This window comes from Patagioenas fasciata, chromosome 1, assembly GCF_037038585.1.
Source record: "Patagioenas fasciata isolate bPatFas1 chromosome 1, bPatFas1.hap1, whole genome shotgun sequence".
Classification (NCBI taxonomy): Eukaryota; Metazoa; Chordata; class Aves; order Columbiformes; family Columbidae; genus Patagioenas; species Patagioenas fasciata.
Genome location: NC_092520.1, coordinates 127,630,533 through 127,702,621, shown reverse-complemented (window position 1 = coordinate 127,702,621; position 72,089 = coordinate 127,630,533). Strand labels below are relative to the sequence as shown.

The 72,089-nt window shown below is 39.8% G+C and overlaps 1 protein-coding gene across 2 annotated transcripts; it reads left to right on the top strand.

Annotated features, from left to right (window-relative positions):
• Positions 1 to 24,235: 24,235 nt before the first annotated feature.
• On the top strand, positions 24,236 to 68,506 carry WARS2 (tryptophanyl tRNA synthetase 2, mitochondrial). 2 transcript variants are annotated; one of them, XM_065846466.2, is made up of 6 exons: positions 24,236 to 24,360; positions 46,514 to 46,771; positions 58,871 to 58,951; positions 60,659 to 60,744; positions 63,388 to 63,506; positions 65,541 to 68,506. In XM_065846466.2, exons 1-6 carry the CDS (start codon positions 24,307 to 24,309, stop codon positions 65,987 to 65,989), a joined length of 1,047 nt encoding a protein of 348 aa, XP_065702538.1. In that variant the 5' UTR covers positions 24,236 to 24,306; the 3' UTR covers positions 65,990 to 68,506. The 2 variants fall into 2 exon arrangements, with proteins under 2 accessions (XP_065702538.1, XP_065702548.1); XM_065846476.2 differs by lacking the exon at positions 24,236 to 24,360 and adding an exon at positions 24,540 to 25,150.
• Positions 68,507 to 72,089: the final 3,583 nt, after the last annotated feature.

Below are 72,089 nucleotides of genomic sequence, written 5' to 3'. Positions count from 1 at the left end.
TTTAAAAAGGAGAGGAAAAAAAGAGAGAGGAAAAAAAAGAAAAAACCCACAAAACAAAACAACACCACTTTTTTATTTTCAAAATAATGTTTTTATAAAAGGGAGGTCTTTGTTTGAAAATGCACTTAATTCAGCAAGCGGGTCGTGCTACCAGAGCTGATTAAGTATGTGACTTGAGGAACATTGTATTCTGATTGCCATTTTGTTCCAAATCCACACCTTAGTCGAAATGCACCCCTTGAAAATAAAGATCTGTCCTCAGACTACCTTTTCTCCCAAGTTCCTAGCAGACACTCCCTGCTATGGATGAAGATAAAGACAAGTAAGAGAGATGGCAACAACTAGTGTGGACAGGGAGCTATGACCTAATCTGTGCTGCCAGGTGGGGGTCGCCAACAGAGCAGACGATGGGATGAGCATACACATCACCTGCCTGGATCCTGGGCATGGATTTCTGTTGCATCACAGGAACCTGAGGGGTGCGCAGCAGTATCCTACTCACACCACACTGCTTTTCTTCTCCAGATCTTGCAGTTTACATGCTGTGATACCTAATGCAGTCAAGATTTAACTGCTCAGCGGCAGACCTTCAAGATCACAAGGAGCTTTGCTGGCAAAGGTATAGCTCTGCAAGGAATTTAGACATCTTCAGGTTTGGCAGCAGCTTTGCTGATATTTTGGCATATCTTTCAGTGATCTAGATGTTGGTTCTTGGTGGTGTTTTTTCCTTTTTGATGAGGCCTTTGGACTTCATTTCTGAATGGTTCACAGGAATATTCACACAGGAGTGTTACACAGGTATAGCTTGAAGCTGTTATTTCAGTGATGACATCACGCATGCCCACATTAAACAAGAAGAACACTGTGACACCAAATGTCAGCATATTTTTCACCATTTTGTCCTAATATGCTACTTGTTGCATGGAACTTGTCAACAGTTCTTTTAATGATTTTGAATCAATTGTGGTGGGGGGAGATGCCATATCCAGCATAGTATGCAAATTGTTCCCTATCAATATATTCGTGTTTAATATAGAAATGAAAGGCCCAGTTTAGTGAATACCACCAATAGGCGGTTGTTCGGTGAGCACCATGTTTAGTGGGCTCCTACATTTTCACATTTGACTCTTCAAGGCAGGCTGTGCTTTTTCTAGCTTCTGAGTCATCAGCAAGAAGGGCCGAGTGACCAGCTCACAACAAAAATCATCCGAGGCATCTCCCCTCTTCTGCTGGCATGGAAATAGCAGCCAGCAGGAGAGCCTGCACTGCAGCTGTTTGGGTTAGGTTTGATTGGTCAGATAAATCACATTGTATTGTTTCCATTCCTTTGGCTGGGGAAATGTGTAAGCACTTCAAAACTGAATGCTTATGCATGAGAACTTAAAACTAGTTTGCTTAAATGCACACATATGTATCTTTGACATTGACTTTTTACAGATTTTCTTGTCAATAAAAGTAAATTGCTTGACTGTTCACAGAAAGTTAACATAAATATAGCCAAAGTGAATTCATATTTTAAAATTGTATTTTAGCATGTGACTGCATTCAGTGACAACTTTGTCAAAAGAAATGATAAAGTCTTTACTGCTGTGACTCCATGCCAACCACTGCACTGAAGTCACTTCTCTGACCAAGAGCCCTGAACTTTAAGGAACAGCAGAGCAAACACCAAATGCCCATTTCAGAGAGGACTTGCTGATTTATGGCACGTTGTGGGTGATAGAATAGTCTCAGCTCATCAGTGGATGCAGACATTGCCCAGTTACTTCCCAACTGTGGAAATACTTTTGTTTCAGGGCTGACAACTCTATACCTTTTCACCACTTTCCAGGTCCTTCTTCAGGTTGACAGAGAAAGCCTTTCAGCATACAGCAAAAAATCATGCCTGGCTATCTTTCCCAACTCTCACACATCTTGGGGAAGCAATCACAGCTGCTCCACAGAAGGGGTCCCAGAACCTCCTGCCTACCCACCCCCTCAGCACCATGAAGACATTAAAGGAACAGAAAAAGAGAATCAGAAAACCTGAATGTTTAGGAGAGTGGCTGGAACAAAAGGAGTGAGAGATAGGGGAGCATAAGTGGTGTCAGAGCTTCTGGGACAATTATTGATAAAGCAGGTATGGGAGTACTGATGAATTAACTCGGTTTCTAGTTTCTCTGTCTTTGCTGTAAGTCCCAGCTGCATGAAGTCCACATGGCAACTCCTCCTCTAGTAGACTGAGCCCAAGGGCACCATCAGTTCCCCATCTGCCCAGTCTTCCCGTACAGCCACTACTGAGTGAGCAGCTCCACTGCAGTGTCATTTTTGCATCAAACACTGCTTGATCCCCTATGGGTTAACTCTGACAGGCAATTTTTCTGGATGCATCAGTATTGCTGTGACAGTGGCTGCTAAAGGGACAGAGGTAGGCAGGGACTAATTCAGTTTGCAACATTTAAGATCAACTGGTTTTCTCTTGGAGACCCGCACAGACCTGACTGATGGATGGGGCTCTAATTCATGTAGCTATTGTAAGGTTACCTCAGTCATGATCTACGTTTGATCAACATGGCTGCTTCAGCGTCTGCTTACCCTCATGTGTGAAGCAGCTGCCCCTGTTTTCTGAGGATGTGGGGTGGAACTGACACAATTAAAGGTCATCCTCCATCTGGGAAGAGAAAGTTCTGGTCTACAGTGAAGCATGGGGGCTAGTTCCCATTTTGTCGGAGTTATGTAATCTCTAAATAAAAAATAATTATTCTGTTCACTACAAGATCTTGTTGCTTAATGCTCTCTAGAAATGGCTGCCAGATTCCTGTGCAAACATAGTGTGTACACAGCATTTTAAAACCTACATAGATTGGAAGTTATTTAACTTGTAAATGCAAAGCATTATTTTAAACAAGGGAATTTGGTTGTCCAACTGAAAAAAAATTAGTGCTTGATTTTCAGAGATGCTTTTGTCAAAGACAAAAGGAGCTGCTTTTGGTTTTGTATAGACCCTCTAAAAATTAAGTCTACAGTATTAACAGTACATGCTAATAACAGGCATGTTAGATGCAGGTGAGAGACACAGAAACAAAGTAAGGACACACAGGATACAAACAGAAGCAAAACTAGACAAAAGGGGAAGCAGTCAAGCCTTTAAAAAAACACATCAACAACAACAACCATTTGCCACTTCGGATTTCATAATTCCAGATTCATAATTATGAATTATGTTGCAAAACCTGAACCCAAAAGCTTTGGGGTTTCCAATTTAAATACGTATTCTCAAGAGCTAGTGACAAAAAATGTGTTTCTGCCCAGGATTAGCTGAGTGCACCCTTGCTTATTTTAGACAACACAATTTAATTAACTATTTTCTTCTCTTATCCTCACATTTGCCAAAATACACTAATGTTCAATAAAGTGAAAAGTTGCAATGTTACATCTTCATTATTCGTGTTCCAATCATCAACTCAAATTCATCTCTTGAGGATTGATTTTTTTCCTTTACTCAGAAAAATATCTTTTAACTTCTACTGATTTTTTATTCTGCTGAACCAGCACACTTTGAAGTGCGGGGATTAATGTACAAAAACAAGGGCTGTGTTTCACTGTGGCCTCTGCATCCAAAGAGTGACAGAACTAACGAGTTGGAAATCCCCGGGACACAAAGGAGTTTCCATAGCACTGCTCACCTGGGCCATCTTGCTTGCTTGAAGAATCTGGCACAAAGGCGTGGACAATGTGCTGGAGAGGGCACAAGGTACGGCTGGAGTGCATTACGCCCTGGGAAACCACTGGCTTTCCACCTTTCTGCTGAGGCAGGCCCTACAGCTTCCTATGGGGACTTTTTTGGGATTTCTGTTAAGTTCCCAGATATGTACCTGTTATTTGACCAATAGCTGGATTTCTATCACCTGGCATCATGTCAGTTACATGTATCTTTGGAAATGAGGACTACAGGAACGACCTGGTGGCACTAACCACAGGAACAATTCACAAAGCGTATAACCTGCTCTCCGTACACATGCCTTGAGAGCCTTCAGAAGAGGACAAGAAATGGGCTGCATGCTGCACTAACCATATGTCAGGAAACATTTATCTTGCAAGCCACAGTTTGGCCTTTCTTGAAATGAGAATCTTTGCAGTGTTAAACATGGGAAACTAATGGTTCTCCAGAATCTGTCAGGTGAAGTGCAAAGCTAGCAAAAAAGAAATGTATTACTGCACTGAGCTCTGCTTGTCCAGAGTAGGACCTGAATGTGCAAGTATGTGCAAGCCAGAGAGAAAACAGCTATTGTCTGGTTCCATTTCAATTTGTTGACCTAAATTCAAATAATCTGCTTAACTAATGTGTTAATATAAGCTAGTGTGCTCTGATATCACTGAAAGACAAACTTGATCTCATCAGGGCTATTTTAAATTAGCTTCCTCTGTATAACTGTACCTTACTTTCATTCTGTACAAACATAATATCCAGTATCTACAGATATCCAGCACCCATTAAGGTATCTAATCTTATAAGCCTACAAAATTGTGATATTATCCTGTTTGCAGGAAATCACTAGATGTTTTGGGAAGGAAACATAAATAAAAGGAGATCTGTCAAAGGTCTGTCAAAAACACTTCAATCTGGCTGTGTGATCTCATTACCAAAATTAATTTTTCCTAGGCTTAAGCCACAGATCCACAATAGTAAGACCATAAACCTATATGGGTCAGCATCCTTCATTGGTGAGGATTCACTGGTAGAAGACAAAATAGCAAAGTCTGTTTCTCCTTCTGCAGCAATGGAAGTAACTAAAGTAGATTTTACTGGTGTTTGCAAGGAAAAGTTAAGGTAAAGATGCGCGAAAGCTTTTGTTACATCCGTTGTGCCTGGAGTCACTTATTTTGGAGGGAATGCATGAACAGCAAAAGAAGTTGTTTCTACAATACAGCTGCCACAAATAGATGCAATCACAGGCTCTGAATAAAAGGGGCTTAAAGGTGCTGAGCAAAACTAGGATCAAAGGCTAACATGGTGGCTGAACAGGCTATAGTAGCACTTTGACCAAGAGATAGCATAGAAGAAAGAAAACACAATAGAGTGTCTTTCAAAGGGATTAGATAGGCTCTGGATTAGAGATCAAACATAACTGATTTGCAGTAATTTGCACAAGATCAAAAAATTTTCACTTCCAAATACAGGACATGTTTGCACCTGTGCCTGGTCTTGTTAAGGATATAACTTTCACTCTTTCATGTCACCATCTTCCCTGTGCATGGATGTAATGTCCAAAATGTCCTCACACAGGAAACTGGGCCAGGTACAGTATACTTCAGTAGTGAGGAACCTATTTCAGTGTAATGCAAGCACCCCTTATACTGTGCATCCCCTCTTTCTGCACATACAGGACACTCCTGAGAGGTTAGTCAGTCCATGAAGTACCAGCCAGCGTGCCTCTCAAAACAGAGAACAACTAAAGGAACCTAAATATTACAAAACTGCCACAAACTTAGGATTTAAATTCCCTGTTTCTTTCCATGAGAAACATGTTCTCTTTCCTGCCTACCCCAGTGGGCACACAGATGTGGTATCATCTTTAGAAATCTCACATATGTAGATTACAGAACTGCATGTATAAATTGCTTTTCTTTCCTAGACCCTCCAGAAGCAGTCCCCCAATTTTTAGAAATCCGTGGATCACAAGTTGAAAGCCACTGATATAAGAGCACTGCACTTTGTGGGAAAAGATGAGAAAAACAGTGAATTAAACATAAGAAAAAGAAAGTTACAGTGGGCCAGTCTCGTAACAGAGTGGTAATCATCAGGTTTGCTTTTAAATTAAGATTTGCTTTGTTTCTACATATGTGCTCTTGTTCAAACAGGAATTAGCTTCAGGCATGCCAGTTGTGTAAGTCAGCCCACAGGTAAGATTGGGTGGTCCAGGTACTCCCTCTTCAGGCACGGAAGCCCATCAGAGTGATGTTAACTGTCCCCAATATCTTCATGCTTGTAACATACTTTGTCCCATTACACCTAAAGCTTAGCAAGGCTAGATGATAAAATGCTTAGAGGCTGGTTTGGCCTTCTTATACTTAGAACTATAAGTTGATGTGCACTTATAAGCACCCTGAAGGTGCTCTTTGTGTACCTTCCTGAAGAGAGCTTCACTCTTGCAGCCCTTTTACACGAGACATCCTCAGCAGCTAACAGACATAGCCAGGAAAGCATTTCCCTTGCAGTACCATCCCATCATTGGCATCCACCATATACAGATTGAACCCCCCACCCTCTTTACTCCTATTTACTGGGAAGGCCACATTAGGGAAAATAGGTTACACTTAAAGGAGCTTTACTGGGGAAACAAAAGCATGTGGCACTGCACAAATAGATTACCAAGACAGTAAACATCCAGCAATGCAGAGTGAAATCTCCACAGTCCTTAGACAGCTGTACAGCTGTCACTAATGAAAAGGAGAGGAAATATTTTCAAAGTGAAAATATGCCTAGATCTGCCCCTGTACATTAGATCTAAGCATCGGGTTTTAATGAAGTAGAGCCTGAAAAGAATTCCATATATGTTAGGTGATGTAAGAAGCATTCTGTCACAGAACAGAAAGTGTTGCAACCATGCTTCACTGCATGAATCGAATTACTAGAAAAACAGACAGAATCCAAATGTGGAAGATACCTCATCATTTAAGGCTGTTAAAACAAAACATGCACTGTTGCACATAATCTTGCACTGGCAGTCAAGAACTAGACTAAATTATCTGATGCTTGGGTTCTCATTCATATACATTGTATTCGCAGAGACGGCATATTCATGAAGACTGAATCTGAAAGGGCACCCTCATCTGGCAACTTCTTAGCACCCCTAATGTAAATTTCACTAAGCAAGAGATCAGTATGATCCGCTTATCCATGCTGCAAGTATGTTTTCAAAGTGAGTAAAGAAGGTACTGGACTCAAAGTGAGAGAATTAACCTTAAAAAAACAATGGAGACTGTGGGGACGAGATAAACAATTCATGGTATTTAAACATGGACATTTTGCTTCTTCATTCTGACAAAGGATGAGGGATCCAGTATCTTGCATTGCCAGTGAGGGCTCATTAAAAAAGGCTGCCCTGTGTGGCTAAAAGCATAGGGACTGTACTGCTTGCAATGGATAGAAGTCTCCAGTATTGTCTTAAATCCAAAGAGACCTCTGGAGGAACCATACTAGGAATCAAATGTATTGAAGCCATGACCCCTGGCTCAAACAGAGGCTGCTTAGAAAATGGTGGCATCCCTGTGAACAGCTGACAGTAGATCTGCCTCACCATCACTTACAGAAAGGACTCAAATCTCTCCTAAAGCACAATATTAGAGTAGGGCAATCAAAGACCTTATTAGTAGTGACTGCATCAGGGAATAGAAAGTGGAAATGTGGCTGAGCACAGCACAGGGATATATTTCTCTTTCACCTAGACCCTGTATGCTGACCCCCAGTAGCCACCCAGAGTTCACCTTCAGCATCTGACCCAGACCTCCAGGCTTAACCCAGGTCTCAAGGGGAAGGCTGAACATGAAGCTCTGTGTTGTTGCTACACCTCTGATAGATGTGCAGCAGTATGTCACTGATAGCCTGACAGTTGTGTTCCCTGGGGGCACCCAGGCTTTCAGCGTCAGCAAGGTGAAAGGCAGCTGCCATTCACCCCAGCACCAGCTGGAGAAGCCACAGCTATGTGTAAAGAGTGTCAGCAGTGAAAACCTCAGGAGTGAAGAGGGAAAGAAAAGACGTCACTGTAATGGAACCCTTCCCTGCCTGTCTTTCTGTCTGTCAGCAAGGACTTCTGAGTCAATAAATACCAGTCAGAATGCACAATTCCTGCTGACCTGCAGTCTCCCCTTCATCTCTGGAGAAAATAAACACGGGCTGTGGGTGCTGAGCTGCTCTGCCTTCTTCAGAGCCTCCATTGTATTTGTGTTTGCAGCGTTTCAGCCAGCAACACTGGGCAACGTTCACTTGGTACTCCCAGGAACTTGAAGGAACTCTCTGGTTATTATGAGATTACCCCTTCACTGCAAAATAAACGGTTCTTTACAGTTACCTTCTCAGGGGTGTTCCCTCACAGATGTCTAGGAGTCGGGAAGGGTCAGGGCAGGAGGGATTTGACATTGTGTATAAATTCACTCTGTGCAAGCTGCAGCTCCCAGAACAATGCCACTCACTGTCCAAAGCATCCACAGGAACAGGAGCTGTCTCTGAAAAGCCTAAAGGAGGCTTTCTGTTTCACACCTCAGCCCCTAGCACCACCTTGCATGTCTGCAGGCAGCTCAATATCAGATGAGGAAGGGAGTTCCTGATCACTTCTGTCTAAACAGAAACACCAGTTGCCATATTCCAGTTTTCTTTTTTCTTAGGAAAAAGTGTTTTTTTGTTTGGGAGTCTCTTGATCCACATCTTAACAGAGCCATTTTTCCTTGCTATCAGTCAATGTTCACAGTATAGTTGTTGAACTACTGATTTAATAACAAAAGGCCCAGGATCCCTCTTGCTTGTTTGCTTGCTTGCTATTTGCTCAGGGGAGAATGAAGGCACAGAGATGTCTTTGTTTCTCAATTTGCTCGCAGCAGTAGCAGACTGCCATTTCAGATTTGGTCTGGCTATTAAAGGGGGTGAGGTATATTCTGTCTGTGGGCTTCACAGGTACTTGATGACAGTGGAGGGACTCAAATGCTTTCTGGATTGTGTTCCACTTTCTCTAAATTGGCCCCTGGTGATGATAGATATCCTCCAATTCTGTTTTCCAGGACCATAATGGTGCTTGCTTCTAGCCTCATTCCATGCCCAGTCTCCACTTACCGATTTTCTGGACCCTGTTCTTTGAGACCTTATGCACACTAAGGCGAGGACTGTTTTACACAATGCCTGGAAAACACCTGATACACTGAGGCACTCCATTGCCAACTTATTCAAGCCACTCTTTCTGCTTTCCCCCACATCCTTCAAACACGTGGTTAAAAGAGAAAAAAAAAGGTATTTCAATCTAGCAGGAAAAGTGCAGGAGTATTTATTTGCTTCTTTGAAATTAAAAACAAAACAAAACTATTATTACTGCCAACATTTTAGAACAGAGAACAGAGAGGATTTTCTTCAGGAAAAAACAGAATACAAATACTCTAGCATGCTTCCAGTCGCTTGTCTCTTGAGCTACTTGGGGTCATTCTGAAAGTCAAGGCTGTTTCACAGTTATCCAGAATTTGCTTTTTGCTTTTTGTGTTTTCACCTAGCGCGCTGTTGTTTGCAAGGCAGTCCTGCAAACCTGAGAAACCATTTGAACATCACACCACAGTCCTGAGGCTGAGCTAGTGTGAAGGCGGGATACACTCCACCAGAAGAGTGGCCCAACAGAATCTAAGGGTGGAGTATTGATCTCACAGGGGATGTGCACAAGAGAGTGTGGCATAAGGAGGGAAGAGCAGAACAGCAATTGCAAGTGGAGTGAGCTGGCTTGGTGGGGAACAGTCTGTTCGGCTGCACAGTCAGAGCCCCTGCTGCCCACAGCTCTGCAGCCTACGCAGAACTCACCATAAACCACATCCCAGAAATTGCAATTTATATTTTAAAAAGCTCCTGGCAATTGCAGTTATGGAAATAACCATGAGAGCCTGGAGCAGGGGTAAACCATTGCAACAACATAAAGCTGCCTCGGTGCTAGAAACAAGAGTTCTCACGTCACCTTTTTGAAGCATTTCAGTCACAGTTTCATGAACTCATGTATTCTGCAGCAATGGAACTTTGTGCTTTCCCATGATGCATGAACTCACTATTTTACCAATATCTGTGGCCAGGTACCTGACATCAGTTTCTGGCCAGCTTGCAAGGTAAATGTGTGCAAAGCCAGGGAATAAGTTCTTTGTGACAAGGGAGTCAGTCCCAGCACATGGCAGCAGCAAGGCTGAGGACTGTGATCTGATAAGCTGCTGAAGCCATCTACAAGTTAACTCCTTCCCAGGCACATAACAGAAAAAAGTTCTGGACTATGCTTCTCGAAACAATATTTCACTAAATAAGGCCCTGACAATGGAGATAGATTGCCGGGAGACATGGTGAGGCCAAGAAAAGATAAAAGCTTTCTTAAAAGAATGGTTGAAAATATTCATTGCCATATTGTGGTGATGACTATTTTCAGCAGCTATGGGGCACAGCTGCACATCTTTGTGTGAAGAAATGAAGACAAGAATGAAAGGATTTTTTTATATCATTACCGTTTGGTCCCATCTCATTACAGCATACACAGATGCTGGCTTAGCAAAGGATGTGTTCTTTTGAATCCTTGTGGCTTAGAGCCAGAGCTAAGGTAAATAGTTGCTAATTTATCTAAGTCATTAATAAGATACGGAATCTAACTCACAGCAGTGTAGGTCCTGGCCTATATGCTATGCTATGCTATACTATACTATACTATACTATACTATACTATACTATACTATACTATACTATACTATACTATACTATACTATGTCTATGTACTATATAAATAATATGTCAAGAAACTATTAATGTTGCAAAGCCAAAAACATCCAGATCTTAAAGGTCATCAGCAGCAAGCCTGACCTTATTTCAGCCCTATCTATGAACTAACTTACCGTCTTTAATTACATAACCACATAAAAATTTTCCACTGGATCTCTGTTAAATAACCTGTATATTTGAGGTCTTCTTTTATACTTATTGTTCAATAGGTAGTTCATGTCTTATTTACTGCAAATAATCTATTCTGAAGCCTGAATCATTAATTTCCTAGGGTTTTTTTCTGTTACACTTAATTTTTGTTTTTCCAACATGTGCAAATTCCTGTTCTGTTTCCAGAGACTAGCATCTGAGGTCCATGCCTTTCCCCTGTCATTTCCAGTCCCACCTGTAAGTCCCCCACCCTTCCCCACAACACCAGGATATTGAGCCCAGCAGCTCTTTGTCCCGATGTCTTCTTCATTCCCAATACATTGGTCCCAGCTCCCTACCTTCTGCAGTCTTGTCAGAAAGGTTCCTTCTTCTCTCCCATGCTGACAGAGAAACTCCAAAACCACAGCAGAAGCAGCAACATTGTTCATCTCCTGTGCCCTTAGACAGAGCAGCCACACCATGCATCCCACTGCTCTAGTGGGAGAGAAGGTTGTTATCCTCCCCCGAGTTTGAAAACAGGCAGAAATCCTTCAGAGAACATGCATTTCCAATGTCTTTGTGTGAAGCTGGACTTTCTGAGGCTCATAACTTGAGTAAATGTGGGAAAATTTTCATGGAAATAGCCAAGTGTACATTCCTGACATCAGAGGAAGCCCCCGCCCCAAATGCTGATCAAAAGAGAAGTCTTTCATCCAAATTAGGTAGGGATTATGAATTCTTACTGGTATCCCTTTCGAGATTTTTTTTTTTTTAGCATATCCATGAGAATAAAGTCTCCCTAATTTTTTTTTTCTGAAAACTCAATAATTTTTCCTCCCCTTTTCAAAGAAAGCGAAAAAGAAGGATGCAAGGCAGAAACACTAATCCCTGACAAGGGAAATTTCAGGCTAGTTATTTCAAATGTAGCAAAGTTGATACACAACTGAAAACAAGGCATCATAATGATGAGGCATAAATTGCCAACATACATTAACATTTCACTGTATGTTGGTTGTAACAATCAGGATATTGGACTATTTCTGTCAAATGGGAAACAAAACTCTGTTTTGTCCTCATATTGATGAGAAGGTGTGCTAAGATGTTGCAAATATTTAGCAAAAAACTTATTAATATGTTGCATTGAAGATGTTTGGCTCAGTCTGAGCAACCTTTTCAACTGAATTCCTGCAGCCAAGCCACAGCCATCGTAGTGAAGTTTTACCTTCCTGTCCCACCATACGTGACATACATAAAAGCAGAGCAGTTCAGCAGGGTGCCCAATACAAATTAGCCAGGGCATCATTAAAGACTTCAGGCTGTCAGCCTGTAGACTCACTTTCCTCTCCTTCTGCCAGCAGCACATCCACCCTCCCAGGCCCCATGGCTACTCTCCTTCAACACCTTGCCCCCACCACCATTGCACACCTTGGTTTCTACCTAGGATGGACAGCTGGCCGGAGCCAATGCTATGCAGGTCACGTGGAAAATAGCCTGGAGAACAGCAGGAAATCATCATTTCTCATGCTGCAGACTAGAAGTGACCAGAAGTGAACGAGCAAAATACTTATATCCCTGACTTCTGTGACAGAATGGTCAGGGTGAGCTCTGGCTCAGTTTTTTATCAGTCTCAGCATCAGGGTTGAGGCCTGATTAGAAAATTGAATTGCCTTCTCCCCAGAAACGCCAGAGAAGGTAATTGTTCTGGCCTGTGTGAGATGCTTTGAAAGGAGATCCCAAGGTACATTGATGGGGGAGCTGGCAGTTCTGCTGCTTTGGTGGTACCTGTTTTGTGGACAAACAAATGACTTCAGTTTCCAGGCTGTCAATCTGGAACCCCTCATCACCACCAAATTAATAAAAACATCTTTAAAAAGTGAGTAAAAAACACATTAAGCATGTTAAATAGCCAGCAGTCTGGAGTTTGAAGCCCAAGATACGGTGGTAGAGAGGGAGCAGGGGGTCTCTTTCTCACCTAGGTAATGATTATACGACCCCCATAAGGACATAGTTAAATCAAGTATTAAGAAGACTGCACTTAAGAGGGGGAAAATATGTCAATCACACTTTGCCTTTGACAAAAGGAAATTCCTTGAAACTGAGAATGGGGAGAGAGCGGGAGGGAGAGTGTCTCGTCATGTGGGTGGCCAGGAAACTGGAGGCCAGAAAAGTACGAGAGAGAGAAAGAGACGGGGAGGAAAAAAAAACCCACCAGACTGAATTCTAATCCAAATGCTGTGAGGCGTTCACACCAGGCCTTGTGAGAATATTAACAAGGTTACAGGAGAGGGGCCTTTAGCCTCGGGAATTATTAGTGAATATGGAATTATATTTGCGCAAACACAACCAGATGCAAGCAGCTAAATGCTCTGCAGATGTGAAAGGAGACAGAGTGTGTTCCAAATGGGCAGCAGCTTCATGTGTTTTAAACCTCCTTCATGGTGCCTGGTTGTCTGTCTGAGAGGGTTGCTTTTCTGAAATTGCAATGGGACAGGAGGAACAGGGTCTTCTTTTTTATCAGAAATTCAGACCTGGGTACACTTTAGGGATTATGTTTCCCCAGAGGCACTAACATCTCCCAAATGACTGACCACCATGCTGAAGAATACATCCTGACTACATTCTTTTATCTCTCTGTGCCTCAGATTAATTTCCTGCAAGTTTTCATTTTTCTTCCATTTTGCCGTGTCTTTTTCTAAAATCTCCCTCTGTCCCCCCTCCCTGTTTTTCCTCATTGTTTTCCTTGCATTGTCTAACTCCATCATGGCCTGAGCAGTAAGCCTGTATACACGGCATTGCATGCTGTTTCCATTAGGATGAGAAATTGATTACAAAAGCCAGGTATTTCTTTGAAGTAATCCTGTTTTACTACAAACAAAGTCCCACTTCTTGAAATACAGCAAGATTGAACAAGAATCCGTTGCTTTGCTCATGATCCCAGATCTGCTTGCAGTCAGAGCTCTGCTCAAAAAGCTCCTTCCCTTGGCTTTCTTTCAAGGCCATTGTGTATTCACTCCATTTCTTGTACCGTGGTTTCTGGGTTTGCTCCCTGCCTGCTTCCTCCTCCTTTCCCCTGTTTCATTCACTCTAATCGATTCTCTGACCCTGCATTCAATGTTTACTTCAGGCGGTACCCTCCATTGTTTAAGTTATTACTAAACACAGGGTGTTCCCTCATTTAGCCGGTGTGGAAGGCAACAAGCATGCCTAGCACCCTGAGTGGTATTTATGGACTATTCAAAACCAAAAATCTGCCTCTCAGCTCCCAAACTCACATAATTAGGTGTGTAATACCAGTAGCTCAGTGTCTCAACTGAGAATGCCATTTCATTGTTATAGTTGAATCGTTACTTCCAGAGTAATTATGGTCCCTGCTCTGAAGAGAAGAGAGAATATATTGACTCTTTAATGATCAACCTTATCAATCCAAGTTCAAAGCCACTGAAATGGCTGTAGGCATAATTATAAACTTTTTAGTGTCACCCTGTGGCAGGGTTTAGACTTCTGCTCAAGAGGAAGTTTTCTGCTATGAAGAATAATGGCAGCAGATGACTGTTACAATAATAAATGTAAAAGTATGGAGATCTGGAGGCTTATTTATGTGGGATTTTAACAGATTACAGTTTGATATGGTTAAGTATGCTAGTTATTATTTCATTTACCTGAATGGTTTTAATTCCTATTAAGTAAGATCCTGCCCATTTATTTCATTGAATCACAATGCTTGTTTCCAAAAATAATCACAACATTCCAACAGTATGGTTTCTGCAAAATTATTGATGATGGATGGCCTTGAATTTCATAATCTTTTACAATATTTTTTATCATTTAATGTGTGTTTTAGAGGTAATTAAAGACTCTAGAGTCAAGGGTGAATTTTCAAACTCAAGCATGCTTTATTGATTATTCTTTACTCTCTAGGAAAAATACAGTGTAGTCTCCCATATAGTACAATATGTATGGTTTGATTACAAAACAAGTTTTCCGGTTATTTCGAAGATGCATTTGAATATCTTAATTTGCTTAGACATTAAAAATCAGACATTTAAAAAAACGGACCACCCATTATTAGACCTCTCTTTGTCTCTTATCTTGGTAAAAAGAAGACTAACTCTGGTGACCCAAGAGTACATGAGGCAGGAGGCTGCACAGTGAAAAGGAAGGGTGGAAAAATATCACATCCTCACAGATGAAATGCTTATTATTCTCTGTCAAAAATTGTTTCTTATTAAAACTGTCAAATAATAATTTTATTCTCTTATTATTTAAGGGCGAATCGAGGCATCAGTGGGAGGGAGCAGCAAAAAGGACTTTAACCTCCTCTACAAAACAGCCTAAAACCTTTGCTAGCTCCCACATAAGTGGAACTTGTTGCAACTTCACATGAAGACTTTATTTCACTTGCTTCTTGTAATTAAGCTTGTTTCCTTTGGGTATTTCTCCTGTTACATGTAATCTTGTTTCCCCCCAGGCAGGGCCCAGAGGCTGCTTGGTGGACCACTGCCTCCCCTCAACATGGCTGGTGCTCCCCAGTGCTCTGGATGGGCCAAGAGCAGGGGCAGGCCTCAGCTGGTGGCCATGTTGAGGAGGTTTGTCCCTATTGTTCCCAACGGGGTCTGTGTTTTATGATGCCTTACAGTATAGGCAGCCACCATCTCCCTCGAGGGCAATGGCAGTTTCATGGAGAACAATGGATGATGGTGGCCAGTCCAAAAGGGAAGAATTCTGCATGGGGGCGAAAACAACAACAACAACAAAACAACTTTTAGTTAAAAAAAATAACAGCAAGTATGGCCATTCATACGAAGCATCTGGGAGGAAAGCACCTATTGTGCCACACCATCTTTACAGATAAGCTGAGAGGGAGGTGGAAGGCAGCATGTTCATTTTCTTTGCTGAAGGGGAAGCCAAGAGCACCCTTCCCGGAGCAGTGGTGGAGAGGGAAGTGGACATGTGCAGAGGGCTGGCTCCAGGCTTGCATGCAATGTGGGCAACATCATATCTTGCTACGCAAAGGAGAAGGCACAGGGACACTTCTGCCACGAGATGGAGCAAAGGTGAAGAGTGGAGGCAGAGGGGTCAAGGAAAAGCTGTGGAGAGCTCATCAGTCACTGCCGCCATCACCAAGAGGCCAGAAGAACTGAGACATGGACCGATGCTGCTTGGTGGTGCCACCCAGGCAGAGCTTGTGCCCATGCAATTCCCTCACTCCCTCTGCACCGATGGCTGGCCTGGCTCTCCAAGTCTGTGGCGTAAGAAAAGCAGGTGGCAGAACAGGAAGGTGTTGCTGTCACCCCCAACCAACCTGGTGCTTGAGGTAGCTGGTCACTCTGCCTGAATTAAGTGCCAGCTTGGCATACAAGGGGAGCATGATTGTGTGAGCCTGGGGAATTTCATACATTCACAGGATAATGCCGGACTAAAGCAATGCAAACAAAGGGGTTGTGTATGAACAATTAATGGTGTGATGTGAGAAATCAGCAGGAATTTTGAGTGCACAAAGTGAAAGGTGCTTGAGTCTATTTCAGCAAATTTCATTGCTCTGGTGAAACAAAGCAGCTTCAAATCCAGTCAACATATCCATAAACCATAGGTGTTTTGCATTCCCTGGATGGGAACACAATAGTCAGAGAATAGCCATGAATGTGCATATAAATAGTAAACAAACAAACAAACAAAAACCAAATGAAAACAGAACATTATTCAGGAGTGTTGTTTAATATTATATTAACACATGTGAGTGATTTTTTTAGAGATACTTATAACAACTCTGCATTTTATGTAATTCAATCTCTCTAGTATCTAGAAATACACTTGGGTGTGCCATATCTACATTTTGCTAAAGTGTTTATTTTGGTACTTTGTGACAGTCTTATTTTTTAAATTAACATGAAAAGATCTGTGAAGCGTATATTGAAGTGTACATTAAATGGATGTTAAATCATTACCGGTTCAACAGGCATTAAGCCTCTGATCTCAACTTAGCAATTAGTATTTTTATTAGCCACATAGAAGAAAATATGAAAGAAGTGCTAGTAAAGTTTGCAGATGATACACAGCTTGGTGGAATTATGAACAGTACTGAGAAACAGCCAGTTATACACAGCTGGGTTGTTTGGTAGGAAGGGGAAATCATTCAAGCAATGTGTCTGAACACACATAAATGTAAGGTCACACACCTGGAAACAAAAGAAAACTAAGTCACTCGTACAAGTTGGGGACTGTGGAAACCACTGACACTGAAAATGGTAGGCAGAGATCACATAGAAAGAATGTGAGCTCTCAGTGCAGTGCAGCAGCTAACACTGTTCTCAGATATATAAATGTTATTTATTGTTCAATCAATCTGTGAATCATCAGTGAACTTTCTTAGCTACATTTCTTTTTTTTTTTTTTTTTAGCAGGTGGTTGAGTAGAAGCAAATAAATGATACCAAGTATTGCAGTAGTATTGTGGCACATTTTGGTTCCTACCCTGAACAGAAAAGCTTCAAAAACTGAAAAGATTAAGAAGCTACAATTGCAATTTAAAATGTGTAAAGCCTATTTTATGATGACAGTTTTGAAAAAAATCAGTCTGTGCCATTTCTTAAACAGAAAAAAACAAACAGACAAAAAAAAAACCCAACTCTGATTATAAGGGAGGATTGCTGAAAGTAAAACATAGCTTAAAAGGCAATAAGGCTATACAATCTAAAACTGGAAAGTGAAATTAGACAAATGCAAATAGGAAATAGAACATATTTTTTAGGAACTGGAACAATTTCTAAAAATATATGATAGGTATTACATCAATGCCTTTTCAAAAGTGTCTGGTGCCTAATGACCCCCAATTTAAACGCAAATTAAATGTAAATTAAGCAAGCAGATCTTTCTGTACCCTACTCTCACATCTTGAAGTTCCTTATTCCAAGAAGCAGGTCCAGGATTCACTTCATTATTCTTTGTAGTGTCTCTTCTGAGAACCTTAGCCAGACATGTAAGTCACAGGAAAATGTTCACACTGCAATATATCCTCTAGAGAAAGCAAGAGATATGTCATGCTAATTGCTATTGAAAAAAAAAAAAAAAGGCAGCTGTGAGGTTCTCTTGCTAATTTGAACAACTGATATTACTGGTATTACAAAGCAGGGGTTCAGACTCTGAATTTCTATCCATTTCAAAATTTTGCAGATCTGTTTGCTTATGAGATTTTTCCTACTTAACTTTGTTGTGCTTGTTTAAAACTTTTAATTTTTCTTCATTTTTCCGTGAATTCTAGTTATGATATTTGCAGTCTTAAGAGTCTTTATGTTCACAGGTATCACCATCAGTTATCCCCACAGATATCACCACAGGTATCACCATGCCTGAAGGAGGTTTGGCAGATGAGAGAAATTATTAGGAGAGAGAACACTATCCTCACTGATAATGTTGCCTAAAGTAAAATTCTAGCCCATGGACTGTTACTTGAAGACATGTTTCTGCTTCAGAAAAGGAGAATCACTGTTGCATATCAGCAAAACAGCAAAAGCCTCCTTGGTGCCCAAGAAAATTATGACTGAAGAACCAGTCCAGATGATTATTTTATCAAACTGTTTCCCAGATTTGTTCCTGTTTTGCATACAACAACAGATCTTCATGTACAATGGGGTGAGACAGTACATTAATCTAGTGAAATACATTTTGGGTGGTATTTGCACTGATGCATATTAGTATATTGAAGTTTTAGGAGGAGGACATTTGTGTAGGAGATAGGAAAGTCTCAAGGCGGCATCTAAATGAACAAATTCCTTCTTTCCAGGGCTAAATTCCTGTAAGAATACCAGAAAGTATGAGAAAGTACTGTATATCTGCCCCCCAGTGCTTCTTGCATCTTTTCTCTCCTTTTCTAGTCTTGTATTCTTTAAAAGCAGACAGATATGGATGATACTTCAGCACTAATTTTTTTCTTTGTGAAGTCCATTGACATAACAATTTTTTTCTGTCTGTGGATTTCATGTAACTCAGAGAGGCTAAGTATGTCCATTCTCCATTTCTACTTATAGTCCTTAAGAACACTTATCTGGACAGCAATATTTGCAATATAAAACAATTTCATATACAAAAGACAGGATTTCTTAAAAGCATTGCTTATGTTACACTCCAAAATATGTTAACCATTTTAGAGATATAGAATAAGATAGCTCTCTTCTGGGAACAACGATTGAAGGTCTCCTCAGACACTCAGACTGGCTTAACTACTGGAAATAACAGCAGAATTGGGTTTTCTATTTACTGTAGTAAAGCAACCTCGTCTATAAACTACTTATTGCTGCAAACCAAAGGTGTGTGTCTGGGGAGGGCAAGCGTTTCCCCTTGATGTTCCAGGACATGGAAATACAATCCTTTTTCAGACACAGATGTTTGCAATAGAAAACTTTCACTCCACTCTCTTCTGTTTTTAATCTGCTCATGACAGGAAACGCAGATTCAAAATGAATGTAAAGAACACAGTCACCATAACTGATGATAATACAAAAGAACATGTAGGAAAGATTTCTTTTTTCTCAACATATTATGGGGAGAAAAGGTTTACAGATTTCAGAAGATTCTAGGTGTTTTTATTTCTGAGTGGCTACCAGTACAGTGTTTTTCCATGAACTTCACAGGATATAGCTCTCCGCAATGCTATGATACTATCAACAGTTTCAGTGTACAAAAGATAATACAACACTGCTTTATACTCTCTGCCAGATCTTCAGAGCTTTCAAATGACTGTTCTGCCAAAGCTGCACTGAACAGATGTATAAAAATGGCCAAAGATTCTTCCATAGCATGTGTAAAATGTAAAATGAAACAGGTAAGAGTAATTGATTCACCCTCCTCAGTCAGTCTTGCTGCTAACCTCTAGGCTCCCAAGAATTTCAAAGATGTGCTTTTAAACTACGCCAACCTACACGTCTCAAGTGAAGTTCTTTCTGCATGACAACGTGAAGGGATCGGCTGGACTCTTTCCTGTGCTTTTTGGTTGCTTGTTGCAACTTCTCCTCCTACTGCGTATTCTTCAGATCCCACCCTACCTGGTCTCTCTCTCTGACTTCTCTAGACTTTGCCTAAATCTCCTTTTCCTGCTCTTTCATTCAGGTAGTACCTTGCTGATGACAGCAGTAACATGGGAGTCACAATATTTACATGGCAATTTCTACAAATTAATTTATCATGCCATGTGTCATAGACTCTTTGATCCGTGTCCATTTTGTGTGCTTAGACTATGAGCTGTTTGGAACAGTGACAGTCACCTGGTGTGTGCTTGAGCAAAGCATGGCACAGAGGGATCCTGGTTTAGACAGTTTTAGACAGTACCCGAGCAATATCGTAGCAAATAACAAAATCAATTTTAATTGCAATTACCCCTCCTCCAAGCTCCATTAAAAAGGCATGATCTCAGAAATTGAGAAATGACAGCATCAACTCTGTGATTTGATTTCCATTTGATTCCCTCCCTTTTTCGGTATAAATATTATGATAGGTCTATAGCTATATGATAGCTATATGATTGCACACTATTTTTCTGCCAGGGTCTTGCTTCATTGATTATCGTTCATTTTAAAAAAATATTTTTTATTCAAAATAGTATCCTAAAACTTTCTTACCATAAGGTTTTTCTGTCAGAAACTGTCCAGTAAACAGAAAATCACTGATTTCCTTCTGCGTCATTATTTGTCACTTTTAGCAGAGAATGTGAATTATTCTAGAGTATTAGTGAAATTATTTTGACAATGCTGACTTGAATACCTCTTACTCTGTTTTAAAGATGGGAGCTATAGCATACATACATTAAGCATAAAAGACAAATTTTATGTGTTAAATTAATAGACATAGGTCCTAATATTTTAGGCTGTTTCATGTTTTTAGCATATAGTACATTAGAAGCATAGTAGAAAAAAATAACCGTTAGCTAGGAGTGCACAGAATTTCTGCAAATCTGTCCTACATTTTCAGGTGAGCAACACAAAATGTTTTAGTACCTATGATTTTTGACAGCAGTAAGGAATAAAGCTGGGTTTTCAAAATTTATTCCACTCCTTTACCCATTCTTCCTTTTTACAATCTGTTGCCACACCCACCAAACAATTTCTAATTTCTATATTGAATAAGACAAAGAGGCTGTGCATAAAATCTCTCTACACAACCCTAATTAATTAATTCCCTGGACCCCATTTACACTGTAGACCAGCCAAGAATGGGTCCTGTGTAAAGCATTGACTCTTAAAAGCTTTGTGAAAACAGAAGTTTTGTGGGCTGTAGCCCAGCTAGAGAGGTCTTTCTACCTTGAAAAAAAGAACCACACACTTTCCATTCTGGTCCTAGCATTATCCTGCATTTTCATTAATCACTTATTTGAGCATATGCCTAAGTCTTCTCTTAAATAATTTTATAGCTATTATATGTAGTTATTTTCCTTGATTTTTCAATACGTCTTTTTAAGCACAGAAACCCAAAGTGGACTTCGTATTTACTGACTGGTACCTTAGTACTAAAGATCACTTAGTTGACCATTTCAGCAACACATCTGCACTATCAAAGAGAGCTGATTTTCCGACATAAAACTCTAGGTCTTTTGCAGAATCACTGTGTCCCGGGAGACACACACTCATCTGAAAGATATGGTCTAGAACTCTTGTTTCTAAGTCAACAGTCAGTTTGGCAGTATTAAAAATGGAGAATTGCACTAGTGATATTTTGACTGAGTTCTGGTTCATCTTAACCTCTTGGTGGTATTTTCGTAATTTGGGCTCAGTAACAAATTCTGCACATCTCAACAGCCTTGAATGGATTCACAATGCGTGTAGGGGCAATATGGGTAGGGGAAAAGTGTCCAGGAATCACACATGTGAAAGGTCAAAAGAGTTTTGGCAGCACTGTGAGATTTCAGAGGACAATAAATATGAGCAGCGAATCCTTCTCCTCCCCTAACTGGGCCATCTCTCAGGATGCAAGCTGTCTTGTTTTCTCTGAGATTCTCAAAGCCAACCTCTTCCCTTCTCACCCTCCTCACACATTCGCACCAGTCTCCCTCACTGCCTGCACCATTAATACCTTGTGCTTATTCTTCCACTCCTGCTAGATTTCTGTCATATTACTGGGCTCCTCTTGTGTTGAAGAGCTATTGTAAGTATTGTGTTGATTTTTTTCTTTTTGTTCAGCTTGAGTTTGGGTTCAACAAAGACTACAAAGTAATAATTCAGGCCCAGTTCTGGTTAACTAAAAAGAAACAAAAAACCAAAACCAAACACAAATTTAATTCAAGTTTTTACTTTGGTTCCAACTTGATTTTAAAACATACTTTGTTTTATTACACTCCTATTATCAGAGTGGTATGAGTGATTCACCCTATTTTTAGTATTATTTACATGTCTGTCAATATTTGTGTCAGGGGCACATTCCAACACAAATTAGTCAGTAACTATTTCCAAATTACTGGTAACAGTATTCCATTTATTAACTCAAACTCTAATAACCTTGAAAATGAACACTAAGACTTTTTAAGTAGCATTAACTATACCTTCATTCTTCAGTCTTTTAACACTGAATGCCACATAGATTTTTCTTCGTCATTTTGCCTGAAACCAATGTCTGACTTATCTATTTATAATAACATCATAATATTTATATTTAGTAGATGTTGAAAGCTTTCTCCTTGATAATTACATACTGGAAAAGCATTTGGTTTTAAATTCTTTACGACTGAAAATTGTCTTAACATTTCCTTATCGCATTATCTCAATTTTCTTTACAACTTTTTGAAGATAAGCTTATACCCCATTTGCTGCTTCAGCATCCCCCTCTTTATCAAGTTAGTTTATGACAGCTCTACTTGCTCCCATTAGTCTCCAACAAAGAACAGTTCTAGTTGTGAGACAGAGGCCAAGGCATCTGTGCATCCCTCCCACTATCAGGCTTGTTGACTAACACTCCACTCAAAGCACGTCTTCAGCCTCACGTTATGGGAGCAGCCACAGGCTCTTGTCTAATATTTTTTGGGCTTAGGACCGGAAAATCAAAAAAAATATCACCTGGATTTTCCATTTTTCAGCTTCTTCTCTGATGTCTCCTATAATTCAAGCAGCTCCATGCGATTTTTCCTAGTTATGTTCTCAAGAATGAGTGACATATTTTTGCTGAAACATAACACTGAACAAAAATGTCAGACAAAGGTGACTATTACACATAGAAGATTTCAGCTCAAACTATAAGCAGTATCAACAGTGATGATGCAAAGGACTGAATAAAAGTACGCACAATTTCTGGGTTCAATTTAAAGTTTTTATTGACTGTGCAAAGTAGATTTTTTACAGTTTGTATTATAGTAGAGTCTGGGGAACTAAATGAAGATTAGGCTCCAATGTAGTAAGCACTGTAGAGGCATAATTTTAAAATGTAAGAATTGTTATTAACCAATGCAAAGTGCAAATAAATAAACAATTATGTAAACTTAAGAGTGTTTTTAGCCATGAAAATTACTTCATGATTTCACAGTTAGGAACATTCTACGGTAATATCCTCAGTGATGGGGTTTGGACTAATCTTGCTTGGTACTGAGTTTGCAACTGGAAATAATCACCCTTACGCTACATAGTGCCACTGATAACAGAACTACAACTGCACCACCTTTCCTGATAGCTGGTTTGTTTTCCCAAATCCTGCAGAAGCAGATTCCCCCAGTCTCTGCCCCAGATGTTTCCAGCCCGGCAGATGAGACACAGTTCATATATTCTGAACGTTGGTAACAAACATCCTGTGCCTTCCCAGCCTAGAAATTGAACTTGGTAAAAGTTAACTGGGGAGAAACCCAGCACCCTTCCCAAAAGAGACATCATGAAGGGTTGGGGTAGAACAGGAGTGTCAAACTCATTTTCACCAGGGGCCACATCAGCCTCAAGATTGCCTTCAAAGGGCCAAATGTAATTTTAGGACTATATAAATGTAACTACTCCCACCCCTGAGGTAGAACATCTGCAAGAGCATGTTAAGTCTCATTTATAATTTCAGTGTCACTTATTTTTCTGACTGTTATCTAGCAAACCAGGAGCAACACAGGCACAATGACTGAATTTGAGGTTGCACAGTGCCAGGAGTAAAAGAGTATGAGAGCTGCTTTGGCTGTGTCATTCAGGACAAAGCAGGGCAGATTTGGCGGAGAGAGAGGTTTTCAGGGTTTTCTGTAGGGATTTACTTTAGTTTGACAGGAGACCTGACACATGCAGAGGCAAGTGTATTCGAGCAGGGGCCCAGTCTGTGGACCTCTTGGCAGAAAAGGTGTCACGGCCATGGTGAGCCAGCCTCAGGTGAGCAGGGGTCAGGGAGCCCTCAAAGGTTGTCGGGGGCAGGGGGAACACACCGCTGAGAAGGGCACTTTCAAGGGCAACCTGCAGATGAGGCAGGACACATTAAAGAGAGGACAGGACGCACCGGCGTTCGCAGCGCGTGCAAAACAGCACTGGCCCGGCCCCAGCAACGGCCGAGCCGCAACCGCCCTCCCCAGTGCGCGGCTGTCACGCGATGTCTCCCCCCACTTCCCCCCCCCCGCTCCGGCAGGCCGCGCCCTCAAGCTGCCACCCCGGGGCTGCGCGTGCGCATTCTGGGCTCCGACGACTGCGCTGCTGGGCGCATGCGCTGACCCTTCCGGGTTTCCACCCTGTTTCCCTTCCCCCCCCAACCACCCTTCCCGCCTTTGCCATGGCGACACCGAGTGGCCTGATCCGGGCCCTGCACCGCGGGACCCTCGGCCAGGTAACCGGCCTGGAACACCTCCTCCGTCCCGGGGGGACGCGGGATCGCCTCACGATGTGCTCCGGCTTGGCTGAGGCCCGCGCTGCAATCAAGGCCTGCCCGAGCGTTAGCCCGCCCCGAGTGCAGCGAGCCGGCTCCGCGCATGCGCATTGGGGAGACCAGGGCGGTCGCGGAGGGCGGGGCCGTGTCGGGCGCTGTGACCCGCTGACGGTTGTCGCCTGTCGGGCAGTCCCTGCTGTTTCACAGGCGGTTGTCTCTGGCGCCTCTTAGCTGTGGGGCTGTTGCGCTGCGGGGCAGGCGGGGTGTAGAGTCAGGGCAGAGAGGGAGGCCTGAGCCGGCAGGTGAGGTGTGAGCGCGCAGCGGCTGCCTTCGCCGGCCTGGTCGGTGTCCTGGTGGTCGTTTGAGCGCTGAGGTACCACTGGGTATTATTCAGATTTTCGTTATTAGCCTTAAGTTTTCCCCAGATCATTATGTTCCCACATTAAATGTACCTACAGGCTTCAAGCTCCTGGTTTCTCCAACAGGAAGAAATTAAAAATAATAATAAATATATATATATAGGTATGTGAACATTAGTTAAAGGCTCTGTGTCAACCCTTGGCACTTAAGTTCAGTGAGATGTAGTGGTTTAATTGGCTTAATGCATTGTAGATTTTCATTGTAACCGTAAGGAACCACAGCTTGCCTTTCCTGCTCCTCTTCCCCCATTCTATTACAAAATTGAAATAAAGGAGCAGTTGATTGCATTCATCATGTTTGGGAACGTACCCTCAGCAATCAGCCAAGTCAGGTAGGAATATATGTGTTTGTAGGCAACCTGCTTCATAAAATTTTCTGTCTATAAATTATTTACCTTACCAATTTATGTAGCTTGTCATCTTGTTTTAAAATGAGTGGAAGAATTATTTACTAAAAAAACCTGACAATAATACTAATGTTGCATCAATTTAGTGAATATTTGTTTCCGTTAGCTAAACAATTGGCTTTTTAATGAAAATCATGCTCACCTTCATATATGATCCAAATCCTGAATGGTTTGCTGTTTCTATACTTCATCCAGAATGGGTATCAGGGTAGATGTCTCATGTTGCTTGTGAGAAGAAACAGGATAATTAGAAGACCAAAGGTGACTTTCAGTTTCTTGGTGTTATCCATGCTATGTGTGACCTTGCAGCAACTGTATTCTACCAGTTGCCCTCAACCACAGAGTTGCCATTCTGAGAATTTCAAGCTAAACCATACATGAATACACTAAAAGCAGGTGTGTTAAGGTTAAATTAATGCATATTTCAGTTACTTATGAAGATAGCTAATATCATACAAATGACTTGGATTCTGCCCTTCCTATTGAGGAGGTAGAATGGGAGGGAAAAAAGGAGGACTTGTTATCCCCTATGATACTTTCATAATTGATATTTTATTTAGTAACTGTGTGCTTCCTACTATGTGTTACTGTGAGGCAGAGGTAAGGTTTCTGTGCTTACTTTTTGTTTCATAATTCATTTGTGTACAATACTACTCTGAATTTTAATCATACAGAAGACCTAAAGGGGCTTGATATGGCATACTCAGTAAGCTTGTTGAGTGCTTCCATTCCTTTAGGTGCTTTGATTTCATTGCACTTATATGTACCTAAATCTTCCTAGGTTTTTGACACTTAAAGTTCGAACAGTTACACTGTTCCTGTAATACATTTGCCAAAGCAAATGCATGCAGATCTTGCAAAGATGTTTCAAACCACTCTATTTTTAGAAAAAAAGAACTGCAAAGTTCCTTGAAAAATATTGAAAAGGTTTATATATGCTTATCTTTCATGGTGGCTCTTGGGGATCCATTCAGTATCCTAGCGGATACATTCCCCTGCCCTCATTCCTCTAGCAAAGGATTCTGGTTTATCCCACATCACAGAGAAATCTGCCCTAAGTAGACTTGGCTTTGTTAAATATATATTCGCTCTGACATGAACTTCGTTGCCAGCTCTGAGTTGCCTGTCAGATCGAGATTACTCATTGGGTACTTTGTCACTTGGTTATTGTTACCTGATGTTCTTTAGATGTGATAGATCTAAGAATGTACATCCTCACTGTTATTCTTCAAATGTTTGAATTTGAAAAACAAGAAACCCAAAGTTGGTTATGTAAATTCATACTGCCTGCCCCCAAATAACAGTAGTAATTTAAGTTGTTTCTCTAGTTTTAAATTTGCAAGTCCAATATGCTGTGGGCTTTTGTCGCTTTCCTTTCTCACTTTAAGTGCCCTCTTATGTCTGACTGGAAAGAATTGCACTGGAATTGAAGTGGTATTTCAGTGCTTCTCTAAAAGAATTGAAGAAAAACTGGTTTCCTAATTTATGCTGTTCCTGTTGCCAGACTCGACTTCAGAGTATTTCAACTGTTATGGCAGACAGCTTGGAAGAGGTTGTGTATTTACTATGTGCTAATGAGGAATATTCAGATTTCAAGCTAGAAATGTGTTTATCTTAAAGCTTGAGCAGTGTATGTCTACTGGCACCCTAACATTTTTGATGTTTAAGCATTTCATAATGCAGCCACAGTTATTAGGAGATATAATTTCTGTGGTTTCAGCTTTGTTTCACTGTAGTGCAAAGTTCATCGTTATGCTGGATTTATCATGCTGTGGAAAAGTTCCTCTATACTTTTTGTTTTACTTAGTTCTAAGATGCAACTAGAATATGTAGGCATAATATATGTGGTTAAGAAGAAAGTAATACTTTGTTAGAGAGATTAATTGTATTTTGGCTATCTTGGCTTTTAAGAGCTTATTTTCAAATTCCTTGATTTATTATTCAGTGGTCTCTAAGACAGGGTTATAGAAAGCCATTTCATCAAATCTGTTTCTTTGATAAGACACTCTTAAAAATGGCAGCTACCAGGTACTCCAGGGAATTACAGATAAAATTCTGAGAAATCCAGCTATGGCACAACCTGTCAGTAGGGAAATTTAATCTAAGGTGAGTCAGTCAGCTGTTGGTATATGACCTGATAAAATATGAATTGGGCTTAGTCCTGTCAGCAAAGCTCTAGATGTTCTTGCTACTAATGTAAGCATTCAGTCAAATCTTACTAAATCAGGCCTCACATTGGGTCTGTCAGTCAGTGAATTTCATGGGTTAGCTGTTACATCAGTTATCTTCAACTGATAATCTCTCTGTAGTCTCACTGTTGCAAAGCCAAATAATTTAAGATCAGAAGTGGTCAGTGGTCGAGTCCCAGCCTGTGCGAGCTTTCTTTTCTCTAGTTCAGACCTTCATTTTTAACCATAGCAGCTGCTGCTGCAAAAAGTCCAGGGAAGTGAATAACGACAGGGACTGTTTGTGCTGTGGGTGAAAAAAAATCTTATCTATCAGCACTACTAGCAATGCCAGTGACTAACTGCAGAGCATTTCTGTACTGGTGTGAACTCAAGCTTTTGGACAGAGTATCTCCTTTTCTCCTCTGTACTCCATAATGGCCCTCTAATTTGTTCAGAGAGGAGCCTAGTCAGCATTGCACATCCCCCCTTCAGACTCTGACCTGCATAGCTCCTTCTACATAGTATGTTTGAGATATACCAGAAGATATTTTACTACCTTCGATGTTACCCAAGTGGCAAAAATTTTTTCTCTTCTAGTAGGAAAGTAGTTCTCACTGTTACAGTTATTGTAGCAATACTGTAATACCTGTATTGCTTTTCTTTCTGAGAACATCTTTTAAAGAAAACATGAACCTCTCATTTTGTTGCCTTTTCTCTTTTTCCCTTTTTGGTAGGTAAGCCTTCCCTGGCCTTCACACATGATGTATTGTGATGACTGTGCTGTTGTTGCACACTGTACATTTTGACATCCTACAACTTTCATCTCTTGTCAATTTTCACAAGGGTCTGATGGATTCTCTTTCAGTTTTATGTGATGCAGAACTCAATCTTCTAGCCACAAGGGTTGGTATTTTTAAACACGAAATACTTTCCTTTTTGTACTAGAATTTGGTAATTTTTTTTCTAGCACTGAAAGTTAGATTTGCTGTAATGAAACTCAGGACAGTGACTCTAGCAGGCACTGTTTGGGTCATAAAAAGCGAAGACTGGTTTGAGTTCCAAAGTCACAAGGATGATGCTTCTACCTCTATGTGAGTGGTGCACAGAATTAGTCATCTCTGGTGGACATTTAGTCAGGACCATTGCAAGTACGAGACCTTCAAATCCAAGGAATCTTAGCCAGTGTGTTGGTAATCTCAGCAGCTCATTTAGGAATGTTCCGGTTTCTTTACCTTAGTTAATATCTGAAAAATACCACAGGGTAGATCCCTGTAGGTGTTGTTACTCTAGCTTGCTTTACAGGTTGTGACCAAAGATTGTGCTAAAATCAAGACATATTTACTGTGTCTTCCTCTACTGTGACAGCCTGCTGGGTCTTGAGGCCAAAGTTAGACTAGTCTGGTATGTTTTGCTCTTAACAAACCCATGCTTGCTGTTGTTTTCCTCTAGTTATCTTCTAGGGAATTGCAAAAGATGTTTATTGTTCACTGAGAATTGATGCTAAGCAGACTACCTCCCAGACTGCTCCTCTTTTTGGAGACAGGAATGACATTTGTCCTTTTTTGGTCTTCTGATACTTTGCTAGGCCTCTGTGAACCTCAATTATTCTGGCCACTATTCTCCGTATTTTAAGAAGATATCTTCAGACTGGTTGGCTCTGATTAAATTGGATTCATTTTTTTGATGAAGTATTGTTCTTTCTGTATTCAGGCCACCTGATCACTCCATTGTTACTGTGCTTGTCATGTTAGTGACTGGTCATGTTTCATATTTTTTAATGAAGATAGCTGTGAAAAAGGCAGTTAGATAAAAATTGAAGGGTTGTTGTGGAGGAGACCATTAAAATGCTTTTTCCCAGATTGCAAATTTAATCTCAGAAATTTTTAGCTATAGTTACCATATGGGTTCCAGAGAAAGGAAGTAACTGAAATTAACAGGCCCTAATCCTTAAAGATTTCAGATGGTAGTTAAAACTAGAGTGGGAGAGAGAGCTCAAATTTTAATATCATTCAGATATGTTATGAATGAAATGCAAACAATTAAAAGCATCCGTGTTCCCATCTTGAATTTGTTGCTGTCACATAGGGGTCAGTTTGTTAACCATCAATTCAATTAGTCCCCAGCTGCATGTAACAAGCTACACATACATAGAGGGTACTGCAGCAGATCGACTTCAGGACAGACTTCAAGGCAGTCCTGTGCTGAGATTGATAGATAAGCGGGCAGTTTAAGTGCCTGCCTTGGATTTATGATTGTGGCCATCCTCAATGTAGCATCCCTTTCTTCTAAAGAGCATGAAGGTTGAAGGTGGTAAAGTGCTTTTGACTGAGAAAAAGGCTGGAAATACGAATACCGGTTTGACAGCAAAGACCTGTCCTATTTCCTGGTATCCAGTATGGGGTCGTTCAGTATGTTGTAATCTACAGGACCCTTAGGAAAGATCTAAGTGACTTGAGAAATGCTTTCCAAGTATGCGCAGCATCTATGTGAATTCAAGTGTAGAAACTGGTACGTTTTTTAAAATTTCATGTTTTCCTATTTTCCTGAATTTTAATGTTTTTGACTCTTGCTGGGCACAGATACTAACAGTTATTTGGTTACCCAATTCTTCCTGAAATCAAATGGATTATGTTCCAGCTATTTGGATTAAACTTCTAGTGTCTCCTATCCACACTGGAATGGAAGTAATTTGATTTTGTTTTAATCACTAAATAATTTATGTTTAGTCTTCTAGGGAAACTGGCTTATCTTTTAGATGAACCATTGGAGGTGTTCTTTAAGTCAGAGTGAAATCATTGACTTGTGTATCATTTTCAGAGCTGAAGGGAAGTTAGTCTGCAGTGAGAATATGCATTTCTCGGGTCTTCACTGGATTTGGGAGAACTAAGATTGCCACACAGAAATTAGATCTTCCAGTCGTAGAGACACTTCTCCTACTCTGCCTTACTTAATGCCTTGTCTCTAGTGGATTTTGGCCACTGTTGTAGCTGCACAGGAGAGAGCCCCCATTGAAGACAGAAATGAAGGATCTTTGAGGCGTGAACGGGTCCTATTCATTTCCATAATGGAGTTCTAACAATAAAGTCTGGCAAACGTAGATTGTTTTAGCAGGAAACAGCCCTTTATTCCAGCGTCTTGGCAGGGCTTGGGTAGAGTCCCACCATTCTTTCTCCTGCTGGCCCTTGCTTGGAGTTTCTTGGCTGATCCTGTTTTTTCTCTGAAGGGACTTCTGGTTTTATTAACTTGTTTTTGTACAGTGAACGTAATGAAAGATGCTACTCTGGCAGCCCTGGATGTTAAAGTTTTGTGTAAATTTCTCTGGTGCATATGTTGGACAAACATATTGTGGATTGTACGGTCTGTAGTGGATCACCTTTGCCTCTAGACCGTAGACTGGGGGTCTTGTTTTAGTGCTGTTTCATTTTCAGATAGAATTTTCATTTACTAATACAGCAAGTACTATTCTAGACATTCAACAATTACTTTTTCCATGACACAACTTGTGGTTTATGCTAGGACTCCAGGGTTAGAAGAACAAACATTTTGTGGAGTTGACTCAAATTACAATAGGATCAGAAGTTGAAGTGAAGAAAACCCTTAAACATTAAGTCAGTTAAGTCAGTGTAGATCACATATGTTTTGAGCTCTGTTCAGTTCATAAGTAGTGAATTGAAATTGTTTTCCTTTTGGCCATTTGATCCCTTGACTTTTGGTAACTGTAACAATATCATTCTTGGAGTTCCAAACGCAAACAAATCACATAGCAGATTTTATCATTTTCTGTTGTATCAGGCAAATCTATACATCCACTGGACACGATTAAATACATTTTTGTGGCCAGAGATGTCCACTTTGAGACTGTACTGAAGTTCTTCCTGCAAGGGAAAGGAAATAAATATATATTTGAATATATGTATACACACAGGCAAAAATATGCAATGAATTCTTATTCATTCTTATGCTGAAATGTGATGATTGCTACCAGAAATGAAATGTCTGCTTCTATTTTTTACTTCAAGTTGTTTGAATTGCGCTAGGGCTTGCTTCCACTTCTTGGAGGTGGCAGAAGTAATGGAAAGGTGAAGTTTACCTCATTGCTTCAGTGATGTCTGTACAATATCTAAATGAAGAATTAGTGTTGTGTGGAGGGAGCACTAACAGGGATTTCCTCAATTTTCATGGTATAGCACATAGGTCATGTTATGAACTACTACCACAATGCTGATCGTCTCTACATAACCAGGCAGATAAAACTCTGCTATGCTTCCTTAGCTTAGATGGCACTTTCATAACTGTATAGACTAGGAAATGTTTTTGCTCCGGTTACTTTGTTTATAGATAAGGGGTTTGGAGCTTTAGAGTACACATTAGAAAGTGAATTAAGTGCTTCTCATTGATTTTTCAAAGTGGGGTAAGCCCATCTAGTTCACCCACATCAGTGGATGTCAATATTTAAGTTCCTGTACAGAAAGATCCCAGGCTTAGGTAGTGATAAGTTTCATTTTGAGGCTCAGAGCTCCTGTATAACTATTGTAATTCCCAGAAGTATTCAGAAGCTAAAGTGAGATGAAATTCCTCCCACTCTGACAGATGGAATATTTGTGGTTTTGAATACCATCAGTGCAATCATCTCATTGTCGCTTCTGGTCACATACATCAGTGACAGTCGAATAGTATACCTTGGTCTTCATAGCCTGCTCCTCACAATCTGGATGCTGAATTATTAATCTCATCTGAAAGGTTGTTGGCCAGCATTCAAAAAAAAAAAAACCAACACAACCCAAACAAACAAACCAAAACAAAACCACAAACAAAAAACCCACAAACACCAAACCTGATTGGTAGCATCTTCACAACGTCCCCAGGCTCATCTTTTTTTTTATTTTGCCCAGGTGCACAGTTCCGACTTTGGAATCTGCCACCGTAGCTGCGTCTTGGAAATGGTATAGCAACATTTCCATGTTAATAAAAAACTCCAGGCTTCCTGATGATCTCACCGAAGATTCACATAGTAACTGTTTCTGTCACTTGCTTTCACACTTGTGGATACTCTAATATCCCTGTCCTTTGGCACGGAGATTGCTAAATGACCTGTTTTGAGCTTACCCAACAGGAGGAACAGTTCCTTTCAGGGATTCTGCCTTAATCCTAGGTCTCATGGGCTTTCACTTTTCTGCTTACCAGCATTGCTTTTTACATTAACAGCAGCAAAGAAATAGGGGAAGTACAAACTTTTGATGACAGAAGCACATTATGCTATCTTTCCTAAATATAATCCTTTTATAGCCACATCAAAGTTTCTTTCATAGGTGGTCTTTGACTTCTACTTGAATTGGGTTATCCATTTGCAAATATTTTTCTTGAAATCACATACTTGCCAAGATGTGGAAAGACTTTACTTGATAGGCATCCATGGGGTGCTTCCCTTTTGTGTGGAAGAACAAAACAATTTCAAACATTTCAAAGCTTCTTTGTTGCTTATGTAAAGTGAACAAGGGGTCCAGCCCTCTGAATTCCTGACTGAATCTCATTTTGCATCTCTGCTGGCAACAAATTAGCCCACATAATTGCTGCCACCAAGAATGAGTACGCATCCTGCTCTTCATACACTTCCACTGTTTTGGTTTGATTTGTTTCTGGAAGACATCCGCATTTGATATCTTTGCAGAATTAAAGTGATGTCAGTACTTTGCATGTTCATCAAGGATTAAGCCAGGTCAGAACAGCCAAAGCTGCTGTCACTCCCTTCAGTGGGACATTTTTACAGTTGGCCATACAACACTGATTGTAAATCTCTAGGAGAATACTAACCAATCCTCAAAGACACACGAAGTATTACACATCTCTGGGATACCTGCACTACAGGCAGTCAGCTTCTTTTACACTGATGTGCTCCAATGTGTACATCCAAATTCAGAGTTGGTAATTTGCCTGGTTTCCTGTGGACCAGTTTGAATAATACAGGTAAGTTAAGTAAGCAAGAGAGATCTCATTTTTATAACAAAGCAGTGAGTGTCACACATGAACTAGAAAACTTTTCATTTGATGTTTTTTGGCTTAAGGTGTGTAATAAGCAGGACTGTGACTTGGGTGGCTTGTGCTGTGGCCATTCTAGTTTCACAGGTAATGTTCTATAAACTTCTACATGCTCTAGATCTCAAATATGATAACCCTTAATTGTACTGCTACGAATACTTGCCTGTATTGCTTTTGTTTTACATTCCTTAGATGCTAGTAACCAAGCGGCATACTTTTTTAAGCAGCGTTTTATTGTGCTAGTGACTGAAAATGGTGGTGCACATTTTATATCAGTACTACAAGAACTTCCTCTCATGTAAGCCAAAAATTTGCTCTGTATACAGAAGGTTTCATCAGTTGTCAATCCAGTCTGCTTGTTCAGTGGACATACAGACACTACACTCATCCTATTTTCAACCCAACCTTGGATGAAATTGCTTAGGAAGAGAATATAGCTTTTGTTGACCATTTACTTTTTGTGGTCAGTGCTTATATCTAAACTAGGGCATCCAGATGAGCTTCTGTGCCCGTGGACACAGGAATGTGCCTTAGCTACATCCTCTTGGAGGGCAAGACCTGGCCACAAATGAACACCTCTGTGTTTGTCCTCCTTATCCACTCCTCATCTTTTGTTTGTCCTTTCTGTGGAAACAGCCCAGTCTTGTGATTTCAGGACCAACTTGCTCTGATAAATACAATTTAAAGGTAGTCTATGAGTATTGTCTGTCTTCAGAAAATGTTTTTAAAATTCTTTAGAAGTCCCCAATACAACTATGATTATGATATCTGAAATATTTAAATTGATAGAATTCTCTCTTCAGCATAGACAAGAAGGATCAGCTGTAACAGGTTTTTTGTGTATGTGTGCACCATTAGGGAATTTACTGAGACTTACAAGTCGTAAGGCCTCTCAATAGCCATCAGGTGATTTTAAAAGTTTCCTTTTCACCTGAGATGAATTTCAGGCAGTGACCACAAGGTGAAAGTTTTTGAACAGCTGTGTTAATTTTGGCCCCACGTGAAATGAAGCCAGCTTTTCCTTGTTACAGGAAATTGCCAAATAAAATAACAGAGAGGAAGTGAACTACTCTTTGAGTTTCTAGGACAATATTCTGAAGAAATGTAGTCATTCCAAACAAAAAAAAATTTTTTAAAAAACTTCCCTCTAGATATAAGTTGATAGTCTTTGTTTATATCCCATAGGGCAATCTTGGTAGCAAGCAGACTCCTCACTTGAAGAAAATATATTAAAAAAAAAATAATAACTCTCTTTCAGCTAGAGATCAGAGAAGGAGCAAGAGCGATCAGATGTTATTCAGAGATTTGGATACTACTGTGATCAAAACCATAAAACTACCTAATTTCTCTGGAAGGGAAGTATTTAGTTGTAAGAGCATTCTTCAGCTTTTGTTTTGCTTTAAGATTGTGACGTTTTGGGTCCTTAAAATGGTTTCACCTATTAACTTAAAATCACATCAGCATTTCATGTATAAAACAACCTATATTTATAATGAAGAAATACAGGATGTTTTGAAAAGCTGGATGCAATTTTGAAGTAATTTCAATTTGAAACTGGGTCCATCTTTTTGAAATACCCTGTACAATACACTTCTCTTTACATTTTGACAGTAGCACCTGTAGCTTGCAGCAAAGTGAGTGCTAATTCTTCACTTATTGCTATCAATTTTATTCTATTGAAGCAGTATACATGTCTGAATGTGAGTATATACCAGTTTACAAGTGATAAATGTTAACCTATATTTCACATCTTTTGACAACATGGCATGTTTTTTCAAAGCATGTCAGTGTTCAGCTGCTACCCATGTAAAGGCCTCAATTAATAAATTTTGTTAAATGCAGGTAGAAATACTTGAATCTTGAAATGCCACAAGATCTAGCCCATCTGAATAGAATTCTAATTTCTCTTCCATCCTCTTTGTTCATCGCACTTTAACCTTAAGCATGCCTCTGTAGGATCAGAGGCTCAGACAACTAGAAGAGACCCAACTAGAGATGACCTAGGGCTTCCTCTGGCCCAAAATAAAAATTAACTGCCCCTACATCTTTATCAACACATCTCTTACATATCTATATATATATATATATATATATACACACATATATATATATACACATACAGAGAGAGAGAGAAAGAACCTCTCTAAGCACTCTTCTGATAAGTGCTGCTTTATTTTCTTTTCTGTCCAGTTCTACCCTCCCAGTCTATAATACTGTGTTCTACATGCTGTTTCTCTAGCTTGTGGGAAACTGAGGTAATAGCAGAACTTAATGAAAATCAGGATATAACCTTCAGTACTTCTCCATTCTCTTAATAGTATCTCTTCTGCTATAGAAGGCTATTAGAGTGGTCTGACATTACTAGTCCTTGAGAAATACCGCTGTCTGCTGTTTATAGCTGTAATTTCTTCTTAGTTCTTTTTTTATTCCTGCATTTTTCCAATAATTGAAGTTAAGCTGACTCATACAGAGTAACTCCGCTTAGGTGAGGTCCCAGAGTGGAGCATGAGGTTCCCTGCTTTCCCTTGCCCACTGCTGCACTGTGTGCTTTCTGTCAGCCCACAGGGCTGCATCTGGATCAGGAGGAAGGCAGACCTGGTGGAGTGCTTTGGGGAGCTGTTTGCGGAAGGCATCTGTGCTCTCAAATTTTAATTGTTTGGTTGCTGCTGGTTCAGCCACATTGTTCAATGAATGATAACAAGTTCTTCTATGGATTTGAGTCTTAGGGGTGTTTTCCACAGTGTAATAAGCCTGTGTCTCCACTCTCTATTTCCCTTGTGCCACCTTCTCAAGCAACACCTACAGTACTGTAACTGTTACATTTTCAGCTTCCAACATTGTGTGCATCTTTTAATGGATTTGGAAGCAGCATGTACTGAACAGGCCTGACCTTCATGCCTTGCCCGGCTGACCAGAATGTTCCTGCTGATGGTTCAGCACACTCAGCTCTTGCTGAAGCCTCCTGTCAGTGAGGCACTAATTTGGCTTACCTCTTAGCACCTTACTTGTGTGGTCATTGTAAGAACATAGTGTTACTGAGTCCTTTACCCTTTCACTGAGTCTGGGTTAAAAGGGTTGATAAGACCTGCAGTTAATGCCTGTGGTTAGGTAGTTTGCTTGAAGAAGCTTTATGCCTTGGCTTAAAAAAAAAAAGTAAATGGTTCGAGAATAGTTAATGCAGAGTTAAGGCTGATATAGGCTGCTGCTTGTCTTGGACCATTTGAAACCATTAACTGCAGTTCTGTGTATGTCTTTAAAAACCAGGAGGTTCAGAAGTACTGTGTGTGTCAGTGTGCATTGGGCTTGCTCTGTAACTGCACCTTTTTGGGGTGTGCCTCAGCTTTGAACAGATGCCATAGCATGCTGTCCTTGCAGCTGATGTGGGGAACCGTAGGGAACACAGCCTAAAAAGGCTGCCAGGTTGTGTCCTTGCTACGGAAGACATCGTGATTTAGAATAAGATTGCTCACTGCTGTTGGCTGCATGCACACCCACTGGTTTTTTCCTTCACTGACTGCACAAACCCTTTCCGCTCTGTGAAGTGTTATCTCCTCTTCATGTCCTAGGAGCTCTGCAGAATATTTGAGCCAGCTCTTCAGTTTTGTAGACTGCTGAGTGCTTCAAAGTCCATTAGCCAGATTTTGTACAAACTGTTTCACTGAGTGCAGGAGGGAAGGGTCTGTGGCTGCCTTGGGTCCAGAGGTACCTTCTGTTGTGTGGCGGTGTGAACTGTGGCAACCTGCTGTAGATAAGCCATGTGTCTGTCAGTACAGCTGTCACTAGCGCATTGAGTGGCACGTGGAGCTCATAAAGGCAAATGAGAGAATACATTTGTGGGATGCAGCATACCACATGAAAGGATCCATTTGCTTAGTCATCTTTAACAAGGCAGCATGAGAGGGCAGCCTAACCCAGACACAGTTGTACTGTGTTCTTTTGCTAGCCCCGGAGGGCAGAGTTAAATTTATAGGGTGGGGTTGGTATGTGCTGTAAATGTTTCTCCTTTAAATGTGTTTCTCATTTTAAATATAAATATTAAAATCTTACTTAAGTTTAAATATAAATGCATTTGACATTCAAGAAAGGGGTACCAGGCAGTGCTGTTTAAATCTTAATTTAGTTCCGTTTCTGAGCAACGAGTTAATCCTTTTTCAGAAACTATCTGAAAATTTGCTCTGGTCTAAATATCTTTCTTTCTAATTTAATGTTAGCTCTTTAATGCCTAATTTTAAGAATTAAGCATGCTGAAATTTCATTTGTACTTGATGAATTGGATGTATTGAATTACCAGATCAAGATAAACATGTTTTAAAGGTTTCTACTGCAGAGAAGTAATTGCTTAAAAAGCAGTAATGAAGCAACTGTAGTACATAGACTGCTCCTGTGTTTCCCTTTTCCTTCATATTTTTTTCTCTCGCTAATAATATTAGCACTTAAATTATCCCAGTTACGCTTTAAAATTTATGCTTTAGCTGGTAAAATCAGACTCGTCTGGTTTCACTTCATTTTGCTGCTGAATAGCTGTCTAAAGACAGGTTTTGCTAAACCAAGATTAACAGACGAGCATATCATTTTAGCAATGAGAGCTTTGAAGTTGCACAGCATTAATGAGGGAAATAAAAAAATGTCATAGATGCAGAAGATGCAGGAGTTGGGGACTTTTGTCAGCCAAAGAATTTCTTTGTCTCTGAGGTTGAGGCAAGTTTTTGGGTTTAGTGGGTTTTTTCCTTCCCTTTTGGATCCCTGTTGGGAGGATCTTCATGTTTGAAATTTCAAGTATTCCATTTTGTATTTTACTTGTGTCTGTGTTTGCTTAATGCTGCTTTTTCTTCGCTTTGACTTTTACATTTTCTTTTCCTCTGGTAAATTTGAACTTGCTTCAGTTTAGGACAACTAGGGCTAAGTGAACCGCCACGGATAAAATTATAGCAAGAAGAGCAAAGTCTGTGAATGATCCTTTGCTGTTTCCTGAGTTGTTCCAGTCTCATTAATCAGCACTGGTGCTGTGGAAGCTGCGTGGTGTGTTATGTCGCCAGCACAGCAGCTTCTCCGTCCCTTTCCCCCACCCCCTGCGTGCCTACACAGTGGGGAAAACTAGAGAGGGAAGCCATCAATCTTTTCTGTCATAGATGTCAGCAGTGATTCTCCTGTCGGCTTCCTGCTCTCTCTGTCGTGCCCACCACCTGTGTTTAGAATTAGCTCTGATGCTGCAGATCTCACTCAGCTCTTCACCTGTTCTGCCCTGAATAAATAGCTGTTAAAATAAAGCAGAGCAGCTAAATGCTATAACATGTGAATAGTAACCACCACTGTGGGTTGTGGACTGATTTCTGTTGCAGCTGCTTTTGTACTGATGCTATTGTAATACTATAATGATTTTCTGTAATGATGGGGTTTTAAGGTCTAGAATCTCTTGCTTGTGTTTTTGCCCAAGGGTTAGTTTGCAAGCAAGTCTTTATTTAATGTAAAGATGAAAATATTTATTAGATACGTTATAGATAGAGGCATAAACCTATCTCCCATTGGTTAGCTTGCTTTGGATAGCTTTATGAACAAAGCCTAAAGAAATTAATTAGTCTGAAGCCTTGCCCCTAGTTGCAGTTACTCAAAGAATACAATTAGCAAAAGACTCTTTGGGAGTCTTATACCTCTGTGTCTGGTTAGTGGGGGTCTTGAAAATGTAAGCATCTGTCTTCCCCATCACTGGGTAGATTGAGAAGCTGAGATGTACTGCTTCTGTACTCCTGGAGCAGAATTAATGTCATAATCTTGTTGTCTGTTGTGTGAAATAATGGATCTAACCAGCCCAACTTTTATGTATACTTTTATATAATTGTATAAATGTTTTCCTGTGCAGTGCTGAGAATTGTCTGTCAGCTTTCTCCTGCCTCCTTGACTGGATGCTAGCTTTTTCTATTTTCAAAACCCACTAAGAGATGAAAGTGTTTATGAGGCATAAGGGTTCCTTATAATTGTAGCTTGTCTGCTGTCATTTCAAGTGTATGATGGCAATCTTTATGTAGAGTTATAAAGAAGAGAGGCTCTGAAAACTTAAGTCCTGTGAATGCTTTCACTTGATTTTATTTGTGTAACACCTTTGTGAATTGGAGAACCTGTATCATAACTGATTATACTACATATTTGAGAAGCAGTTTTCCGTTGGCCATGTGAGGAAAATACATGTATTCAACAGGTAAATAGTTGTATTAAATCCTCATAGAGTTCATAAAGCTAAATATGAAAGGTACTAAGAATTGGCTAGTGACATGGGATGTTTTTATCTGCATGGATCTTTTCAGTGTGAATTCTCCGCACTTTCAGAGGCTTGAATTGGTTTCTTCTTTTGAATTAGTACAATTGGAGGCTTCCCAAATCACTAGTTACCTCTCCAAATAGCTCTATTTTGTAGCCATGGTTTGTGTTTCAATATGATGAGCGTGTCATGCGTGAGTTTGCTTGTTGCTTATCTGGGTCAATTTAAAAACAACAACAAATCTTCTGGTGAAGTCTTAAAAATCCTTTAAAAAATAAAATTTAAATGAAAAAAGGTAACTGCGTGTAGGTTTAAAGGAGGCAGAGGTGTCGTCTTATACTAATAAACAAAGGAGACTTACCATTTTAAATGTTGCAGATGTGGTGCTGAGCTAATGGAAGGAGCCCTGTAACTTTATGGTCAGTGCTACAATTAAATGCTTTCAGCAATTGGGTCATCTTCTGCTTTGCACTTGATTTTTAGTTTGGAAAAACAATTCTAGATTATGGTTAGCTGTACGCTTCCATGCCTTGAGCTCAAGGAGCCTTGAACTCTTATTTTCCAGACTCACTAATCTTTAATTTTTAAGACTTTTTGTCACAGATTTTTCTAAAGTAACTACTAATATTTTAATTTCCATTTTTAAGCTTGTAAGTGTTTTTCCTGAGTAGATTCTTAACTTTTTAAAAGATGTTTTGTAGCTGTTGTGTTGTTTATTATATATAAATATATACATATACATATATATATGTATATAGATATGTAAGAGTAATATGGAGTCAAATTGTATGGATATCTAAATTAGAGGGTGTTAACAACGTAAATTTGAGTCATCTGAAAGTCATGGAATGAAATAGAGTAACTTTATTGTGAAACTTTTTCGTGAAACTTTTTCTACAGCTGCAGATGGTTTAAGGAGCATATGGCATCCTGCTCTGGAGGTTGCAAAAGGCTTTTAAACACAATTGGAAATGCAATATGTACAGCTACCAGCATCCAAAGAACTGCATAGCTGCTTTTAGGATTTAGTGCTGCTGGACTGTGGAACAGCTTGGAAGCTTCTCTGTGTGCTTTTTAACAGACAAAAGAATACTGTGTCTGCTTTCTGAGGTGAACATTTTAACCCCTAAAATTGACTGTCCTCCTTCTCCAGGTTTCCTATAAATAGTGAAAGGTCTTGTTTCCTGATACAAAATGGCTGATCATGCCTAGTATGTGAAAAGTTTGGCCCACTAAGGGTAAAACAACAACAACCAAAAAACACACACACAAAAAAGAAACAAAACTGAATCTCAGTTTAAGATAGCTCTATTTTTTTGTCCTCCCTTTGAAGATTTTTTTTTGCTTTGGTAGATTGTTGTGCGTATAAGTTTAAGGCAGTTTGCATGTTTCTTTTAAAGATTCATTGGTCTTCAAGTCAGTCTGCCCGTTTCATTAATAACATGAGAAAGCTGTGTATTTTCTGTACATTTCCCTATATGACTGAACAGCATCAGGTTGACTTCACTAATATTCTTTCACAAAATTCTTTCGGTTAGATGAGCATGCTGCTAACACCTTCTTTCCTTTAAAAATAAAGCTGTTTGCGATAGTCTTTAGGAGGCATGCAGATAGGATTTCCTTAATTCTAGCAACTTTGGTGTGTTCTCCAGTTCTGGCACGTTTGTCTCATGAGCAGGGAATGAATGTGGTTTTGACTTCCAAGTTGAGGCCTTGACAATTGTAGCTTCCCTTACTGCAGGTGTGGCATATGAGAAAAGCTCTGCTTGGGTCCAGGAGAGCAGCATTGAATTTTGGAAGCTATCATCTTTTCCAGTATATTCTTTCGTATTGAAAATTGATGTGGTCATACTGTAGGTTGTTGGAGACAGAGTCTAGCCATCCTGCTCTGGGACAAGAATGTAATACTTAGTACTCATTATTTGAAAGCATTTTCAGTAGAAGGACCAGCAGTTGTTCATCTCATCCTGAAAAAGCAGATTAGGTAAGGGAACACTTAAATCTTAACGATTTTGAGCCAAGCTTCATTTGGAAATGCTGCTGAGAAATATACCGTGGTGTTTGGAATAGCCATGCAGAAGTCTTGTTGAGAGAAAACAAATAATGGATGTTAAAACATCTGTCAGATTTCACTCCTGTTAAGAGCATGGTGATTAACATGCAGCAGTACTAGTGTAGGTGCACACACCACACAGAGTTAAACATACGAACAGCAGGCTCACACTGTGCTTACTACAGATGTCTGAATGAGTGAGTGCCTGTGGGCTGGAGCTGCATGTCTTGTGGCTTTCACTCTGCTCCATTGGGAAGTCTTCACTCCTTTTGTTTTTATCCCTTTCCAACTCCAGTACTTTTGAGCACACACATCCCATCCCCTGACCTAAGAGGTCCATTGAAGTGCATTCCAGCCCTATGATTTCATGGTACCAGGCAGAACTCCCCTGCCACGCTGCTATGCTGCCCGCTGCTTCTCATGGAGTGAACAAACAGGGAACATAAACTGTCTCCAAAGGAGCAATGTTCTCTGTGTATTTTTAGTGCTAGAAATCCAAAATTAATTTAAGGGTGTTTTGTGGGGGCTTTTTTTAATACAGACTTCCGCTAACACAATGGAATATTTCATACAACCCTATTTGCTGTAACATCTCATGCTTCATGTTGTTAAATGGCATCAAAGGAGTTAAAGATGAAAGACTCCTAGTCAACTGGTCCCTCAGCTGGGAGTCTGTGTGGTTTGTTCTTTGTAATGTATTTGCTAGTGCTTTAGTCAGGTCCAGCCTAGCTCAGTTTTCATTATTGGATTTTTTCATTTCTGCAAATTCCATGCTTAGGTTAAGTAATCACTGAGCTTAGACTCAGTATAATACTGCTACTGTTTGTTTCTCATGTTTAACGTGGTATTTATTGCCCATATACTGAACAAACCTTTCATAAGTAGTTGTTTACCATTTGAATCTACAAACACCATTAAAGATGCCACACTTGCTTTCACAGGTACACTCTTTACTGGATAGACAGAGATCTTTGTTATCTCTTTATATGAAACTGTGTCCATTTTACATTGTACTTGCGTGTTTTGTTTCCAACATATAGTGTGTCACCAGTTGCTAACTAATACAGTGTTACAATAAACCTATTTTTAATTAGCTTCATTGATACCCGTAAACATTTGGAGTTAGTACAGAATTTGTATCTGTAGTGTGTGTTGAAACACTGATACTTTGCATTTTCTTGGTGAAAAATGTCCCCAAACTACCTACTTAAATATCTCTGTTGCATTTGTACCATCTGAGTGCATGATTCTCAAATTAGGGGGCATAATTTTGCCAGTACATCAGATATGTTCGTAGTGACTTAATCTACAGTGATCTGAGAAGGGAAAAAGGCAGCTAATGAACATGTTGTGGGACGCATATGAAGCAGAGGCTTCAGCTGCAAGGGAATGGAGTCTGCATGACTTGGGGATCCACAAGGTTTGTAGGCAGAACCGTTCTCCACAGGCTCAGGGTGCCAGCTCTTTTCAGGTCAAGGTATTGGCACGTGGGCTGATCTATGCTGACTGCACAGAGATTCCTGCTTTCTGGTATAACAGGCAGTTATCCCAGGGGGTAGAGTTCTTTCTATACTGAAGTAGCACTAACTCAGGGTCCCAGGGATGAGAACTAATAACATCAGGGGACATTTCAGGTAGTGCTGTCTTTGTCTAGACTGCAGCTGAAAGATGTGCAAGTTTCTGCATCATGCTTTAACACTGTTGTCGTGGTTGAGATGGACAAACGACATAGACCAAGTTCTTCCAGGATGAAAGTAGTAGATGCCATTTATTGCCACAAGTGCATTTTTATACAGTTTTACCAATTCATGTGTCTCTTCACTATTGGTTACAAGTTACAGCAGTAACATCTCATTGGCTAATTTTGCTATCATCAATGTTACTCTTCTACTCCCTTCTCTCTCACGGGTACATCCTTAACGTCTCCAGATACTCCTTTACTCCCATCTTTCTCATGGGTAGGCCTTCATATCTTCAAGGCTAATTTCTGTTCCCATGCCCTCCGTCAGGGAATCCACGGACCCCCCGTAGTCCCCCACACACTGTCATCCTAACATTCTTTATTTGATGCACATCCATAGCGGATTTCTAGAACACCATAAAATTCCTTAGCTATTCTAACAGTGCAGGTAGGAAACATATTTAATATGAAGTTGCTGCAGTAAGGCAGTAATAGCTTCATTACTATATGGCATTCTCTGTGCCTCCTTACTGTCTTGATATACCTTTCAGAAGCTCTTCTGGGAACCACAAGTGGAGGAAGAAGAGAATACAGTAACATGAGAGGAATTAAACTATCTAATAAGAAAATGGAGAGTAGGGCTGTAAGAAGCTATAGCCTGTATAGAAAAGAGCAATTAAACAGGCATATAGATGGGCAATGGAAAGCAGGAAGCACTGGGAGGAGAAGTAATTGTGGGAAGGAGCATCAGGATTTGGATTGAGTGAGGGGAGGCTGGGGGAAGAGGAAATGTGCTCTGAAAAACAACCAGCTGTTCTGGGATCCCCGTAGGGCCAGAACATCATCTTAGTGATCACATATTTATTTATAGCCTGTTTTCTTCTTGAGCTCTTATTCTCTTGGTGAAGAGCAGGTACATGGAAAGCAGAAGACAAATATTATGCCTGTGAAGTACCTGTTGCATTGGCTAGCAACAGCTCTACACCATTAATAATAGAGGGACAGCTTTGAAGCCTAGTGGACCTCAAGTTTCTACAAGGCTTAATTTAATTTATGTATGTTGGGATTCTGTATGCCTTCTTTTCTAGGTGGGCACCTGGCCCTTCTTAGTGTTAACAAAAACACTGGCTGCCGTCCTTGGGCCATGTAGTAGCCTAATGGGACGTGAGGGGCTTCTGCAAGTGGTGATGAGTGCTCTAATGCAGGTTCCTAGAAAAATAAGGGATCAAATGGCAAACAAGGAACTGAGTAGCACAATTCCATTTTTATGTAATGGAGAAAAAGGTCATGTTTGGTCAAGAACATGTAGCACAAGAACTGGAAGTTAGAATTGCTGTTGGAGGAAATTGTGTGCTTTTCATTGTAGAGACTACCTTGGAGCTCCTGTGCTGGAGGTTCTCCAAGGGCACTTAGAAACTGACTCAAGAATATGCCTTAAAGTCAAGCAGATATTTGGGATGGGGTGAGAGGGTTACCACCTGGACTTAAATGCGTAGGCATTTATGTGAGCAATAAAAATTAGCATGCTACTGGCCCAAACCTGCTCTTGTCACTGCAAACACTTAAACATTAGATAAGAAAACTGTCTTGATCTGAAAAAGAGGCTTACTTTGAAAGCAAAGAGAATTTTTCAGCAAGTTGTGAAGGAAATGGACTAGGCTTTTCTGAGCTATAGATCATGTAAAAAAGACAAGAAAAAAAAATCAGTCCTACTCTGCTTGGAAACACTTTCTCATTGATTTTTCTTGAGTCCGAGTGAAAATTAATTAAGTCAATTTGAAGTCCTTTTTCTTTTTAATAGTTAAAAATAATGGTTCTTGGCCTAGACTTTTGGTACAATTTTCTGTGGTTTCATGATTGTATGGCTTTGTTTTTTTTCTCCCCCATACATTTTTAAGAGATTCGCAGAACTGGAGACGAACTATGTCAGTAAATAAATTCTCTCTACTTTGTTATAGATGTTGCTTATAAAATTTAGCAGGAAAAAAAATGTCATGCAGGCAGAGGCATAATGAAGTTGATGTTCCTGCTGCACAACAGAGTCTGAAGGTTTGTATTGTGCAGCTTTGTGACTGGGACTCCCTGCTGATGTTGGTGGGACCGTCATTTATAAGTTGAACAGTCTTGCATGCTATTACAACTTGGCACATAACAAACGTTTTCACATAAAACATTGCTGAGTTACTTTCTGAATATGGTGGAATTCTTTGGAAAGGTCGGGGAGGTAATTGATCATATGCTGACAGCTTGGGGCAGTGAGAAAATGGTCAGATGGAGGGCTGGGATGCAAGAAAACAAACTTTCCAAGATGGTAACTGTCACTTAGCCAAGCTATACACACTTTAAGCGTTTTAATCTTTGCTCAAAACCTCAGCTTCTTACTCATTTTTTGCTGGTTCTCTGTGAACTCTGTTAAGATTTTGACATTTTACTGGTACTGATGCATCCACAGTATTCCAGGTGTGATCTTGAACTATAACAGGACTTCTTTGTAGAGCCCTTTCAGAAACTCTGCTGCTACCAAGATGGGTACTTTCAGAACTTCGATAATCTCTTTCATAATTCTTTGACCTTCGGGTCAAGGACTAGGTTTCTTTCAAGAACAGCTCAAAATGTTCTTTCCAGCTAGAAAAATAAGACTTCAATGTTCATGGGAGTTAAGATGGCAATCTACTGGGACATTGCGTATGTTTACAACAAAAATGTTTTAATTTCTCTGTGCTGTGATTCTAAGTTTCTGTATCAGAGTGGATAATACGCTAAAGAGAAACATACAGCTTCAGCACAAAAAGGATGAAAGAATCTATCAATTGGTTTCTAAGATCTAGTTTTCACTGTTCTTGTTTACAGCTATGTTTGTTTGCATATGCAGTCTGACAGCTTAGAATTATGGTAGTTGTCAGTCTCTCTGCAGGAAGATTGAGTATTTTGACTAGTCTGTAGTTATTTTTAGTCAATCCTGGGGTCATGTATACATTAATATATTAGCAGGAGAAGACAAGAGACAGGTGTAAGTGAGATTTTATTAATGACTTTAAAATGTAAAAGAATCTGTCAAAAAAATGCATGTGTTAATTTTACTAATGCTTTGTGACAGAATGTGGTCGTGGATCGAATTTTCTCTGGTATTCAGCCGACTGGGACACCTCATCTGGGTAACTACCTCGGAGCCATTCAGAACTGGGTGAATCTGCAGGAAGAGTGCAGCTCCGTGCTGTATAGCATTATGGACATGCACTCTCTCACCATGCCCAAGGAGCCAGCTGTCCTGCGCCAGAACATACTGGACACCACTGCTGCCATCCTTGCCTGTGGTATTGACCCAAAGAAGTGTTTCCTGTTCCGACAGTCACTGGTTAGTGCTCCTGTTACATTAGATCTGTTTCTCATGAAGAGGCTTTCCAGACACGTTAATCAATGGGCATAGCATTACTGAACTTCTTTATCATCTTTGTGTCAGTGGCCCTAGAAAATGTTAGCAATGTTGGATTTCAATCTTACCCCTTCCTGCTGTTTTGAAGTGGCTGAAATCATGATTGAGAAGTTCATTTAGTGATAAATACATTTTATATTTCCGAAACAGAGCTAGAAGCTTGTGCAGGTTATGAGTAATATACCAAAAAGACCTGTTGGGAGAGTGTTAATTTAGCTCAGTAAGTGTCACTTTAGTCACAAAAGGTTAACTCATAAAGGCATAAGCACAGTCTGTGTTACCATAAAGGCAAGTAAAACATGTCTCTATGGTTTCATATCAGCACTTACCACTTAACTGACCAGCTAAACAATATTTCCAACAGGTGATTGGCATGGTAAGTTTTGTGTCAGCTCCATCATAATCACCAGGGAGTGCCATTTTCTTCTATTTTTTTTTCCCTTCTCTGCTATAAGCTCCTTTTCATATGTACCTTTTTCCACCTGATCTGATAATTCTTATGTAAAATATTTGCATCTTCTGACCACGTCAAGAGGTACAGGGCTTACCTTTCTACTTGGCATCTGTCTGCGTAGTCTATCACATGCTGCATTTTCCTGGGACGCAGCTTAGTTTCTTGCTTGATTAACCCTCTGTAGTTCTCTCTAAACTGACAAACTTCTGCAGTTTCCCACAGTGACAGATGTGTAATAGCTTCTGCTCTTGTGAAGACATCTTTAAACTGATGTCCAACTTGCAACGGAACTGCAAAGTTGGTGTGCACAGGGTCTGAATTTTATCAGTGTGAGAGGAAATCATGGTATTACATTCCTCCTTTGAACACGGTTCTTTACAGGCAGAGTTTCCTGTGGTTGTCAAACTGCAAATGACAATCATAGCTCCATATCCCTGGTGTATATTGATATGATGAAGACAGATATACTTCCTGCTTCACTTTTCCTCTGTATTAAAAAAACCAGTCAGAATTATACTCAGAATTATAGCACAGATGTGTTTAAATTAATTTATCCTTTTTCAAATCTGTTTATCCTTTTAAATAAGTTAGCAGCTTGGGTTTTAATTTGGCTCTACTCCGACTTAGCTTCATTCACATTGATGCTGACATTAACTGGAATAATCTCAAGGTAAGTTACAAGGCAGTAACGCAGTAAAAACCAGTCTGGAGTTTTGTTTATTCTTGTTTTCAAGCAACTGAACTCTTCAATTAGTAACTGACTCTGTGTTATAACTAGATGCGCAGAAAATACTCTTCAGCCTAGAAGAGAGGTAATTTACAGGTTACGGTTAGAGAGTAATAAAGTAAAGGTTTATAAAACTGCAAGTGAAATGGAGAAAATAGATAGGGAACAACTGTTTTATCCACTAAAGAATGTGAACAGCAGGTACCAAAATAAGTTAACATCTGGTAGATTCAGCACAAGCAAAAGAATGCTGCATTTCATGAAGTCTACAATTGGGCTACAGAACTTCTTGACACAGGACACAGCACATGCTAAAAAAAATGTATGAATTCAGAAAAGGACTTTACAAATTAATCTGAAAAAATTGTTGAGGACTGTTACATACCTGAGGGTACCACTTTTGCAAGAAGTACTGCAACCACATTTGGGAGAGTATTTGTGCTTATCTGTACTTGAGCTCTTTTCTGATGGTTACTTTCGGATATGGATATTTGAGCTGTTCCAGTGTTGCTTTTCTTAGGTTCTTATGAGTCTAAAAACTAAACTACTGTTCTTCCAGGTCTTGCTAAAAGCAACACACAGACTTCCCTGGAAGCCATCAGATTATCAGTAAGAATAATCTGAAAGCACATTGTATCTTTCACAATATAACAATGTTGAGATTGAGTCTTTGAGTCTCCAAGAGAAAGTATGAGCCTCAAGATTGGAGGACTGTAAGTGATGATTCTACAGAACCAATACAGTCAACAAGCAATTAAAACTTTGGATTGCTAGACTTGAAGAATGTTCAGCTTTATCAAACAAAAGTTTCCACCAAAGATTATTCTGGTTTATGTTATGGTGACTAGGCTGGCCTCTGTTAAATAGACTATCTTTTATCCTAATTTTATGAGTGTTTTTAACTGTCCAGATACAGTGTTTTTTCTTATTATTCAATCTAAGCCATTAACTGTTTGCTTTCTGTGGCCAGTGTCTGCTGTCTTGAATCATATTCTTAGTAATACTTAGTACACATATATCAATACAACTTTCAGAAGTGGCTGATTCTAGCATACTTTTGTAAGCTCATTGTCACACTGCAAGCAGAAGAAGGACTATTACAGTTGTTTGTGAATGCAGACTGTTTCAGTAATGGTTCAGGCTGAAGTGGCTTATTGACGTCCCAAAAACAGGTCTATTCAAGCTGTATGTAGTGGTCAGGTATACCCAGAAATGCACAATGGTCTGTTGCAGTTGCATTGGCAGGACCAATCATTCCTCTGGAAGCAATTAAAAGAAATATCTGTGTGTAGCTCTTGATGCAAGGAAAGGAGACAGGAACCTTGCTAATGTGATTGTTGGTTTAGTGTGGTAATGAAATAGCATGCAATGGAATGTCATAATATTGAGGTGATTGTTTCTAAAAACAAAGGTATAAGATGATTGCAGCTACTGCTAATCAAAAAAGTTTGTTGCTTGATTTTGGGTTGGTAATTGCTCAGTTTTCAAAAAAGGAGCTGGTCTCTCCTTTTCATCCACTGTAGCAGTCTCCAAGTGTGGTCTAAAAGGCCACAAATTTGCTTACAAACATTTGGCTGAGGTGTAAAGCAAAGTGACCAAAACCAATTGCATACTGAAATAGGTTGTACTTCCAGAGGTCATCTGGAAAGCAGTGAAAATCCAGCTCCAAATAGAAAACTGGTTTAGGTATTTGGTTATGGGCAAAGTAGCTTTCTCTTTTCAATACCAGATCAAACTAATAATTGAGAGACTTCTCAGTAGATTAACATGCTACAATTAGTGCTGCATTTTCAGTTCTGTTGTGAAAATTCCCAAATCTATAGATCACAAAAGTGCTACTGCAGTTACTTCTGATAGGCGCTTCTCATTTTTTTTAAACATGCAATGAAATTATTAAAAAATACTAACTTTTTGTTTTAATCACCAAAACCAGCTACAGCAGATGACTGGTAACACTCTAATTCTGTACTGGTATATAGCATAATTAAATTCTTGCACTGCAAAAGTATGCTGGTAATGGTAAGCTCCCATTAAGGGAATTGCTCATACAGTCACTATTGTAAATGCTCCTGTGTCCTCTTACTTCCTCTGGGTTAACTTGGGCAAGAATGGTCTAGAATTGCTGAAGAGGGTTTTGTTTGTTTATTTGTTTGGCTTTTTCTGTTCTTTCTGTTGCTGCCTGTATTGGTTCTCTGGAATATGTTTGCCATATGTGAGAAAAAATATTGGTTACCCTGTTTCTCAGAAGGCACGCGCATTTGGTAAGGGTTTCACTGTCAGTAGACTGTTTACAGCAGGGTTTATGCAGATCGTATCTCTAATCCAGAGCTATCTGAAATACCTGCCTCCATAGTTTTCCCACATTTTATCATCCTTTCAATACAAGCAAGAGAAAAAAGGCTGAATAATCACAGGTTGACTACTGGGAAGAAGTGTGGTGAGAAGAGATACCTGTCATGTTTACACTAGACTCAAAAGGTGCTGCTACAATAAGGATACAGGTGAAGCTGTCTTGGAGTCCCAGAACTTATTTCAGTGATATCCTTGCCTTGCAGGTAAAATGAAATAGAAGTCAGAGGAATTTTGCATAGACTGATTTTTATTGTATTGCTTATACAGTGTATGGCATCTGTTCTAATGTATCAGATATGCAGCAAGTTTCTTATAAATGGAAAGTGCTAGTTTGATGACAATTAGATTTATATACTTCGTAGAATCTACCATTTGTAAATTATAGATTTTTTATAATATATATAAACAGAAAGTTAACGACTGGCTGTATATTTGGTCTCCATATGTGGCAGCTCACCAAATAACCTCCCACACTTTTATTACCATATACAAACTTGAACTCTTGCTTAGGGGAGTAGTGGCTATGAAGAGCAAGTGGTGATAACTTGAAAATACTTAGAAGCAAGAAGGATGATTATTAATATTTAGGGTAGTATTTGGAATTGCATTGTCTGTGAAGGGTTATAAATGAGCACATTTAATTTGAGTATCTATGAAAACACAATTGTGGAATATGTTGGACACTAGAATGGCCTCCCAGTGAGAGCAGCTCTTTCATTGCAGCTTGATTAATTATATTTTCTTAAGTAGGAAGACAAGTCATAGGAGGTGACAATTTCTGTAAGAATAAAAATAAAACTATATGCATATTTCAAAATCATGCTTTTTATTTGGATCACAGCTATAAGAGAAAATAATGTTAATATAAGCTCTGAGTGGCTGCCTTTGCCTACTAGGCATAAAAGTAACGGAATAATGACCTATAAAACATGTCCTGAGAATACTAGAAGAAAGAGCAAATGTATTCCTTAAATTGTACCATAACTGATAAAAGCTGTAACAGTCGTCTTTCATAAAACCCTGAATGTTTTATTAAAAACAAAAAGGACTACAGGGGAGAGGGAAATAAGGAAGACAGTAAGCAATCTGCACACATGGTAAGCTTATATGGTATAAACCATTTTCTCTGATTCCTGGCGGGTACAATACACATTTCAGTTCTTACCCATAACCATCTTGTATCTCATCTGCTTCACAGTCAAAACAATTTTAGAAATGGCTGTAGCTTTTATGTGGTCTCAGGCGGTTCTTTCTGTCCACCCACCTATCGTAGTAGACACATGGTAAGTGTCCCAAGAGAAACTAAAATTCCGTCAGAGTTGATTCAGCAAGCAGTGGTTGATATGCTGCAATATGCTGCACTAACACTTCTCTGAGGAGTTCTGTGAGTTTCTGGACAACGTAACATTCAGTTTCAGGGCGGAAAATTGCAGTTTTCAACCTTCTGGATGGGGTGATTTATTTTTTGAGTATAATCAGCTGCAGTATTCTTGCAGTGTGCAAGCAAATTGAAGCAGTAACTCTGGGAGGTGGGAATTTGCCAATTTGTCTTAGCTTTAACTCCAAAAGCCAAAATACAACAATTTAAATGTGCGCACTAACTGTTTCACTGCTATTATTTTCCAGAAATATCCAGCTGCTTTGTTTTGTGGGCAGAGTTTGAATGGATTCACACTACTTCTTGTCCAATTTTCAGAGGGGCTTAAAAGCTTCCATTGCGTCATAGCTTATAAATTCATTTAAGTACATTAATTTAGCATGGTCCATTGAAAACTTCCTGTTGTAAGAGGAACTATGTGACTATTTAATGTAGAAAATTATTCTGCTTCTCTCATCCCTCGGTTTTCTCCCTCATAGCACTGGACTAGACATAACTAGAGCTCAGCGGGAAGAGAAGTATCCTTTCCTTCTTCTTTAATTTACCTGGTTTATTTCATACTATTATGCAGCTGTTATATGTTCCTCTCTTCGCCAGTCTTCTGGATACCCCAGGCTAATTAGTCAAACAGGAGAATGTTTCTGAAAATAAGTTCATTTCATAATGAATAAAAGGAGGGAAGAGAGTTCCTGGACCAAATTACTGTGCTCTGTCTGGCTTTATAACCAGTATAACTTGATTTCAGCAGGGGTACTCTTGGTCAGGATCTTTGGAAAGGAGAAACAGATCTTATTTCCATAAGTTTTATCAAAACGAGGATAAGTTATTGAATTGTTTAAAGGTAATAGTGGAAGCTGTAAATACTGATAGATTTACCGATGATAGGTAGATAACCACCCCCCTATTCAATACATTGCTTAACATGTTTTACGAATCAGATGCTGCCTTTGTAACTGTGAACATATCCACCTACACTTGAATTATTTCTTTGAACAGGAATTTGGGATACCATGTCAAATTTTCTGTCATTAAAGTATCTCACTGGGCTTTCAGTTACTGTGTGCATTTGATTCAAGAGCAGTCTGATTTGTCTTGGTTTTAGCCCTGTTATTCTCTCTAGCTGTGTAGTATAAAGAGGCATTACTAAATATCTTGAACATATTATTTACAGCCTTAGGCATTAAAAAAATCTTACCTCTTATTCAAGGAAAACAAACATGAGCAGCATTTGTTGCTTAAAGGCCTCTTAATTTTTTTGGAAGCACTAACTGGTGCTTCTAGGAAAGACAAAAATAATTTCTAAAAGGGTTTCATTTCTTTTGAGATTTAGGACACTTTCCCTTCCTCTCCTCAGATTTCTCTTAGTACATAGCTATCCAAATTACCTCCCCACACCTGTGTGTTTGTGCTGTCAAAATCAAATCTTTGAAATTTATTGCCCGTTTAAAATGTAGCCCATCATGAGGTTACACTGCTGAGGGGAAGCTGTTTCCACGTAACAGACACGCAGCAGATTTGTGGTGCCTTACAGAGAAGGGCTATAGGTTGCAACTTGAGGAAATCCATCTTGAAAATGAAACATTGTGTCTCTTTTTGCAGGAAGCCACTTCAGTTGCCAACACACACTTTGTATAATAAGCCTCAGAAAGCTGAGTTTCAGTGTTGCTGATTGGCCTCCTTTCAGATCTGCTCACAGTGTCCATGCCTTTCCCTCCATTGTTTTTCTTGAATCTCATTGCTTACTGTCTTCCTCAGCTGTATGTCTCAGCATGAGAAGTCATCTAGAATTATTTGAACTAAAAGTACCTATTGGTTTTGCATGTATATATCAACTGTGGCTGTGGCCAGGGAATAGCAGCAGTAACTCAGTAGGGAATAGCCAGGATTGAGGACAAAGCCTTCTACATAACTGCTCATTATCATTTACTAGTGGACATCCCTGTTAAATAAGCGTGCTTAAAAAAAATAAAAGGAGTCTGACTATGCAGACTCAGGCTTGTTGGGCCACAAGGAAGGAATATAAGTAGCTTGCTCTGGAGATCACTCTTTGATTAGTGATTAGTAAGCCAGATCGTGGGGGATGCTTTAATGCAATGGAAATTGAAGGAGGAAATGTGTCGCTAGTAATAGCAGGGAGATGACCATCTCCACCCTTTGAGAATTGTTGATGGTTTTTACAGACTTGCAACAGATTAGGAAAGAAAACTGTGTTAAAGTGTGTGAGAGCACAGACCGGGAAAAAAAAGAGAGAAACTTGATGTATTTACTGAGAAAAGCAGAGGGTATGATTTGGACTGTCTAAAAATGGATTCACTGTATGGATCTGGTTAAGCTTTTTTTGTGAAAACTGCTAAGTGGGAAATAGTTGGCTTTGTAAGGGAAACAATAAATAGAGGACTTACAAGACTGTTAGTCCTCCAAGTATTTTCAGCTGAGCTGCAAGAAATATTTCCTGAAAAAAATATTTATATTGAAAACAGGCAATTATATTCTTTCAGGATACGAAAGTAGCTGGAGTTGACATGAAAGATTTAATGATTTAGATAGCTATTTTTCAGAGTTACCAGTGATTGTGACATTCTTGGAAACTGGTTTGACATACAGTTCAGGAACTGTCACTGGTTGTAAGTTTCGTTTGTTGGAAATGTAATTCTGTTTTCCTGCATTTTGTAGCATTTTTATACTGGGGTATCTGGGGGACAGAGCACTGCTGAGAAACTGATGTCTTCATTGAAGAAGAGCTAAGCTTATTATTATCTGTTATCTTTTGGGAAGGTGAGGCATTCCTGAAGTATGTTGTAGCTCCAGAGGGTACTTCTGTTATCAGATTTTTTTTTTTAAATACAAACAAAATTAAGTTCATGTATACACAGATTAGCCTTATTTGATTGGAACTCTGTAGAATCTTACTTGCTAGAGTTGTAGTTAGATTTTGCATGAATTAAAAACAAAACAAAAACAAACAACAACAACAAAACCAAAACACCAATCGTATTACACTTCAGCTGTCCACATATAGCCTTTATCAGGATGGACACAGAGATAAAATTTTTGGATGCAATAAATTGTGTCCTAGTTTTACAGTCAGTTAGAAATGATGCCATGCTACATTTACTTTTGAGTGATGCACGGGACCCAGTTCAGGATGTTTTAGTGGAGGACTGTCAGTAGTAGAAATATCATTATAGTGGTGTGTAGCATTGTGGCTGGAAGAAGCAGGCCAAATAAAGTGCGTGAATGTTCTATTTCAGGAAAGGGAGCTAGGCGTCAGAAATAAATAAGCAAAAGGCAAGAAACCTACAGCTGTCCTGGAGATCATGTTTAAAAACCAAAACGAACACCTGATCTGTTAAAACCAAACCAAAACAAAAAACCACAAACATTAAAGAGAAAACAATAACAACAGCTAAATGTGTGACACCACTCATGAAGAAAACATTGGTCCAGCAATGGAGTCATCATTGGCAGTTCTCTGAAATCATTGGCTCAGCCCAAGTAATTTTCAAAAAAAGCAACAATATGTTATCGTCGCCATACCATCCGGAAGGGTATTTAGAACAAGACAGAAGTGACGTTTTGTCACTATAAAAAACCTTAGTGTGCCCATATCCTGAATACTGGGTAGAGCTTTGATGTTGACATCTCAAGAAGAAAGTTGTGAATTAGAGATGATACAAAGAAGGGGAATTAATGCTACAGGGGATAGAGTAGCTGCCTTAAAAGGAAACATTTATTATAGAATTCTGGGATGCTTCAATTCAAAGAGGAGAAGGCTGAGGTGTAGATGCAATCAAAGTTTACAAAATCAGAAAAGCACTGGATAAGCTGAATGTGGAATTGTTCATCAAATCGTGCAATACAAGAAACAAGTGGCATTTAAAACTATTAATCAGTTTAGTGAATAAATAAAAGTACTTCTCTACACATCAGGTTTGAACCTCTGGAGCTTGTTGTTTCATGTACTTGTGAAATGGGCAGGATCAGCAGGTTCAGAAAGGGATTAGACGCATTCAAGGGGAACATGGATACTAACAGGAATGGGCCAGGGATAATACATTCTCATATTCCATAGTACAAAAATTATGGATGCTGAGAAGTACAGGGGGGGAAGATTCTGTAGGAAGCAATAGGCTCATGTGCTTGCCCTCAATGCCGTCTCATGTTACTACTCCCAGAAACAGAGTGCTAGGCTACAGCTACCTCTGTTGCGATCCAGTACAATATTATTTCTTATGTTCTGATGTTTTGGTTGTTTAAAGAAGACATTTGCTCAGAATTTTAAATGGACTCAGGGCAAGTGGCTGACTGAGTTTGTTGAGAGAATGGCTTCTCCTAATTGTGATCCATTGATGTTGCTCAGTGCCAGAAAGGAAGAGTAGGTGGTGCCTTTATTTTACTGGTATCTTATACATCTTCACTTCTTCCAGTTTCTATGTATCCGAAGTTATCCAATCAAAGTTATGGAGTACTGTAGCTTAATGAGTAACCACGTTTGAGCTGATGCACAATGACCGACCAAATGCAGCAATTACCTGCCCCTCTTGCCAAGTAAAACTCAGTAGCTTAAACCATGATTTGGTCTGACAAATGATTTGTGGTTTAAGCCTGATCCACAGACCAACACACAGTCAGTTACTGCAGTTTGGGTGATGAATGTTAACTCGTTAGGCTCCAGTACTGAAATGTTTTCCAACTGAAATCTCTACCCTTCTGTGCACTTTTTAATATTTTCTCACTTTTTTATGAGGCTTTTTCTTCACAGTAGTTAGCACCCTAGCCTTACTCAGGAAAGGACTCTATGTGTTTGAGGATGAGAAGTATAAGTTGCTAGGACCCGGAACTGTGGATTCAACTCAACAAATTATGTTTAGATCGCTTGGTGCTTTGGTAACTGATGTAATGTCAAAGACACTGACGCAATGAAACACACGTGCAGTCTTGGCTGTGGAAGCAACGTCTGACAGAGCTGGATCGATGGCTGAATAGCTTTTAAAGGGAGTCCTTGTCAACACAAGGGCAACAGAGCACCATCTCCTCTCTATCCGTGACTAGAAGAAAGGAATGAGAAACCACTTTGAACCAGATGGTGATTCCTTCTAAATGAAATAGGGGTCTTGAGCTTAGTATTTTCTATAACGTTCAGTTCACTCTTTGTATCTTGCAGAAGGTACATTTGGTGCATCTTGCTGCGCTTGTGCACAGAAGACTGGAGGTCAAACAAGCATAAGGAAATTAAAAGAAAAAAGACTGTGCGAAGGGCAGAAAGAGGGGAAAGAGAATCAACCTGGAATATTTAATATCTCTAACTGCTGAGCAGTTGTCTTGAGGTTGGATACCTCTACACAACATTGACAGCCTAAATAGTCTAATGACTGTTAGTTAGAAAATTACTACATTTAAAATGTGACAACAAAGGAATTGCCATTAACAAAGCTACGAATTCTTACTTGTTAACAAACACTTTACTGCCTTCCATCTGGGTTATTATATCATGTGGCAAACATGAAGCTTTGAATATCTTTGAGATAGTTAACATGCACTTAAGTATCCAAACCTGCCAATGCTGAAAAAAGTGAATCAAACATGTAAACAAAAGAGCAGAAAACATATCAACTTTTTCTTTTGACAATTATTGTATATATAACTAACAACAGACAAAATGACAGGAAAGAAATTGAAGAACAGCATCTGCATGAGCAATGTTTGCCTCTTTTACTAATCCTAAAATGAATATTTGAAATGCAAAAGCTGAAGAGTGTATATAAAGAAGCTAAACAGGGATTCATCCAAAAGAGGTGGTTGCACAGCACATTTCTTGTCTTTGCCTGTAGCAGTTTTCCTCTTTGCACGAGGGGGGCAATCACTCTGTTGTCTTTCTGAAACTATTAAAATTCCACTATCACTGCAGTCCTGAGAATGTTAAATGGTTTGTTGGATGAGCTTAAATGGGATCTTCATTTCTCTCTCATCTTTTCAAACCACCATTGTAGTGAAAGGTATGTGGAAACCTAATCCTTCTCTTTCACCTGCAGATCAGTATTAGATTTGATAGGATTGCAGAACTGAGGGATAAATAAAGCCACTGTAATTTGACTTCAGCTGTTATCCCTGTTTTGCAGACAGGTCAAGGTCATGAAGACCTGTTGATGCACCCAGAGCCCTGACAAGTCTCAGCCATGTACCTTCTGTCAGTCCAGTACCCCAGGAGCTTCACTTAAGCATAGGCCTCCAGTCTTCATCTGAGCTATGTCACAGTGTACCTGTGCTCAACCGTGTCATTGCTGCCCAAATAATATCCCCGAGCTTCAGGGATTGACCTCAGATGTGACTGATTACTATGTCTGATGGTCACCAGACTGTCACCATCACTACCCCTGCCCTGATGAAATACTGCAGGACATTGTCCTGGTCATGGGGGTGACTGCTCTTTCCTGGCTTGTGGCTGTCTGCACCCACAGCCTCGTGGGGCAGCCCAGCTCTTCTTGCTCTTCCTTGTGAAGGACCTGTGGTTAATATAGTGCCAGACACGCTGCAGCATAATGCAGCCTAGGCAAGGACCAAGGGCAATCTGGCATGAGCTTAAATGGGGCTCCTGGAGCTGTGGGCAGAGGGTATCGTGGAGGGCTCAGGTGAGGCTGGTGAGGGCAATTAAGGGAAATTTGTACATTCAGGACCATGATGCGGAAGAACTGAAGCTCAAGTGACTTACTGGCACTGGAAATAAGAAAAACAAAGAGATTTTGTAACTATTAATGTATTATCTGAAAGTGTGGGGATGCTGTGGCACAGCGGCTAGTAGTTGGTTAGTTTATGTGTGTTCAACTCTGTTATTGCTAAAGCATTTTCTTTCTTTTTTTAGAATATGAGTGGATAGGATCAAGAACCTTACTGTGCTGCTTAAGTGTAGTGTGTGCAATACCTGTAGTGTCCAGAACTTCCCATTAGCATGTCACTTAACTCTACTGAAAAAATAATAGACAAAGATAAATAGTTTTCTGATCTATACTGTTTATTCTGATCTACTTCCGATACTATTTATCTGTATTGATTTTGATAAAATATTCACATAAATGTAGAAGGTTAAAATACATTCTGACCTTGTGTTTCCAGGTTCCTGAGCATGCAGAACTTGCGTGGATTCTTGGGTGCTTAACTAACGTGCCACGTCTGCTACGGTTGCCCCAGTGGAAGGTATGGACAGTTTCATAAATAGAAAGGAGATGAAAGGAATTCAGTAGAACTGCTGTCCTTGGAATACTTGTTATCTGTGAAACACCTTCCTATAAGTAAAAGTAATTCTTTGGTCCTTTGGTGGAAGGAGGAAAACGTCTTTCCAGGTCTGTTATTTCAGTGAATGTTTTTCTGCTGGAAGCTACAGGATAGTAATTTTGGCAGAGACTTGCAGAAATTGTACTAAATAGGAGAGTTGTTTGATGTTGTGAAATGGATTTTGCTATAATGCTTGGAGTTATTTCAATGCTTATTTAATAAATTCAAAACAACTACAAGATATCATAGTGGAAACCTTGAGTCTTACTGTTTAAGGAGTTCCATAAATAGCCTTTCTTTTTCCACCGTGAATAGTGGCTGTTCTCTAGATTTGATGGAAGAAGGTGCAAGAGAAGCATATGTTGAAATAAGAGTATAGAGATGATAAATATTAAAAATGCGCTGAGTGAGAAAGTTAATGCAACTTAAATGTTTGCTTTTACAAGTTTCAAGTATTCGTCTTTTTAATCTTGGTACTGCATCAACACGACTGCATCAACTGAATTCTTGCATTTGATTTCCTTGTATTTTAGCATTTAGTAAGCAAAAAAAAAAAACAAAAGGCAGGAGAGAGAAGTATCAAAAAGGAAAAAAATCTTAAGAGCAGTTTGGCTTGCAGAGTTCAGAGCAGTCTTAAATGCCTCCAGATGTTTTCTTTTTTCTTGTTTTTCTTCTTAATTAAATAAAAACAGTAAAACTTAAATACAGCAACCAGCGTTAATGCATGGCATAGATTAAAGCCAACCTTTTCAAACCTGAGGTTCTAAAGTTAAGCTCTTAAATCCAACTTTGACTGGATTGACTTTCCAAATCTACAAATAGGTTTTTCAGGTGCTAGTCTTTGCAGTTTAGGTCCCCTGAACCCTAGGTACTTAGAGATGTAGACACAAGACAGGACCTGTACAAGAGAGTGAGAAAATTCTCAAGATAATTATTTCATGAAGACTATTCAAATAAGATTATAAGGCTTTTGGTGTGCTTAACTATTGTTAAAAGCAAAAAGTAGATATGCCATTGCTAAAATAGTATCTGTACTCTGACTGTCTTGGTTTAAATGATCCATAACCTAGAGCGGTAAAGGACTTCAGGACAATGGGGATTGCTGGGAGCAGCGTGAGTTACTGGAGAGAACACTGGGCTTTGCCTCTGTAGTTCTGGGTTCTCCTAGCTGTCACTGACTCTCCTGGTAACTGTGTGACCACTATGTCTTGATCTCTTTTCTGTGAAACACGGGTATTAATGCTTTTTTATAGCTTATTATAAAGCATTTCAAAAACTTACTGCTGAAAATGATATTTAGAAAGTAGGGATTATCAATAATCAGTGTAATGACCTAGCCTGATTGTTTTGCATTTATAATTATCATCTTCAGTAAGGTTACAAACAGAAAGAAAACACAAGCCTGTTTTCTCCACACTACAATGTCAGAACAGTGTAGGGAAATTCTTAAATATAGGACATAAAATGAGATGCATGTATTCACAAGGAGTAGATTTTTTATGGTACACTTTTCTCTAGAGTTACATGATAAGTTACTCGAATTAGTCAGAATTCTAATTAATTAAAATCACAGTCTTTGATACCATTAACCAAAAGGGTAATTTCTTTCTGTTTTTCTTTTGCAAACAGATGAAGCGTGCCAGCCAGAATAATGAAGGAACTGTTGGTTTGTTGACTTACCCTGTGCTTCAAGCAGCAGATATTTTGCTGTACAAGTAAGAGGCAGAATGTGAGCCCACGAGCAATGTCTGTTCAGCTGCATTAAAATGAATGTTCATCAGGTCAACATGCTAAGTTATTAAGTGGGGAAGCTGGGTGTGATTAGATCAGAAGATTGGAAAGGGATGACAGCTTTTTTACCTGTCAAGTGGCTAGCTGAAATCTAGCCTGGTTGGAAAGCAACTGAAAGGGCTGTAAAGAGAAAAAGCTGGTCACTTCAAAACAATTCGTAGCAAATTATAACACATTGATGTTTAATTATACATATTACATGTTCACACACATACTTTTTTTTTTAGGTAGTTATGCTTTATTTCATGCAGTGTATTGTAGAGATACCTAAGCTAGCTGAATACAGTATACCCATATTAGTGTGGGATTCTGTGTAGACCTGTTGATACTGATGAAGAAGTGAGTATTTTACTGCATCTTGTGGCATCTGGGCTAATTCCATTTTTTTCTGTGGTGCGCTGTGTGCTGAAGTGGAAACACATCCTAATGAGGGACTGGTGACTCAGTATGCCTAAGTTTGTAACCTAGCTGATAGAACTTGTAGTACATTGTCATGACTAGTTATATTTCATAATATGTTTTAAACTGTCTCAATAAGTAAATGTCAAAGACAATGCACTATGTATTCATTATTTTTATGTTCTGAGCATATGTACTTTGTGGAATTGTTCTGAAGTGAAGTTGTGAATATTTGTTGGGACAGAGAGGTAATACAGAACTATGAAGGCAGGGACTTTAGAAGGACACGCTAACTAAGTTTGGCAAACTGTTAACCCAGAAGTCCATCTCGAGAAATGTAATCCCAAGTGATCATTAGTAAGGGAAAACAGTGATGTTACGAGACTAGTAGATGATATTTGAATTCACTTGAATTTTAACTGAAAGTAATGGGAAGCAAAAGTCAGAACAAGTTTGAACACTAAGATAATCTTTTAAGCAGTGAGTCCCATTCGATAGTCAAGCACTGTTCTAAGTCTGAAATATAGGCAGCTTTATCAGAAGTCACCTTGTTTTGATTGAGCTCAACCATGTATGTCTGTTCCATTTCTAATAAGATCATGTGATTTGTCATTCCTTAGTGAAGCCTGTGGTTCGTTTGCTACCATGTGTGTTAACAGCAGGCCATCCAGACAAAGCACAAAACAAGAAAGTGAAAGAGAAACAATATCTCTTTGAAGAAATTTGGCATACTATGTTTTAACAAAAAATGTTTTCATGTAAAAACATCATATATGGAACAAGAATCAGGGAGAAATGGAAACACAGGAAGGGAACAGCAGTCATGAAGAAGAATTAAAAACTGGAGGAGAGGGAAAAACAGTACTAATTCAGATGAACCAAGGATCAAAGAGACAGGAAAATGGACAGAAGGTAAATATATCATAGAAAGGAATAAAAATAGTGCCAGGACAGAAATATTTTACAAACAGCAAGGAAAAATGCAAAGAATCATGCAGAAGCATTTACAAAGACAATATGTTTTCTGTTTAGTGGCAAAATTTGTAAATATGGAACTGTTTTGGCATATGGAAACATTTCTTTTGACCTGCTTAAAGCATATTGACTATGGTAGCTGATTTTGTTAGCTGTAGGCCACTGTGATATCCTCTTGGCTACTGTAACTGTTTTTAGGTTGCCTTGCTGACTGTTTTGTGGGGAATAAAGGTGGATAAATTGATTCCTGGATGTCAGCCCAGTAATTCAGAATCGGAAGGAAGGAGTACCGTGTTGAACTGAAATTTTCTGGGAACTTTAAAGATGCATAGTGAACTTTCTTATGCTGGAACATATCCAGGATTCAGAGCTGAATACACCACAAGCCTTAGGAAAAAAAAAAATCTGCTGGGAGAAGGGAGAGTAATCAGAAGCTGGCAAGACTTCAAGTCTGCCTCAACTAAAAGAATCATGCATTTTTAGCTAGTATGATTAACTGTGGGAAAGAATCACCAGGGGAAGTAATGGATTCTTCACCTCCTCATGTACTCTGATGCAAGTTGTGTTTTCCTCCAGAACTGCATTCAGGCTATTGAGTTCAATACAAAAGATCAAATCATCTTTGATCCTAACAGTTCTAATCTGTGAATGATAACACTTGTGGCAGTAGAGGCACTGGCTCACATGATATTTACATGATTGTGACCCATGAGGAAGGACCACTCTCTTCTTTCCTTCCCCTGATAAATCCACAGTACTTACTTCTCAACAACAGTTTTGTTTTCCTGAAACTTGACAAGGCAAGGTACTTGCACTTTGTGCCTTGCAGATCTTTCTTATTTTGTTTACTCACTGTAACACGTGCTCTCTCATCTCCAAATAGACAGCAAGAGATACTATAAAAACCTTTATTTGAGCTGGATTTAATGTTTTGCTCTTATTGATATCTTTATGGTATGTTTTTGTGAAGGGCTATTTTTGCCCTTGGAGATGTACTTCAGCATAAAGAACAGACTCATCCTGGGATACAGTCAGTTTGAGATCTTGTTCCCGTAGCGTGTATGTCTAGCTGGGACCGGGTGTTTGGCTCAATCTGACCCTCAGTCATGGCAGAAGCTATGGCAGTCTTGAGTAACGCTTCAGCAGAACCAGAGAGCTTTGCTGAGTTTCCTGTATCTGTCTTTTATTAAAAGGTCGACACATGTTCCCGTTGGAGAAGATCAAGTCCTGCACCTGGAACTAGCCCAAGATATAGCACAACATTTCAACAAGAAATATGGAGAATTCTTTCCTGTGCCCAAAGCCATTTTAAGTGAGCTGGTCTTGGTTTTGTTTTTGGTTTTTTCCTCCCCCCATAACTACACTTCAAGGTTGGAGACAATTTTAAATATTGTGGAAATAGATTCACGGACCAAGAAGAGGGTGCAAACTGATGCTAAGGGAGTGGAAAATTAAAAACTGACAACAAGAGACTAGAGGCTGTGAAATTGAACTCCCAAGATCGGCATAAGACTTTACAAATCCCTGATAGAGGAATGTATGCGACGTCTGGTATTCTAGTCCAGGGGGCCAGATGCACTCGGCTGCTGCCAGTCAGCCTTGCTCTTCAAGTACTAGACCTTTTAAGAGTAGGGCCTCTGCTCCATGTTGGTAGTTCAGGAGGCATGTAAGGAACAAGCTGAGAGACTCTAGCAAGCAGAATTCTTCAGTGTCTGAGTGGTAGATGTTTATATTAAACATGCTAAACAGCTTGTAGGTTTATTGCTACAATGCTCAAAAATCTTTTAGGTGAGTTTAATATATACTTGCATATTTCAGTAAGGGTCTCTTACAGAGCTTAGACTTTCCACTTTTAATTGTAGACTCCAGGAGACTTATAAGGAAAATCTTCTCAGCCGTTTTTAAGCTATAGGGTCGTAGGCCGGGGGGTGAGGAGGAGTCAGATGGCACAAATGGCATGTTTGTTAAGAAACATGAAGAATTGGACAAGGAAGAAGCATTGCATCTTTATTGTAAGTAATGTAGAGGAATGCACAGCAGAGACCTTCGCCCCTAAAAGGGCAAGGAGCTCTCACCTTAGAAAAGATGGGCTGTAATAAACCTTTCTCAATTTTCAAGCCTCAGTGACAAAAAATGGTGTTAGACTCATAGTGGAGCCTACAGAATACTAGATATTGCAAGCTCTGCAGTTTCTAATGAAGAATTAAATACTAAGTATTGTAATGAGGAGCCAAGTGTAGCCCATGATTCAGATGAGACTGTTTCCCAGGAAATAAAAAACTCAGTTGGGGAGGGGAGCAGAACATATAAACTTTCCTCATGAAAAGCATACCTTTATAAGTGCACAAGCTATATGCAAACCAATGAATTATCGTAGGTGAATGGAGGAGTTAGGTACCTATTCAGACTCACTGACTGTAGGCAGCTAAGATTACCTGGACTTCTTCAAGTGTACAGAAAATAAACAGACCTTTCCGAAAGGTGATTCAAACAGAGCACTTTCTGGGACAGTCTGAATTGCACCCTGGAAGAATGCTTCTCCTTTCACTGAGTACACAGACCATCTATGAGGAGTATGTGGGTAATTTAGTTGTCTGTGTGAGTGGTACTAGATCAGTGGTACTTTGTGTATGATGTTTCTTGGTGAAAGACTGAAACAGTTTGTGTTGATGCTGTTAAAGAAAGTACTTTACAATATTCCCCTAATGCTACTATCCTATTTCATGTACGCGCATATATCTTAGTAGTTTGTACAATACCCACACCTCTTTTGTCTGAACAATGCTCTCCAACGGAGCTGATTAGTGTTCAGTTAGGGAACATTTAAAAAGTGTCTTTATTAATATTTAGGAGAATTACCGGGAGATTTTGGGTGAAAGATTTTCGTAAGGTAAGGAGATTAACTGTCCTGGGATTCTTTTTTACCAGTGGATTTAACCTGCTTCTCCACTGTTACAGAACCTTTCAGTAATGTGCAGTCTGTGCTCTCTAGGTAACTTGTCCCCAGCACCAAGAATGCAAGGGAGGAGAGAGTTTTGGGGGAAGATCAACACGTAGCCCCAGAAAATATTAGGAAATCTCCCAGCTGAATTTTCTGCTTAGTGAGAAGGGGAGAAATGGAGCAGGTTTTCCTTTAGCTTATGGGAGCAGAAAAGTGGCTTAGAAGGACAGGGAGGGCAAAAGGACTAAGCAGGAGTATATGCACTTATGCTCACAACTTGTTTTTAAGCAAGGAAAAACAGAGAAATTCATCATGCTGCTACAAAGTGTTCTTAGCAGTTGTCATAAGAAACTGTTGTCTGTGTGTGTGCGCGCTCATATTTATTCCTTTTTTTGCTTGTTTAAGGTACAACAAAGAAAATAAAGTCTCTCAGAGATCCGACAGTGAAGATGTCCAAGTCAGACCCACAGAAGTTAGCAACTGTTAACATAGCGGACAGCCCTGACGAAATAGTGCTGAAATTCCGCAAAGCTGTGACTGACTTTACCTCCGAGGTGACTTATGATCCAGCTGGTCGCCCTGGTGTCTCCAATCTGGTGTCAATTCATGCTGCAGTAACGGGGCTTAGCATCAAAGAAGTGCTGCACCAATCTGCTGGTCTCGACACTGCTCACTACAAAATGGTGGTAGCAGAGTCAGTTATTCAAAAATTTGCACCTATCAGGAATGAAATCAAGAAACTCCAGGAAGACAAATCCCATCTGATGAAGGTTTTAAATGATGGAGCAGAGAAAGCCAAAGAACTGGCTGGCCCCATCTATCAAGAAATAAGACATCTGGTGGGATTTCAATAGAAACTGCTGAGTAGTTGCAAGGACACTTTATTTCCTGGGGCAGATATTTTGCTTTTTGTATCTTCTTAATCATTTTGCTTTGAAACAAAAACTTTTTCCTGGAAAATCCAAGTAGGACATTGAAGGTGTTTGCGTTTAAAAATGTGTATGAAGCCAGATATTTCCAGTGGGACCAGCATTGAACTTGTCTGGATAAGCAAAGAGGGAGTGCAAAAGCAGTCATCATTCACAAAGAAAACCTGCAAAAGCAGAATATAAAATTGCCCAAATGGGGTTTGGGTTTTACCGTTGTCTCCTGCAAGAAGCTAAGGTATAGGCAAGCTGATCAGAATCTAACAGAAAGATTTGTAATCTCAAGAACATGTTTACCTGTGCATGTGGTCTTGTTACAGATGGTCAACTCCTTCCATTGGTAATTACTCAGCATTGATATGATGGTTGAATGTGTTCTTGGATAACCAGAATAAAAGCACAGTTTTACAGATCAAAATGCTCATGGTGATGAAGAGAAAACTTACTGCCTCTCCCTATGGTGTCTTCAAACTCAGTGTATTTTTGTATCTGTGTCTAGTTTGCGTGAACTGAGTCGGTGTGTCTTACAGGTATCTGTACTCTTAAAACTCACTGTGACTACTGTGCTAGATGGCCTCTTTGACAATCATTTCAAAGAATCAACTTGAATTTCACTTCTGCCACCTGTGCCATCCTGCTGGTCAGATGTAAGGTACTTCACCGTGAAAAAGAACATGTGTTTCAACTGCTCCTATTCCACCTGCTGTTTGGTTTAGCAGGGATGCTAGGCTTCACTTACAAAACGTGCAAGAGAAAAGATGTAATCCTGTGTGAAAGAAATCTTAGAGAACCTTGAGAAATCAGAGAACTTTCTGTAAAAATTACTTGTTTAGAAAATTATGCTGAGGTCAGAGACAGAATGAGATTAAATAGATCTTTATGAAATCTCACTACTGAGCATCAAAAGAACTCAGTGATGGGAGAATGGTGTTAGCCTCCCCTGATCTTAGGCCTCAGAAGACCCACAGACTGGGACCCATGGGCTATGGCATTTGTTAGGGAATGTGTGGCAAAGGGGAATTGCCAAAAGGAGATTAGATTCAGGAACAATGCTTTCTTCAGCAGAGACTCCAGATGATGATTAGCCTCCTATATTAACTCTGGCACTCCTCCAGCATCTGCATACATGGCTGCCTCAAATAACTGAAGTGTATGTATATTGTACATTATCCTGGAATTTGTTTGTAACTCTTAAAGATGTGGTTAAAGTATACTTAGTTTTCAAACTCCATGATCCAGGTTCTCAGATTCTCCAGAAGACCTTGTGCATAGTTCTGATTTAGTGTGTGTTTACCTACAAACAATTCAAGCAAAACTCCTTAGCAAGATTATGGTTGCCTCCATATAAGGTTAGGGAATTCACATGAGTGAGCTGAAGATTTAAAGAATCGCAGTGAAATGGGATCCTTGGGGACTGATCTACATCTCAGTGTTTTGGGACCATAGGTTATCAGAGCAAGTGGGTTTTTTTTTATCCTTGGTGGGGACCAGCATGATCCTGACAACAGTACAGCAGTAAATAGTGCTGATGAAAGCCATTATGTCAGCTTATGTAGGAACTCTCTGATTTGTTGAGGGCTGTACTATAACATGAAACTTTAGCTTCTCTGGTCTCTACAGTTTGCTAGATGATTATGTCAGCAGAAATCTGTTTGGAAACAATTAGCCAACACCAAACCTAATCCTCAGATCCAGAGCCTTTGGATGTTCTCCCAAAATGAGGCTTTCCCAAAACATCTTGATTTTTATAAGCTACAATACCAATTTCAGTAGTTGCTGTAGGACCAGTAAGACCCGGAGGTCTGTTCTGAACAATTCATTTGTATTTTTCGTTACTGCTCTGATGCATGTGCTCCTTAGCCCTGTGGCTTAGGAATCATGACAAAATTCATAGAGGGTCTGTGTGTGGTTCTGGCAATAGCAACAATATGGACCCAGGTGGGTTTGAGTCTTGAATCTAGTGAGCATGTTCTTTCAGTGGTCCAACTTGGTTAGATTTATGTTCACAACAAATTAATATTTCACCTGTACTTATGTCTCTGAGTTTTTGGATGCTGCTTACGTGTTTGTTTATAACTGATTGCTTGACAAAGAGTCTAACATGCTAGTATAGGGATTCTAGTGGAAAAGGTTTGTTCAGGAAAGATGTTACCTCGCCAGGAAAACAAAAACTTTCTGCTGTATTGGCCTATCTAATTTCCTTTAAATGATTTGGTTTTTTGCTTCTTTCTGAGTACACTTTGCAATAATAGTTGCCACAAGAATGTTACTTTATTGTGTAGTCAAAAGTCTTGGAAGGAGCCAGGCATCTCTTCTCATCATTTCACAAGTCACTTACATTGTGGGACTCTGCTAGTTGCTTGAGCCAGTTTCAGGTGAAATGCTGCAGCAAAACTGTGGTCTTATGTGACATCCATTGATCTGATTAAAGTTTTTGTGTTTTCATTTGCCTTTTTTTTTTAACTGACTAGGTTGTGAGAGAAGACTTTTGTTAAACTTCTGAGTTTCCAACCAAACTTTCTATTGCATAGTCCTTTGGTGACCAGATGACAGCTGAAGTAATGGAAAATTCTCTTTATTGTCACAAAAGATTCTGTGTTGATTAACACTGTCTTTTCTGTCAGTTTTGTTGGTTGTGCTAATGATCATATTGTAGAAGATTTGACAGAACAGTATTTTGGTTTGTGCCAATGAAAAATCATTCCACCTGCAGCAATCTCACATTATTATGCAAATGGCAGGTTCATTGATCATTTTGCTTTTTAGGCAGCAGCTTTCATTTCGTAATTATTTTATATAAAATAAAATGCCAACCTCCTGCACTGAGAGATGGGCACATGTGCCCAGTTACAATAAACAGTTTCACATCTGGGAAGATATTTTGCTTCTGTGATAAATTGCTGTCACGGAACACCATGACTGGAGGTGAGATTATCCACTACATGAGTGGTGTTGTGCTGCCTGTGGACATGAAACTGAGCTTAATGTCCATTGTGCCGTCGTGCTCTCAGCACTCCAGTGTGGCTGTGAAACAGGAACAGCAAATCTATGCCACACCAGAAAGCTCAATTAGTTCCAGATGTGCTATATTTGGTGCATCTGCAAGATGAAATGTCAGGACAAGAGTTCCAGCACCAAAATCTTTAAAAGTTATTAAATGTTTGGCAGTAATAGCATGCTTGTAAAAGCCTGGGTATGATCGAATGATATTAGCTTGATTCATATGGCTGTATGTGATGGTGGAGTAAAATAAGCCATCTGCTTCTTCAATACAATCAATGTAAAGACAGCATGAATCTAATTTGAAGGGTTAATGGATTAACCCTTACAGGTGGGAAGCAATAGCTTTTGGCAGAGTGAGGTGGTACCAGATCTCTCTTGCCACATCTCTCTAAACCATTCTGAAACAGGACACTCGCAGTTCGGGTGGTGACTTCAGGTTGCACAAAGCACAGACAAGATCCCGCATGGACAGTGTCACTTGTCCCACGTGCTGTTTTATCTACGACGCTCCAGTCAGTCCAATTTCTGAGGCATATCTTAACTGTCATTCATCAATGTGAAATGATGGTCACATGCTGATAAAACCAATGGAACTTCTGTTAGAAACATTGGACCTATGTTCTCTGCTGTCTTGGGTGAAACTTTGTTCCTGATGCCCCAGCATTTATAGAAACATATCATTAAGTTAAATACAGATGAAACTTATCAAAACAAGGCTATTCTCTGGCATTACCCAGATTTTCTGGTGTAGGTGGCCTCTGGCTTCATTCATCCTGTTTACCTTCATGTTTCCTTTCCTAAACCACATCTCATTCAGAGTAAAGTAAAATCTTGTATATTGAATGTTGTGAGGCTGACTTTTTATTGTGACTGGAAACAGTTGTTCAAATGTATTTCAAGACCCCCTTCATGATGTTTGCTGAATGAATAACAAAGGTCTCAATAAGTGCCTCTTGAGTACTCAAGCCAAGAAGGATCTTTCTGTGTGGGTTGAGGCTTTCTCTGCCCACACTATTACTTCACAGCCTGTCTGGCAGATGTTCCTACAGCAAGAATGGAAAAAAAGAGCAGTTTTCTATTCAGGCTTGTGGGCCAAATGTGAACTGTGAGTGGCAGCGTGGCATCCATTCTCTTTAGGCAACCCTCATCAACTTTCTGTTACTGATGTCAGTGCTTACAAACTTCCAGTGTTGAAGTTGTGTGGATACTTGGGGAGGGAAAAGGTGAGTGTTTACATTACATTAGCTGTGGTTCTTCAAGACTTGTCCACATGTGCTGTGTGTCTTGCCTTCCATCTGTTCTGATCAGAAAGTTACTCCTGAGATTCTTGTTCTTAATTATAGGCTACACTTTTTTCTTGCAAACAGGAAGCAAGGTGTGCCGAGTGAATGCTGGGCTTCAATGGCTGTATCTCTAAAAGAATGCAGTCTTGCATTCCTGGCACATATGTGGAATCCATGTGGACAAGGCATCTCAAAGGACCACAGTTTAACTATAGTTTTGATGCACAGAAAGCTCCTCCCCATCACATCCAAAACAGTTCTCAAGAAGCACTGAAGTTAGTGTCTAGTCAGAGGCTGGATGTGAACAACTAAACCCATTTCCTTGTCAGAGCTGGTGCGTTTCCTAGGCCTGCGCATTGACAGGCAAGCTAGAAGGGCCTTGGTGGACCTTGGGAAGACATTTACTGGAAGAGGGTTACTGTTGCCATTGAGACAACTGATTCAAGCTGTGACACTCCTGGCTTATGTTCAGCATGAAGCCCACCCCCAGGAGGAAGCTGTGAAGTGGATGAATTTACTTTGTGGTCTGCGTGACGGCTGCAGGTTGCGTAGTGTTGGTGTGACCTGTGGGGAAAGTATCGTTTTGGTGTTTAATAACCAGTGCAGAAATGGCTCAGAGATGTGCTGGGATTCTGAAGATCTTGGACTGAGGTGTGTTGCTGACACAGGAGCGGTGTTCTGTGGAGCAGAGCATGTTGCTCTGGCTCCACTGAAGATGAAATGTGCTTTTGCTGTGGGCTTATTTCTAATGGACTTAATTCCTACAGAGGAAGTGTTGTTAAAATCGACTTCAGATTGACAATATACCTGCATAAAATAACAGTGAAATGGAGGTGATGAGCATCACAGCTGTTTTGCTTACCAGCACCACATGCTGGCAGGCTGCCTTGCAATAGGAACTCCTTTAAGCCAGCGTAGACCTGACTCAAAGGGCTTCACTCTACTTTCCGCTTGCCTTTGAGGAGATGGATTAGCTGAAGTGTGAATGTCATCTGTGGTTTATGAGGATGTTTTGGTAGATGATGAGTGGTTTGTCAAGGGAGATCTATGGGTGACCCAAGAAGATTTAATGGATGCTGGAAGGTTGGGGAGGGGAGGTTAGCTCTTGTTAGCTTAAAAAAAAAAAAAAAAAAAAAAAAGTATATGTGAAATGTATCAAATGCATCTTCAGCTGAAGCTCAGTGGCTGCAAATTAAAATAAATAGGGAAGATTTCCTGTCTGCTCAACAGAATGTTTTTCTGCAGCTTCACAGAGAAAACAAAATGTTCATCAGCAAGGCCATTTTGGTCTGTTGCTTTTAATCTGATTTGGGTCTTCATGTGCCTTGCAGTTTTCTGCTCCTTTAGTTTTATTTCTGCAGGAAGAGTTTTGCTCTTCGATTAAGCAAAGAAAAACTAGGAATATGTTTTACCTTCTATTTCTGTGATGCCTTTGAGCAAGTTGCTTAACTGTGCTTTGCCACACTTTGCTATAAAATGAAGCATAGGAGACTTCATTATGCAGGTATTGGGAGGCTAAACTAATACTTGCTAAGCATTTTGAGCCTTCCAGTTGAAGATGCCTTCACTTGACACTGAGTTACAGTATTTCTTCCTGAGATCCTCTATTAGCAGTGCTTGTGGCATGAATAAACAATGAAATATGCTGGAGGGCAGACAGTTCAATCCAGTGTAATAAATAATGGATCCAATTTGTCTGCTTACAGAAACCTGTAGGCTCCTGCTTTCTAACTTTTTGTTCT

What these genes read in the sequence shown, in the direction of transcription:
- WARS2 (XM_065846466.2), top strand. Translation starts at nt 24,307, where the DNA reads ATGGCGACACCGAGTGGCCTGATCCGGGCCCTGCACCGCGGGACCCTC. An exon ending in ACCGCGGGACCCTCGGCCAG is followed by an intron (nt 24,361 to 46,513) that starts GTAACCGGCCTG and finishes GCTTTGTGACAG; the next exon opens with AATGTGGTCGTGGATCGAAT. An exon ending in TACGGTTGCCCCAGTGGAAG is followed by an intron (nt 58,952 to 60,658) that starts GTATGGACAGTT and finishes TTTTGCAAACAG; the next exon opens with ATGAAGCGTGCCAGCCAGAA.